Below are 72,089 nucleotides of genomic sequence, written 5' to 3'. Positions count from 1 at the left end.
CTGATAGGGAGCTGTGGATCCATTTCTTCCAAGAGAGCCTGTCTGGCACACAGTTGGAATGGTATTATCAGCTCGAGAGTTCTGACATCCGCACCTGGACTGATTTAGCGACAGCTTTCTATAAACAGTACCAGTATAATTCTGAGCTAGCACCTACTCGGCTACAGCTGCAGAATATGGCTATGGGATCTAAAGAAAGCTTCAAAGAGTATGCTCAGAAATGGAGGGATTTGGCCGGCAGGGTCAAACCCCCTATGACTGACCGAGAATTAGTAGACCTGTTCATGGGTACCCTGACTGGCCCATTCTACAGCCACCTACTGGGGAGTTCTTCATCAGGTTTCACTGAACTTATACTGACAGGTGAACGGGTGGAGAGCGGCATTCGAAGTGGAAAGTTACAGGCAGCTACGTCTACAAGCAGTAAAAAGTCCTACCATGGGAAGAATGAATCGAATGATGTGTATGGTCAAAAGAATCATAATAAGAAAAATGGTGACCACGCCGTTGGAGCAGTGACGATCGCAGCCCCGCCAGCTCAAAACTTCCAGCAAAGACCAGACAGACCAAGAAGGCAGTTTACCAGGCTCAATATGACTTTAGCACAAGCACTGCAAAGTATGCTAAAGGTAAACTTAATCACTCTCAGAGGTCCTCCTGCAAATGTCAACACTGCTTCGCCTCGCTATAATCCCAATGCCAGGTGTGCATATCACTCCGATAGCCCCGGGCATGATACAAATGATTGTTGGCTGTTAAAGAATAAAATTCAGGACATGATCGACGCTGGGGAAATTGAATTCGAGCCTCCGGAGACTCCCAATGTCATCACTGCTCCTATGCCTAACCATGACAAGACTGTTAATGCTATGGATGACGATTCTCTCATCACTGCTGTAGCGGACTTAACATCTCCTCTCCCGATCATAAAGAGAAATTTATTGCAAGCTGGTTTATTTCCAGGTTGTACTGAAGATTGCAATCTCTGCATACTCCGGCCCGAGGATTGTTTGAAATTGAAGAATGGTATTCAACGGCTGATGGACGATCGCACAATTCTCTTTGAAAGGGTTTCTAAGGCAGAAAACCCTATTGAAGAGGTATCTGGGATTGCAAGGTCCAAAGTTCCAATGAAGATTACTTCTACCAGGGCACCTGTGAAGATTACTGCTGAGCCCAGGGTTGCTCCCCTAATCATTACTGCACCTGGCCCGATCCCGTATTCTTCAAGCAAAGCCATTCCGTGGAACTATGGAGGCGATGTCTACATCCATGGCGTAAAGCAAGTTGGCGATTCTGCTAATCCTGATGACATTGTTGGGACTAGTAAAGTTACTCGAAGCGGAAGGATCTTCTCTCCAGAGATCTCACCTCCCGTTCCCGAGAACCGAGGAAAGGAACCAGTCAACCCTTCCCAGTCAGAGACACCGATCGAAGCTACTACTGAAGACGTTGCCAAACGAGAAATGGAAGAAGTGCTGAAAATCATCCGCAAGAGTGATTTTGATGTGGTAGAACAGTTGGGGCATACCCCGTCTAAGATCTCGATGTTGTCCTTGTTGTTATCTTCTGAATCTCACGCCAATGCCTTGATAAAATTCCTGAAGACTGCCCATATACCTCAGGAGACATCCGTCGATCAATTCGAAAACTATGTTGCTAACCTGACTGTTGACGATGGCTTGGGTTTTTCCAATGCTGACCTGACACCAGCAGGGAAGAATCACAATAAAGCCCTGCATATTTCTATTGAGTGTAAGGGGATCACCCTGTCTCACGTGTTGATCGATAATGGCTCTTCTTTGAATGTGCTACCGAAAGCCGTGATCGATAAACTTGACTGTAAAGGCATTGAATTGAAGCCTAGTGACATTGTGGTGCGTGCTTACGATGGTGCAAAGAGTGTTGTCCATGGTGAAGTGGTTCTCCCTATCAAGATAGGACCTCAAGTCTTCAACACTACCTTTCATGTAATGAACATTCGCCCCGCCTATTCCTGCTTGTTGGGACGCCCTTGGATTCATGGGGCCGGTGTTGTAGCTTCGTCTCTCCATCAAAAGCTGAGATATCCAATAGAGGGTAAGATTGTCACTGTGTGTGGGGAAGAGGAGTATATCGTCAGTAGTGTGCATACCTTCAGATACATCGAGATGGATGGTGAATTCTTCGAGACTCCGTCTCAGTCATTTGAAGTGGTTCCTCCGCCCCGTCCTGTCCTTAAGCCAACTCCCCTTCTGCCCGAGGTTATTCGAGCTCCTCCTGCCATGGTGTCCCTGAAGGACGCTCAAGCTATGGTTGAAGATGGTGGCTGTACTGGCTGGGGTCAACTAATCAACATACCCTACAAGTCTGATAAATCTGGTCTGGGATTTAGCTCTGAAAAGATGGTCAAAGATCAAATCAATGCTGTAGAAGAGGCTGACAATGATTGCGACCTGGATAGCTGGATTTTCCCAACAATTGGTGACGGACTCAATAATTGGAAGGCTGAAGACACTATCCCGATCTCCTTTAGTCAGGAGTAATTGTTATTGTCCATTTAGTATTGCAAATTTTTAATTTTACAATTGAACTTCTCCAAGCGTTGTGTCTATGCCCGAGGCACAATAGCTAATTTGTTAAGGGTTTTGTCATTTCATAAGCATATTCATATTCAATAAATCAATGGACTTTGTTGCATTCAAATATTGCGCTCTTTATATTTCCTGTCGTCTTTCAAACAAGCTATGCTTTCTTACACACACTCACGTCACAAATTGCAGATCCGCACCCACTCTGGATCCTATGGATAATAATTCCGCTACTGTTCATTATGACTTTGAAAATCCGATCTACCAAGCCGAAGATGGAAGTGAGGAAGATTGTGAAGTACCTGGAGAGCTTGCCAGACTGTTACTGCAAGAGGAAAGGACTATACAGCCGCATGAAGAGTCACTCGAAATCGTAAATCTAGGTACTGAAGTGAACAGAAAAGAAGTCAAAATAGGAGCAGGTTTGGAAAACAGTGTCAAAGAAAGATTGATTCAGATGTTACATGATTACGTAGAGGTTTTCGCTTGGTCTTATGAAGACATGCCCGGATTGGATACTGGTATAGTGGTGCATCGACTGCCAACGAGGGAAGAATGTCGTCCTGTTAAGCAAAAGGTTCGTCGCATGCATCCTGAAATGTCTGAGAAAATCAAAGCCGAGGTGATGAAACAATTTGATGCAGGTTTTCTGGCTGTTACCTCGTATCCTCAATGGGTTGCTAATGTGGTACCAGTGCCGAAGAAAGATGGTAAGGTGCGAATGTGCGTAGATTACCGAGACCTGAATAAAGCAAGTCCCAAAGACGACTTTCCACTACCGCACATCGATGTTCTGGTAGATAACACCGCTCAACATAAGGTGTTCTCATTCATGGATGGATTCTCAGGTTACAACCAGATTAAGATGGCGCCTGAGGACATGGAGAAAACTACGTTTGTGACGCAATGGGGCACGTTCTGTTATAAAGTAATGCCATTCGGTTTAAAGAACGTCGGGGCAACGTACCAGCGTGCTATGGTAGTTTTGTTCCATGATATGATTCATCATGAAATAGAAGTATACGTGGATGACATGATAGCCAGATCTCATACTGAAGAAGAACATCTCGATCATTTATACAAACTGTTTGAGAGGTTGAAGAAGTACAAGTTGAGATTGAACCCGAACAAATGCACCTTTGGAGTAAGATCCGGTAAACTCCTGGGCTTTATTGTCAGTGGTAAAGGAATTGAGGTTGACCCGGCTAAAGTGAGAGCTATTCAAGGAATGCCAGTTCCCCGTACGGAGAAAGAAGTCAGAGGTTTCTTGGGACGCTTGAACTACATTGCCCGATTTATCTCCCATTTGACCGCTACCTGCAAACCCATCTTCAAATTACTGAGGAAGAACCAAGAGATGATATGGAATGACGAATGCCAAGAAGCTTTTGACAAAATCAAGAAATATCTCCAGGAACCTCCAATTCTGATACCACCAGTTGAAGGAAGACCTCTAATCATGTATTTGACCGTGTTAGAAAGTTCAATGGGGTGCGTGTTGGGGCAACATGACGAGTCTGGTCGAAAAGAGCATGCCATATACTACCTGAGCAAAAAGTTTACCGACTGTGAAACAAGATACTCACTGCTCGAGAGAACTTGTTGTGCTTTGGCCTGGGCTGCTCGCCGACTAAGACAGTATATGTTGAATCATACCACTTTGTTGATTTCTAGGATGGATCCCATCAAATACATGTTCGAGAAGCCTGCCCTCTCCGGAAGAATAACGAGATGGCAGATGATCTTAACAGAGTACGATATCCAGTACACTACCCAGAAAGCAATCAAAGGAAGCGTGCTAGCCGATCATTTGGCTCATCAAGCGGTGGACGATTACCAATCTATGAATTTTGAGTTTCCAGATGAGGATGTCATGCTTGTTGCCGATTACGAAAAACCTAGACCGGATGAAGGACCCGAACTGGGATCCCGATGGACTATGGTCTTTGATGGATCTTCTAATGCATTGGGCCATGGTGTTGGGGTTGTAATTATTTCTCCCGGAGGCTACTATACACCTTTCACTGCTAGGTTGTGCTTTCATTGCACCAATAATATGGCTGAGTATGAAGCATGTATTTTGGGACTCAAGGCTGCCATAGACCGGCGAATCAAGTTTTTGAGTGTGTACGGAGATTCAGCCTTGGTAATTAGTCAGATCAAAGGAGAATGGGACACTAAACATCCGAATCTCATCCCTTATCGAGAGCGGGTGATGACATTAATCCCATACTTTGAAGAGATTACATTTGAACATATTCCACGAGAGGAGAATCAGTTGGCAGACGCGTTGGCTACCATGTCATCTATGTTCAGAGTCAGATGGGACGGTGAAGCTCCCAGGATCACTATTGAATGATTAGATGAACCAGCACACTGTTATGAACTTCACACTGAAAGGGTACAGGGGAAACCTTGGTTCCACGACGTAAAAATATATTTAGAAGCTCAGGAATACCCTGAGGGGGCATCCATCAATGACAGAAAATTCTTGAGGAAGTTCTCCGCTAAATTCTTTTTGAGTAATGGAATATTATACAAGCGTAATCATGATTCGACTCTGCTTCGCTGTGTGGATAGAAGGGAAGCAGAAAGGATTATGGAAGACATGCATAACGGTATTTTTGGGACTCATTCTAATGGACATACAATGGCCAAGAAGATTCTGAGATCAGGGTATTATTGGTCTACCATGGAAGCTGATTGCCACCATCACTCCAGAACCTGCCACAAGTGTCAGATCTATGCGGACAAAGTGCATCTGCCTCCTGCTCCATTGAACGTGTTGACAGCTCCTTGGCCCTTTGCAATGTGGGGCATCGATATGATTGGAGAGATTAAACCCACGGCTTCTAATGGACATCGCTTCATTCTCGTCGCTATTGATTACTTTACGAAGTGGGTAGAAGCCGCCTCGTTTGCTTCTGTCACCAAGAATGTGGTGGCACGATTCATCAGGAATAATCTCATTTGTCGGTATGGCATCCCTGAAAGAATTATCACTGACAATGGTACTAATTTGAACAACAAGATGATTACTGAACTCTGCACGCAGTTCAAAATTAAACACCATAACTCTTCCCCGTACCGGCCAAAGATGAATGGCGCCGTAGAGGCTGCTAATAAGAACATCAAGAAGATCATACAAAAGATGACAGTAACGTGCAAAGACTGGCATGAGATGTTACCGTTTGCTCTCCATGGTTATCGCACTTCAGTACGCACTTCGACAGGGGCAACTCCTTTCTCTTTAGTCTACGGAATGGAAGCCGTCTTACCAGTGGAAGTTCAGATTCCCTCTCTAAGGATCATGAAGGAGGCGGGTTTGGGCGAGGATGAATGGATTCAAACTCGGCTCGATCAGATAAATTTGATTGATGAGAAGAGACTTGCGGCTGTTTGTCACGGGCAGATATATCAGAAGCGTATAACCCAAGCATTTAACAAAAGAGTCAAGAGACAGGTGTATCAAATTGGCGACTTGGTGATCAAGCGTATCATTCTACCACAAGGGGATCCCAGAGGCAAGTGGACTCCCACATACGAAGGGCCATTTGTGGTTAAGAAGGTATTCTCCGGTGGAGCCATGATACTTGCTACAATGGATGGCGAAGACTTCCCGCATCCTGTGAACGCGGACATAGTTAAAAAATACTACGCATGAAAGAGACCCGCTAGGTCGACGTACCTAGGCAAAAATTAGGGATAAACATAAAAAAAAATGTACACCCGGCAAGTCGAAAACCTGAAAAGGCGGCTTGGGCAAAAAAGGGTATCCCGGTGGACTAAAAACCTGAAAAGGCGGTCCAGGCAAAAGTTAGGGATTAAAGCATATGACTACATCCCGTTCGCTGTCAGCGTCAACCAAGTTCAAGGGACTAAACAAGCCAATCACCTCTATCCGACAGCAGGAGATGAGATGCTTGAAGACATGATGACAGTAGTGGAATTAAAATCAATAGGACTTTTTCTGCATAGATTTCTCTTTGTTTTCTTGACAATTTCCTATTACTAGGATTTCTGTCTCCTTGTACACAAATTGCCTGTTTATAGGCCCTCTTTCAAAATCAATCCCATTTTTATTTCCAAAAAGATGCTTTTGTTTTACTTCCTCTGTTTTGTTTGCGTAAACGTCCATTGATTTAATTTGAATTGATTTATGCATTTGAATGTGATCAATGTTTACAAAGATGCATGCTTAAAATAGAAATAGCGATTACTGCCAGACTTCGGGACCAAGGAGAAGGTCTAACCATGCTTTCCAATGAATCTGTTGCTAATTCGATTCCCCGGCAACGCCAATTATTCCCCAGAAGAGGTCGGCACCACCATACCGACAGGTCATCTCTTCCATCCCCATCCAGGCTCTGTTGAGTGTTTTCATCGTCAGACAGAAATCAAGTATCCCCCAGCCGAGACAGGGTCATCAATACCAATGTCTCCGACCAGCAGACTGAGGTTTATCTCCCCAGTAGAGTTCCCTGGAGGAACATTTCAGACGCATAGTGCATTCATTACATCATTTCACATCACATACCGCATCATATACATTACATCATTTCGTAACATATACATGCATACAATGCTCGCATTTATTCCAGACGCCTAATTCACTCATCACATCATTTCACAGCATACGCATGCATACATCGTTCGCAGTTATTTTCAAAAGCATAAAACATCTCATGCATCATGACATTGCATGAAACTAACTTTATTTTTCAGGCTAATTATCCTCCTGATCACATTCAAGATTCGAATACAGCTCTCAGATATAATCCATCTGACGAACGCTCTGACATCCTCCCAATGGTGGCATCTCTAAGCCCACCCCAGATATTCACTGCAAATACAACAAATATTATCAGATACAGCCTAACGTACGGTTCATTCTGATTCAGCCCAACATATGACTTTTTCAGCTCAGATACGGTCTAATGTATGATCCATTCTGACTTTCACCAACTCCAATACGGTCTAACGTACGACCCATTTGGATACTCAAATCCTCAGATGCTGCCTAGCGTACGGTACATTCCGGGGTGTAGTCTAGCGTACGACTACTTTCTTTTTCAGATACAACCTAACGTACGGTTCATTCTGCAACTCCAATACGGTCTAACGTACGACCCATTTGGATCTTCAGCTCAGATACGATCTAATGTACGATCCATTCTGATCTTCAACAACTCAAGTATGGTTTAATGTACGACCAAGTTAGACCTTCATCTCCTCAGATGCTACCTTAGGACAGGTACATTTCTGAATGGTAGTCTAGTATACGACTACTCCCTTTTCAGCAGATTCAGCCTAACGGACGGCTCATTCTGCTCAGATATGGTTTAATGTACGACCAAGTTAGACCTTCATCTCCTCAGATGCTACCTTAGGACAGGTACATTTCTGAATGGTAGTCTAGTATACGACTACTCCCTTTTAAGCAGATTCAGCCTAACGGACGGCTCATTCTGTTACTCAGATGCTACCTTAGGACAGGTACATTTCTGAATGGTAGTCTAGTATACGACTACTCCCTTTTAAGCAGATTCAGCCTGACGGACGGCTCATTCTGTTACTCAGATGCTACCTTAGGACAGGTACATTTCTGAATGGTAGTCTAGTATACGACTACTCCCTTTTAAGCAGATTCAGCCTAACGGACGGCTCATTCTGTTACTCAGATGCTACCTTAGGACAGGTACATTTCTGAATGGTAGTCTAGTATACGACTACTCCCTTTTAAGCAGATTCAGCCTAACGGACGGCTCATTCTGTTACTCAGATGCTACCTTAGGACAGGTACATTTCTGAATGGTAGTCTAGTATACGACTACTCCCTTTTAAGCAGATTCAGCCTAACGGACGGCTCATTCTGTTACTCAGATGCTACCTTAGGACAGGTACATTTCTGAATGGTAGTCTAGTATACGACTACTCCCTTTTCAGCAGATTCAGCCTAACGGACGGCTCATTCTGTTACTCAGATGCTACCTTAGGACAGGTACATTTCTGAATCGTAGTCTAGCGTACGACTACTTCCCTTGCATCTTCAGATTCAGCCTAATGGACAACTCATTCTGCTCAGATACGGTTTAATGTACGACCAAGTTAGACCTTCATCTCCTCAGATGCTACCTAGTGACAGGTACATTTCTGAATTGTAGTCTAGCGTACGACTACCCCCTTTCATCATCAGACACAGCCTAACGAACGGCTCATCCTGCAACTCCAATACAGTCTATCATAAGACCCATTTGGATCTTCAACTCAGAGACGATCTAGCGTACGATCCGTTCTGATTTTTCATCCTCGGCAAAGTCATCCGCCTAACGAACAGCTCACTCTGGTATTCAGATACGGTCCAGTGTATGATCCATTCTGATCCCTTATCCCCAGCAGTATATAGCATACTCTGACTCCCCAGCGAAGTCAACAGCATGATGGATGATTCACTATACGGTCTAGCGTATGACCCGGTATGACATCCATGTCTTCAGACATCGCCTAACGTACAGCACAATCGGAAGCTCGTCATCAAACTTCCTGGATGGCATCTCTAAGCCCATCTCCATCAAGACTAGCTCCTGATTGACAAGCGCAAATTTTTGGGGCATTCTGATGTTCAATAATCTTTCACCTCCAGACCACGAATGGCACATACCATTCTACTCTCTCGGTTCAAGAATATTGAACAGGGGCAGCTGTCATACCCCAAAATTTGCCCGTTGATATTATAAGGCATCTTTCAAAGCATCCCTCAAGACCCTCCGACTTGCTCTGCAAGGCACTGATATCAAATGAACAAAAGCCCAGCTCACAACAGGCCCAATCCCGAAGTGACCCAAACTAGCTTGCTCGCTAGGCGAGCAATTCCTTCGCCTAGCGAACACTTCATCATGACACTCGCCCAGCGAAGCATCAGATCCAGAAAAAAGCCCAGAATAGCTTGCTCGCTAGGCGAGCAATTCCTTCGCCTAGCGAAGCTTGCGAAAATCTGAAGTTTTGGACCTCATTTTAAGCCCATTAGGTCACTACCACTACTACTATAAATACCAGCTCCTCAGCCCCGAAAATAACACACAGACCCAAAGGGAGAAACATAGAAACACGCATAGACGGACGGATACCGAGACAGAGAGACCAAGACGAAGGACGGAAACCCTGGTGCAAAAACCCTGCTAACCTGAAGGCAGCCCCTCCGCGCCGAAACTACCGCTGCCTCCAAGCAATCAGTCCCTTTCAATATCGCAATTGCACACAGGTTTGCGTATCATCGCTGTTTTACGTTTCCAATTGATATTCTTTACACACATGATGCCTTTCGATTAAAGTTTTGATATGTGATTTGATTTCGTATGTGAATCTAAGTATGAACATCCTGTATATTTGTCTATGCTATGCCTGTGATCAAATGCCATAAGAGTGCAGGTTTTCGGAAGTCGTGCTGCTGCCAAACTCCAAACTCGTGGCCGCTCGCTAGCACGTCACTAAGCGAGCCTGCAGCGAGCCTTCGCCGAGCCTTCGCTAGGCGAAGCAGAGGCGAGCGGGACAGGGGCTGCTTTGTCTCTTTGCTGTTCTATCTTATGCTTATCTAATTGCGATTTTTGCATCACCTGGCCTGAGCTCATAACTGTTATGTCTATTTTATGGTGCAATTGTCAAATCACATTTTATCTCAATGCTCTAACCCGTGTGTTGAATGGTGTAAAGGCTTCCATATCCTCAATGAAGTGGCCGGCTAGGTACTCCACTTTACATGTGGGAGACCTTAGTGGAGATGGATTCTAAATTACTTCACTTTAATGTGAAGATTCATATTGATTGCCTAATTAATCTTAATGTATTAATTTTTAATGTATTGATTTTAATGTGTTGATTTTAATGTAGAGATTCATCATAATTACCTAATGAACTTAAAATATGGACTTTAAATAAATGATATCGGACCGCTCTTCGTTACCCCACGATTACGTAATACGGTCATGACCCGCGAATATGGGGGTACCCTTAGCCAAGACCCTTCGGTTAAATCATCATAAAATAAATCATGGTCCCTCGGATGTTGCCTTCGAAAATACGATTTTGTCCCTCGATGACCCTTCGGTGTAGCCTATGGCTAAATGATGATAGTCCCTTCGAATGCTAAGGTATCCTCACTACTGTTACCTTCAATGACCTATCGATGACCCTACGATGACCCTTCTACATCCCAAGGATAAAGCTACTTACTTCTCAATAGTAAGGATAGTTTTACCCTCACAAGGATAGGAAATACAGTAAAGACCTCGGACAGGTATAACCCTTAATTGCTCATTCATAACCTAAAATACTTTTCACACCTCACACATTTCAAAACACCCTGTTAGAAAATCACCACTTGGCATACATCCGTACTAAGATCATTGCCGAGTTATATTTTTCTAAACTATTTTCAAAACTAAACGAGATAACCACTTTGTATACATTCATACAAGAATCATTACAAAGTTAAATTCTCCTTTTCAAAACACCTCCTACACATTTCTCAAACACTTTTTTCAAACAAGGAAAACATAAATGATTGAGCAATTAAGAGCCCATGGATAACCATGGATACAAAGGGTGCTAACACCTTCCCTTTGTATAACGTACCTCCCGAACCTAAGAATCTAAATTAAGGTCTTTCCTGTTCTTTTCCACCTTTCCTTATGGGATAAAAGAAAAGTCGGTGGCGACTCTTGCTAACCGCGACATTGCGATTAAAAACACAAAAAGTCAGTTCACCGTATGACAACAACCAATCTGATAGTCTTCAATCTTGCGACATGTGGATATACTTCAGAGTAGTCGAGTCCTGATATCTGAAAAAATCCTCGAGCTACTAGTCTCACTTTATTTCTTGTTATCGATCCATCAACATTGTGCTTCAGCTTGAACACCCACTTCACTTCAGTAGCTTTTGTATGTGCTGGAAATTCGACTAACTCCCATGTGTTATTTCTTTCAATTGCTTGTAACTCTTCCACCATACCATACTTTCACTTCATATTCTTTAAAGTTTCACTATAGTTGATTAGTTCAACACTTGTAAGTAAAGCAAAATGAACTAGTTCTCCATCTGGTGTGACTTCATCATCACCAGTCACTTCATAGTCTTTGTCTTGCTGGATGAACTCTAGTTCTTTAAGGTCTCTAGTTGTTCTAGCCATACCCTCTACGACTTCGACTATTTCGGAAATGTCAACAACTGCTTCAACTAGAATATTGATAATATCTTCGACTTCGACATCATTACTTGCTTTATCGAAATCATAGCTCATCAATGGCTTGTAAATTGCATCACTAGAATTCTAATCCCAGGAAGAATTCTCATCAATCACAATATCTCGACTCATCATGATCTTCTGATTAATTGGATTAAATAACCTGTATGCACCAGTTTTATGATATCTTACCAGAATCATAGGTTCACTCTTATCGTGAAGCTTTCTTCTTCTAGCATTAGGAACATGCTTGTAACAAATAGATCCAAACACCTTCATATGACTCACTGATGGTCGTTTTCCACTCTAAAGATATTTAGGAACCTTATTCTTCAGCTTCTTGGTAAGGCACATATTCATAATATAGACAATAGTGGTGACTGCTTCACCCCATAAGAATTTTGGCAAATTCTTCTGCTTCAGCATGCATCTCGCCATATCCAATATGGTCATGTTTCTTCTTTATGCAATTCCATTATGTCAAGGCATGTAAGGAGCAATCACCTCGTGATCAATACCTTTCTCTGTATAGAATTATTCAAACATATTTGATGTATATTTTCCACCTTCATCTAGTCGCAGAACCATGATCTTCTTTTCACTCTAGTTTTCGACAAACAGTTTGAACCTCTTAAATATTGCAAATACTTCGTCCTTTTGCTTTATCACATAGATCCAAATCTTTCGACTATACTCATCGACAAATGATACAAATTACATGTTTCCACCAATGGTATAATCCTCGAACAGGCCACATACATTTGAATGTATTACTTCTAGTATGCAAGAGGGCCTCATTGGCATAGTCGAAACAAAAGACTATCTAGATTGCTTTCCTACTAAGAAAACATCACATAGTTTGTCGGGCATCTCGAGACTTGGTATACTAGTTACCATATCTGGAGTAATCCGTTGATTGAGTGACCTAAAATTCATATGGTCAAATCTTAAATGCCACAACCAACTGTTCTTGTGGTTGATAAATGTTTTTAGGCAATGTACCTCAGTCAAATTGATCATGGTCTTAAATATCCTATTCTTCGACAGAGGAGATTTTAAGACCAGATTATTCTGAGTGTCGAATAGTTCCAAGGTTCCATCGTTCATAACCTCTGAGAAACCTTTTTTGATCAGTTGTCTAACACTTATGATATTACACTTCATTCCAAGTACATATAGTACATTTTGACCTTGGTTTTCCTCCATTTCTCATTTGAATAACTATGTCACCAGTGCCTTTTGCTTACAACGAGCTATTATCAGCAAGTTAGACCTTGCTCTTCTTTGACTTGTCGAAATCTGCTAACCATACTTTCTAACCAGTCATGTGATTCGAGTAACCCGAGTCGAGGAACCAGATCTTGGAGTCGACATGGTCATCTGCAACTACAACCATAATCATCGTATCTTCAGAATCATCTGAATCTTCGCGTGCAAGGTTTGCTCCTTCCTCATTGCCTTTTGTCGCTCCCTTGTCTTTATTGTGCCAACAATTCTTGGCCAAGTGACCCCACTTTTCCCAGTTATAGCACTGCACACCTTTTATTTCTTTGTTTTTCTAATAGGAGTTTCCTTCTCCGCCTTTCGAGGATTCAGAAGTCCTATCATCAACCTTATGCTTTTGCGGGTTCGACCAAGACTTCTTTCTCTGAGTCTTCTCTCATTTGCATTTGAACTTGTCGAAACCACCATGCTTCTTCCAAGCCTGATCATGCAGTGCTTGTATCGAATCTTGAACCCATTTCCTTTCGACAAAATAAAATCTCATGCGCCTCCAACGAACCAACCAAATCTTTCAGTTTTTAGGGTTTTGAGATTATTGGATTCTTAAATAGTTATCAAAGTGAGAGGTCAATGTACGCGTTACATTCTCAACTATCATCTTATCATTTAGGATTTTACCATAACCCTTCATGAGATGGACAAGATTATGCACCTTTGACACATAGCATGCAATCTTTTCATCTTCTCCCATCTGCATTAATTCATACTGCCATTGCAAAGTCTGCAATTTGAAGACTTTGAATTTCTCACCTCCTTCATAATACTTGACAATAATATCCCATGCCCCCTTCGTCGATTCTGCATGAGAGATCTTGTCAAAATTTGTTGAATATACCATCGATTGAATGCAATAGTTGGCCTTGCAGACTTTCTTCTTTGCCTCCTTATTCGTGACTCTCTGAGCATCGATTTCATTCTCAACAAGCTCAGGGATGTCATTAGTAACCACTTCTAGGATTTCATGAAAACCGAACAAGGACTTGATCTGCTTGCTCCATCGGTTCCAATTTTTGCCTTCAAGAATTGGAAGAGATCGGAATGCCATTAGTACCATTCATCTTTGCAACAATTAATTAACAACCCACGATCTTGAAAATACGATCACTGACGTGTGATTCTTGAAAACACGATCAAGAATCTAAACAGAGCTCTAGATACCAATTTTCTAGTGCCTGAGGCACTTTTAGTAAGGAGAGGAAGATGGAGAATAAGGAAATAAGGATTATATATTGAATAGGGATGTACATGGGTTGGGTCAACCCATAAAATCTTATCAAACTCACCCAGAAAAATTCAAAAAAGTGGGTTGGGTTGGGCAATTGGGTGGATATGGATTTAAAAACTAAAACACCTATTAAAATAACTGGGTTTCGGGTAAAACCGAACTTAAACCCAAAAAACTCACTAACCCACTGATCAAACATTTATTATTCGAATTTTAATAAGTTTTATGAATATTAACTTAATTGTTGCAATTTTAGTCCCTTAACATTTACTATTTTAGTGAACCATGACTTTTAACTAATTTTGAATGTTTCACTTTTTAGTTATTTTGATGTTTATACAATTTTATGTCATGCAACTTTAGTTTGTTGCTAGTATTTTAAGATAATTTTTAAAAGTTTATGATATCATTTATTATTTTCCGATGTTAAAAGATAGTAAAAATATGTTATCTAGTTTTTTTTTAAAAGATAAAAATGTTGAGTAATATTTATGAAAAAAATATAATGACTCGTCATTTAGTCATTTAATATTAATAAAATATAGAAATTATTTGGGCAACTCATTACGCAATCCAACTCAACCCGAGAATTAGTGGGTTTGCCCAAACCGGCTCATTGGTGTAACAGGTGGTTATTTTACCTCACCCAAACTGGATCACGTACACCCCTATTATTGAATATGATTATGTTACAAAACTGAATTACAGAGTATCAATTTATATACAACTAAGTGACTTGACTACTAAGTAACAAATATAACAAACCCTAAATCCTAATTAACTTTGGCCTTTGACCACACACAACTTGGATTATATTACATATATTTCAACACAGAGGAAGCAAACCAAACCAATTTTTCATCGTTGACAGTTCATAAAATGGTGGTCATCAGTTTCCTCCTCAACGTGGCATACATGGCATCAAGTATCAATAGACACATCTTTCTTCCTCGTATTGATTCTAGTTCAGAGAAAGGACTTGGTTAGTCTCAATAGAAAATTCCTAATTGAGTTAGGAAGATCAACCTTCCAAATATCTTTCCAACATTTATACTTGGTTGTAGATGTCACTACTTTCTCTCATTTCTTATTAATGCCAATAAAATGAGAGATTGATTTCACTATGTATTTCCAAGTATTCTCTTCAAGCCAAACAAGTTTGTCAACCAGGTTTCTAAGGGGTGGAGGGATGCTCATAATTAGGCGGGCTTCAAATGGTTTGAACTTAGCATAAATGGTATCTCTCTTCCATTGATTAAGGTAAGGATCAATTAGCTCTGCCACCACATCAGGGCCATCAGGGGATGGGATCATTATTTTGACCAATATGACCAACTTAAGCACTTGGTCATCATTATTTCCAAACCCTCGCACTTTTTCCATTTCTTATTCTCCATATACACCCTTTTGATATGACCTACCTAGAACTGTGCATACTCTTCCAAGCATAACTAGGAGAGAAACCTTCTTTTTCATTTAGGAATTCCTCTTTAGGATAATATCTAGCCTTAAATATTCTTCCCATAAATGTGTGCTTTCATCTCACTAACCTCAGTCATGTTTCTTAAAAATATCTCTAATAAAGTCACTTATTGTTGGAATATTAATATTTGTTTTGAATTAGTATTTGATTTTTAGTCGATTAATAAAACTCCTAGTCAAAAGGAGTATCTAGGTTAAGACCTATTCTTTAGCATAGTATGCTAAAAAATAGCAATTTCAGTTTATCTAAGGCTTTTATACAACCTCAGTCTTCTGTTTTAAATATCAAGCAAAGTTTGCAATATCAATAAATTTTGAGTTTATTATATTCTTACCTTGTTCAACATTTGGTATCATAGCCTTGTCAAAGAGGCTTGATAAGAGAAAGAGAGAGAAATTAAGGAAAGTAGACACGAGAGGGAAAATCGTGATAATGATAGAAAGCAACGATAGCAGTAGATTTGTGCAACCAGCAATTCCCAAATTTCCTGGCTCTTATGAGCATTGGGAAAAGCTGGTAGAGATCTTCCTCCAATCTAAAGAAATGTGGAACTTGGTCGAGGATGTAGCGGGTATTGGTCCATAAAACTGAGATCCAACTTATAAGGAGGAAAAAATAATTCCAAAGCATCATCTGAAGGAGAAAAAGGTGAAGAATTATCTCTATCAAGCCATTGATAGAGAAATCATGGAGACAATACTAAATGATGGCATCTCCAAACAGATATGGGACTCAATGAAGCAAAAGTTTAAAGGTTCAACTAAAGTGAAGAAAGCTCAACTTCAAAATTTGAAGAATGAGTTCAAGATATTGAAGATGAAAGAGGGAGAATTTGTCAATGCATACTCTAACAGTTGATGAACTCCAAATCAATCTTCTTATCCATGAGCAAAGAATGAAGGGTTCAAATGAGGACGAGAAGGCACTGAAGGTGACATATTAGGAGCATAATGAAAGAGACATGGGCATAATGAGAGGTAGGGGAAGAGGTAGAGGTAGGCAATTTATAAGTAGGGTTATCGTGGATTGCTATATGTGTCATAATCTGGGACACTATCACTATGAGTGTCCAACCTAGGAGAAAAGAGCGAATTATGTCGATTTTAACAAAGAGGGAGAGATGTTGTTAACGACACAAGTAGATTCTAATCAAAACAAGAAATAAAGAGTGTGGTTTATTTATTCTGAATGCTAAAAAATCATATGTCTGAAAACAAGGAATGGTTCATGCAGCTGGATGAAAGCTTCAGGAACTCAGTCAAGATTGGAAATAACTCAAAGCTAGAAGTAATAGGAAAGGGAAACATCAGATTGGAGTTCGGAGGAAGAACTCAAATTGTAAGTGACATGTTTTTTATTCCTACAATAACTTACTGAGTATCGGGGCATCACAATTGTAATTAAGCATAGATTTTGCAAGCTATATCATCCGAGCAGAGGTTGCATAATGGAAAGCTTGATGACCACCAATAAAATGTTATGTGTGATAGCAAACATTCTTATATCAATGCTTACATGCTTTGATGCAAACGTTGATGAGCTTCATGAAATATAGCATAAAAGGTTTGGTCACTTGAGCAATAAGAATTTGGTGTTGCTGCATAACAATAATTTGGTTCGAGGGATTCCAAAATTGAATGTTTCATCAAAACTTTGTACAAGTTGCATGGTGGGAAAACAACATCGAGAATCTAGCCCTAAGAAAAGCATTTGGAGATCCAAACAACAACTGCACCTTATTCACTCGGATATATGTTGTCCAATCTCTCCTGAATCTCATGGAAACAAAAGGTACATACTGACACTCATTGATGATTTCAGTCGAAAACTTTGGGTTTACATTTTAAATGAGAAAAGTGAAGCTTTTACTACTTTCAAAGAATTTAAAACTATGACAGATAAGGAGAATAGTTTGACATTATGTTGTTTAAGAAAAGATAGAGTAGGAAATTTAAACCTAAATGCACTTTCAAACTTCTGCAAAGCTCAAGGAATCAAGCGAAAATCGACAACAGCTTATACACCGCAAAAAAATGATGTCGCGGAGCGCAAGAATCGCACAATTATGAATACGGTACGCTGCATATTGGAAGAGAAGAAACCTCCTAAAACGTTTTGTTTAGAAGCCGAAAAATGGGTTTGTCATGTGCTCAACAAAAGTTTCACATCTGCTATAAAAGACAAGATGCCAGAAAAGTGTTAGAGTGGTTTCAAGCCCAGTGTCAGACACTTTAAAGTGTTCAGATATGTGGGGAATGTTCATGTATTGGATGTTATAAGACTAAATCTTGATGATAGAAGCCAGGAGAAGGTTTTAATTGGATATAGCGAGAAGTAAAAAGGGTATAAAATGATAAACCCTTTAATAATGAAGGTAAAAATTAGTCGAGATGTAATCTTTGAAGAAGATGGTTGTTAGAATTGGGTGAGGGATAGTGCCCAATCAAAAAGTGATGTACTTGGTTGGGGTGAAGCTTATAAAGAAGCACTTGAGGAATTAGATGGGCATGAAGATGAAAATACCACGAGTGAAGTAGAAGAAGAAAACTTTGAAGTTGTTGATTCTTCTTCAAATGAAGTGGTATATCCACCAACTTTAGAGAGGAGAGGAAGAAGAATTCCAACCTACCTTCAGGACTATACAGGTGGAGGAGAATTATCAGAAGATGAGGTACAAAATTTTCTTATGTTTATGTCTACTGATGATCCAATTTATTATGAAGAAACAATGAAGACAAAAAATTGGAGAGATGTCATGAACATGGAAATAACAGCAATAATAAAGAACCAAACCTAGGAGTTAGTTCAAGCTCATTCAAAAGAAAAAATAATATATGTAAAGTGGGTCTACGAAACAAAGCTGAATGAAAAATGGTGAAGTTAGAAAGTGCAAAGCTCGCATGGTGGCGAAGGGTTATGCACAGGATAAAGGTGTAGACTACGATGAGGTTTTAATACCAGTTGCAATATGGGATACCATCTGAATGGTGATAGCTCTATCAGTAATAAATGGCTGAAAACTCTATCAACTGGATGTCAAACATGCATTTTTGTATAGAGAGCTACATGAGAATGGATATGTATCACAACTACAAGGATATGAAGTAAAAGGGGAGGAGAGTAAATTTTACAAGTTGAAAAGGGCCTTTTATGGGTTGGAGCAAGCTCCCGGAGCATGGTTCAGCAAAACCGAAATCTACTTTGTCAATGAAGGTTTCGAAAAGAGCTGCTATGAACACACTATGTTCATAAAAAAGGAGGAAGAGAAAATATTGATTATAATTCTTTATGTTTATGATCTTATTTTTACTAGTAATGATCTGGTCATGATGCAAGGTTTCAAAAATTCTATGAAAATAGAATTTGATATGATTGATCTTGGCAAAATGAAGTACTTTTTGGGAGTTGAAGTGTGTAAAAATGCGAGAGGAATACACATAATCCAGAAGAAGTATGAAGGAGAAGTTCTCGAGAGATTCGGCACGGGAAACTATAATGGAGTAAAAAATCTTGTAGTTCATGGAAGTATTAAGTTGTCAAAAAAGAGGAAGCAAAGCAAGTTAATGGAACTCTTTTCAAGCAGATGATGGGGAGTTTGATGTATATGACAACAACCAGGTATGGACTAATATATTATATGTGTATTATTAGTCGGATCATGGTCAATCCAAAGGAAGTGCACATGCTTACAACCAAAATAATCTTAAGGTGCATTAAGTCAACAATTGATCTCAACATCTTCTACGGGAAAGATGCAAGGACGAGTTAGTAGCTTACATGGACTACGATTATACCATTGATATAGATGTCTAGAAGAATACCTTAGGCTATGTATTCATATTAAATGGTGGAGTTGTTGCATGTGCATCTAAGAAGCATCACTTTTTCTACAATGGAGGTTGAGTACGTAGTTGTTGCATCTTATGCTTGCCAATGTATTTGGATGTATGACGTCCTAAAACAAGTTAAAAGTGTTCAATCAGACTGTGTTACAATATTTTGTGATAATTCTTCTACCATTAATATTTCCAAGAATCTCATTTTTCATGGAAGAAGTAAACACATTGATGTGAGGTTTCATTTTCTAAGAAATCTAACTAAGGATGGAGTTGTTGATATGAAGTTCTATGAAACTAATGATCAACTTGCAGATGTCATGACCAAGTCATTAAATTTGGATCATTTTCAGAAATTTCAGAAGCAATTGAGAGTACAAGCAGCATAAGGTTAAACTAAAAAGCAGTATGCATGTTTAAGTTTTTGGGAGGAATTTTTGAAATATTAATATTTTTTTGAATTAGCATTTGTTTTTTAGTCTGTTAATAAAACTCGTCAAAAGTATTATCTAGGTTAAGATCTATTCTTTAGCATAGTATGTAGAAAAATACCAAATTCAGTTTATATAAGGCTATTTATACGGCTTCAGTATTATGTTTTAAATATAAGCAAACTTTTTAATATCAATAAATTTTGTGTTCATTGTATTCTTTCCTTGTTCAATTCTTATTCTTATGAACCTCATGCCACCTCTAGATTTGGCTTTAGTTAACCTCTCATATCTCATCCAGTGGATTTTATAATCTTCCTCAGTGGCTCTCCGCCAGAGTTTTGCTAGTAAGATTTCTAGGTGACTACAACATCCCTCTAGTAAATTGTAGCAACTCATGATGTGCTTTTAATTTCCTACAATATCGCTTTGATGAGGGTCACCTTCTCTGCTTGAGACAAAAAACCTCTTCTTTCCTCTAGAGGACACCATTTTTATCCTTCATCTTTGTGATGCTTCTTGATCGAGAATATGCTACTTTATCTTTTTGTTGTTATTAGCATCATTATTAGCATTGTTGATTATAACAATTGGTTCAACCTTGTCATCAATTTTAAAGCAAATTGAAAAATTATTATTAAAGTTGTCATTATTTTCTGATATATAAACTTTCATATAATTCATCTTCACTTTTCTATTTTTTTGCATAAAAAGGAAAGAAAAAATAAAGAAATTGAAAACATCAATTAATGATAAAGGAAGAAAATAAAATAAGAAAATACTACTCATGTTTTTAAAAGAGAAAGTATAACCAAATGACATGATAAGTAGTAAACAGTGGTGGTGTCACGTTCCTAAAAAAGTATTATTTTTTCAAAAAATAGATATTTATATATAGTCTTAAATAATAAATTAATTTTTATATAATATTTGCTCAGCTCAATGTAAGACTAATAAAGAAAGTTGGTCAAGTCGTCAAAGTTGTTTTTTTAAACCTTATTGTCAAGACCATTTTATTTTTTGGCTAAAATCTAAATGGTTGATCCTAAATGTAGGGTTTAAATTCAAAAAATATACCACAAAAAAAAAATTATATATGTAGTGGCCCATCAAAATATTAGACCTAGTTTTGCCATTGATAGTAACACAACAAAGCAACAGGATGTGATATTTTATCCTCTTTTTTTTTTTTTGGGATTAACATTGTTGACCATAATATCAATTGATATTTTGTTATATAGATTTGGGTCAATCTCGTCATTCATTTTAAAGAAAACTTGAATGTCATTATTTTTAGTGTTTTCTATAATAAAGCCATCATCTTTGCTATACAAGGCATTGGTTTTCTCTTAAATAAAGACCTTTGGTGGTGGCGACGAGGATTTGTTTTTTCATCTAATTTGTGATAGTCGGGTTCCCTCTAAAGTGGAGATCTTGTCTTGACAACTTCTCCAAAATAGGATCTTTGCGAGATAGAGTCTTCTTAAGAGTCGTGTTTTAGTTAGTGATGATTCTTGTGTTTTGTGTGGTGGTCCTTTGGAGTCACATTCTCACCTTTTATGGTTTGTGGAGTTGTAGTTAGTATGTGGTATAGCATTTTTAGGTGGCTTAAGTGGTATTTTATTCTTTCTATTGGGCATAAATATGGGCGATCCCTAACAAAGTGTGTCAAATAAGACATTGGAAAAAAGGGAGGCAGACATAAAATCACTCCATTGGGCTTAAGTATCCTTCTCGTAGCACCTAGTGGGCTAGCTCGCCTGATTCTATATAGAATCCAACTCAAGTGTTTACAATACGCAGGATGTAACACCCCAGAAATTTAATCAGAATAGATTTTTGGTGTGCTTTGTGATTTATTATGTGTTATTATTTATAGTAATAATAAGATAAATTAAAATTTTATTAATATAAAATATCAAAATAATAGGAAATTGAAGGGTTGTGATTACTTAGAAGTTATGGGATAATAAAGTGAATTAATAAAATAAAGGAATTAGAATGTTTATATGTGTTACTTTGAAGTTACCCCATTTCTTTTATGATTTGTTACTTTGAATCATGTGAGGTTTGTTCAAACCTTCTATGATTATAATGTTTATATGTGTTAAACTATTGTATAATTATATGTAGAAAATTTGGCATAATTATGTGTTGAATCAGAAGGGTTGGTGTTATCTTGATGTTCATATGTGTATGTGATTAATTGTGAATGATTATGTATAATTGGCGATATATGTGTTGAAACTTAGTGTGGTGTTGAAAAGATAAGTGTTGCATCTGTAATGCATTTTATGAGTGTGTGTGTGTGTGTGTCAGATATCCATATTTCTTTAAATACATTGAGAGTACTATTTGGAGCAAGTGAAGGAGAAGATTGCTTGTGCTTGGATCGATCATGTTAGACACATCGACAATACAACAACTAACAGAGTCGAATATGCATATTCAGTACTGAAGAAATGGTTGGGTGATAGGAAGGGTGATTTCTGTAGAGAGTGGGATGTCGTGAACTAAATGATCTAAAACCAACATAATGAAATACAAACATTTTTTGGTCGGAGAATTACCATATTATAACACATATTCAAAGACAACAATCTTTATTCAAAGTTGGTTGGCAACATATCTCAGGCGGGATTGAATTTCACTTTTCATGAAGCGAGCAGAGCAATCAGGTTCGGATAGTACGATGTGTGGATGCACGCGTAGGAATATTTACGGTGTTTCATGTGCTTGTCTCATTTCAAAAAAGATGAAGCTTGATGCCCCGATACGTAGGAATGAAGTGTACAGTCACTAAAAAAGGCTTCAGTTTGATGAAGATAGTGTGATGAAGGATGGTAAAGCATGTATAACTATCATGACCGAGTGGAAAATAATTCAAGCTAGTTTTTCTAAAGTTGATGACACTATGAAATTACATATCAAAGAGCAGTTGAGGAAGATTGTCTATCTAAAACCCACATATTTGAAACTTCCTTACGAACCAATTAAAACAAAGGGTGCCCCTTAAAAGATTAACGACATAAGATGAAAATAGAATGAAGCGGTCCCATTCATACTTCGAACAAGTTGACTCACATTTCTCGGATTCTCCAACTCTGAAATCTCAAAAAAGTGTGTACGATGGTGCTCGCATTAGCAAACCACCTCCTTCGCTGCCGAAATTGAAAACCATCTTCATCAAAGAAATGATGCTTTTTATGCATAAACACATTGAGGGGATTGCAAATGTTAAGGATGATGATAATTGCAATTATCAGACCGTAACTGACTTGCTCGGTAGAGGAGAGTAGAATCATTTTTTGTCTGCCAACAACTTCTGAAAGAGTTGAGAATGCATAGGGAATTCTACACATCGCTATACGGTAAAAAAGAACATTTTGGTGCAATTCACGATGCTCTTACTCCTTGTGTTAGCGGTCTCGCACCGTTTTCAAAATGGATATGCTTCCCTGAAATGGGTCTTCTTATAGCAAGTGCGTATAACAGGGCGTGTATCGATCTAACAAGATATGATTTTTCGGAGACATTTTTCCACTTCGGAGTGGCCCACCTAAAGATCCTTCCGGACATATCATGTGCATTGGATGGTTTTTAAAATTACTGTATTTTGTTGAGGTTTATTTGAAATCAGGATGTCTTATACCAAGCACATCATTGGAGTGAACGACACATTCTACTAAAGAGGCGGAAACTTGGATGAATCACTTTCTAGATAGGATGAAAGAGTTCACCAAATTAAGCGAGCTTGAAATAGAATCAAATAAGGAAAAGTTGAAGGAGGAATCGATAGTTGATTTATGTGGTGATACATCTTTTGAGACATCTTAGATTGTAATTGATACAATTTTTTTGAATGTACAGATGCATATTTGTAATCTTGATACAATTTAATACATAAGTAATATATATTCAGCAATGACGGTGTTAATGTCGACCATTTTAGTTTATAAATTCTATAGTTTGCATTTTTTTTGTATACACAAGTTCTGGTTTGATTCTGGTTCAAGGTAATTTCAAATATGCATATCTGAATAAATCTCATACTTATTAAAAAAAACATCACAGAACTTTTCGGGTATGCATATTTCGTAAACACCATTTTTCATTAAAAAAAATAGGATTTAACCGGAGATGCATCTCCGAAAAGTGACTTGATGACATGATAAGGTTTTTAAGGTAAAAAATGACTCAATACTTGTATAAATAATTCATATTTTCTACATAACACACAACAATCAGAGAATGAATGCATATCCTCACCTTGCATTTGTGATTTCAATGACAGAAAGTCGTTATTTCAATTTAGGGTCACCGATGATACACGTCTCGCCGATCTGATATCCAAATTGAATATTCTTTTGTGATATCCACAAAATCGAAGAATTGTCAACCTCGAGTATCATTCACCATCGCTTGACAGTGAAAAAAAGATACAGTTCACCAACTTTAAACTGAAGACAAATGAAGATTAAGAGGTCATGTGGAATATATTTGACCATTACACATCAAAGGATCCGATTGAAATCGATGCAAAAATTTAAAAAATTCGTCGACGATATTATAAATATGTTGCAACATCCCAAACTACTTATCTATAATGATAGTAATATTAAATTTATGATAACAACTATCTATGTAATAGAGTATTTTAATTTAATATCAAATTAATTTTGTTTCTAGATTTTACTGATAGTGTCTCTTTTCTAATTTGAAATATCTAAACTACTTTCAGATATGTGTCTCCAAAATATATCAAAAAACTATTGAAGATACAACTCCAAACAAAAAATGATGTATAATTGAAATATCTCACTCATTGACATGCAATTTTATGAAAAATAAGTGCATACAAAAATGCATTTCTAAAAATAAGAGGCATTTTTTAATTTTTCACATACGGATGGAAAAATAAATTGCCATAATTAAAAGCAGAAAGCAAAGTTGAACTTAATTAGAAAGGGGTATGTACATGTAAAAAAATTTGAATGTGTCAAATGCAATATACAGATAAAGTTAATGTACACTTTCCCATCACTTCCTCCAAAATATTTGTTTTAGAATTTATTAAAATGATACCAAAAAAACTAATAAAATCTATGATAAAAAGTTGGATGAATAATAAAGTGACATATTCTTTCACAACTGACATTTCTTTATATTTTTTACAATTTCAGTTGTATTTTAACTCTAAAATTGGACAGAATCAAAATAATTCAAATAAAAAGAAAAAAGCAAACCAAATCCAACAGAACCTGGTAAAAGAAATTTTAAATTATCATCTCAATTTCTATTTTTGAAACAAACTCTTTGGTTACCGATACAACAAATTGACTTATGGACACCCCTGGAAAAAATATCACATTGGGTAATTCCTATCCTCTAGCAGCAACTCACCCCAAACCAGAATTGAGGATTCTTTCAGAAACTTAATTGCATTTTAACATCATCATCAAGATTATATCACACCCTTTGGAGAATGATGACCATGGAATCACACATATATATGAAGACAGTTACATTTCATGACCAGAAAAGGCAACAAAAAAGAACATCAAAATTGAATGAATAATAATGTTACAACGGAAAACCCGCAAAAAAAACTATTATACATTCAACGCAAAAGAGTAGGTGGGATTTCCTGGAGCCCTGGAATGAAGTTCCAATCATGGAAAGGAAACTTGTTGATATAATTATGAATGTGCACGCCATTGATTCGACTGGGTTATATAAACACTCAATAAGCTGCATTCTGGTTGGTTCAAACAATCTGTTGAGGCCCACACTATATGAAGTATTTATTTGTGATTTTTCTCTTTGGTTGCCTGTAAACCCCGGAAATTGGCCGATATCATCGATCATATTTTCATTGTATCATGCCATGGACTAAGTTTCTGTCCGTCACTCGATTATGTCAGAGTTGCCCCACTAACTGAAGCACCCTTCTCAGAATGGTGCAATGATGCTGATAAATGTTGCTGCACATGTGTTTCATTTGCAAGACCAAGAACAACTAAAGTTGATCTGCACATTAATATTGCAGTTTTAGTTATTGACGAAATTCAGAAAATAACCATTTCTAGAGATGCTTACCTACTAATTGAAGATTTTACGGATGATTGGTTGGCATAAGAAGCAAGGGGCCCTCTGAGATTAGCATGTCTGTTGAGTGCACTTTCCAGTTGTTGAGGTGGCAACTACAAGGAGTACCAAAAAGGTTACAATTCAACCCAACGTAACCAACTTGAAAGATAAGGGATGCAGATGCATGCCACATATAGTCACTATTCAGGTCATATAACAAAAATAAACAAAATGCTGTGTAAAATTGAGAATGCAGTACCTGCAACAATACATGAAAAGAACGCGGCTGCGTCTGATATACACATTTTAAGAAACCAACCCAAAGTTTTGGCATACGCCACACCTGCACTCAGTATAATGTAAAACATCAGCTGCTGAAAGTCCTAATCGGAATGACCTGAATTCAAGATTAAGTAAGCATACCTGTTTGGTCACAAGCTTTGAGAGTATCTCCATAACAAAATCAACCTAAACAGAACATTAAAATTAGAAGTATAAGTTGATATTTTCTCCATACGGCCCTGATGTGATGATACAAGACTCCCAAACACTACAAAAACAACAATGGGACATTTCCCAGTATTGTACTAAGGGAGTGTTTGGGTAGGCAAAAAATGAAGGACTCAAAAAAACATCTTGGTTGAATCAATTTTAAATAAAGTTTTATCAGCCAAAATCTCATAAACTACTAAGCTAATGTATTCACAATTCATTTTCATTAATGTCAGTATGCCAATTATCATCTAAAAAGAAGTCAACTTCAATACAGTATACTTTAATACTCAAGAAATGTATTGATAAAAACAGCAGTACATGTATCCCAAAAATTGAAAAACAAATTTACCAAAGCAGGGAAAGCATCAACGGCTTGAATAACTGTTCTCATAAAAAGCAGGGGCAACGGTGTTTGATCAACCTGAAATTTTCCAACAATTAAGCAAAAAAGAATTCCGGTACATACATCCAGTATTATAGGCCGAACATGAAAATACTGAATCTACTAACCATCTGATTCAATGCCTTGGCCAGAACCTGCTGAGTGAACACTGTCCGTTGTTCAAAACAAGCCGAGCAAGCATCTGTTATCTGATAGGGCAAAACAATAATTTAGAAGTCACAACATAATTTTTTAATGTTTTCTATGCAACTAAGAATAATGAATAAGATGGTACAGCTAATCCAATTTTGACAAGGCAAATGGTAATGGCCATATGGAAAAATACTAGTATTAATTTGTTACTGCAAAATTTGATTAAACCACAGTTGCATTTTAGATGGTAGACCATGGTGCAGAAAATCATCATCAGGTACAATACAAGAGCAGTGGTTGCATTATGTCTATACAGTGCTATGATAGAGCTTTCACGCATGAGTAGAAGGCCACCAAAAAGTGTAAAAAAGGCGTTAAAAATTTCTCAGGGAAATAATGCATTTCACAAAACTCATAATTGTGTGAAACCAGCAAAAGCACTTGATACATCATATTTTTAATTTTTATATCGATAATCAGTTGTCGAGAATTATGGAAAAAACTGAATTCTTTCTTAAAAAAATAACTTATTTACTTTAACCCCCAGATGCACAGGAAAGGAGGGAATCACAGGACTTGATAAACATAAGTACATAAAATGATAGAAGACATGCCTTTTTAAGTGCAAGACCATCTTTCTCAGGAACAATTCCATGGATTGCAACCAACACTTCTACAGGTGTTAAAGCTGGGCCTGTATGAGCTGAACCCTGCCATAAATAGCTTCTATCTTAAATATAGGCCGCATTGATTGTACCCCAAAAGGAAACTGATTTATAGAAGTGGAGTGTGAACTAAGAGTGCTAATGCCCCCACATTATAAGTACTCCGAAATAATGAATAATAGACAAAATATGAAACTCAGCTTGAGAATTCACATATACCTGTAGTATGTGAGCAAGTGCCCTTTGAAACTTTTCCAATGGAAGGTCAACAAGCTGTGGGAAAATTGGTAAAACCTGCAACCATAAAACAATTGAAGCTGAAACCTAACAATATCCATCATTCTTACAACAAGAACATCCCAATCAACACCTATCATTCATTCCTAATCACATACTGTAAGGAAAAAACATTGAACCAGATGAAAATGACAACATCTAAATGGTGAGAGATGATTGAATGCATGTATAAAAATGTTCTATACTCACGGTGTATATAAATTAAATCTAAATGCTTTAAATGCCAAAATAAGATGCAAACATACGATTACATCAATTTTAGTTTTATTTTAATAATAATGTGTATAGAAAATAAAAAATGAAAGAAAGCTATCAATATAACCTCTGTTTTGGTGAGCGATGACAATAGCGGAACAAGAATTGTGACATCCTGCAATGGAGAACCAGACTTAATAGAGAACAGACAAAATCAAAGCATTGGCATTAAGATTGCTTTTAGCTGTTACACTTACTCTAAGTTTTGTTTGATATAAATGTTTAACTGTAGATATCAAATCAGAAGATGGTGTTGTGTCTTGAGTCAATATTTGCAGCACCTTTAAGCAAACAACATCAACATTAAAGTCAGCATTCATATGCTAGCAATATAACTTCAGTGACAGAATAAATAGAGCTGTTTTTAGCAACAAGAACATAAAAACTACCAGTGTCAGAAGATTTTCACTTCCTTTTGGTGGATCAGATATGATATGGAGCAATTCAGAATAAGATTGCCCGAGGGCTCTCACAAGATTAGGAATGTGGCGATGAAAAGCCTGCAAAAGCATTAGAACAAAAAGTCGAAAGCGTTAAACAAAGAACCGCCATAGCTTTGCTGAAAAGCAAAATCACAAAGCAAAAGGTAAAGGGAAAATTTCTTTGCAGCACAAGGTCATGATTGTAATGATAAACATAGATGAAAAAAGTTCATGTTTTCACAGCAAAGTAGATGTAATCGGATACTATCCCACACGTGAGCAAACATAAAACCAAGGATTGAATATGCAGACAAATGAATGAAACGGAAAATGGACAGTTCTGGCACATACTCAATCTTGGTAAAAACTAAAGAGACTCTCTGAACATTTTATACAGCCTGAAGAAAGAGATAAGTTAATCTAACTTTCTGCATCCTACAACAATAATATTAGTAAACTAACATTGTAGCCAAATTAAAATCTGTTCTACACTTCTCACTCAGACCTTGGCCATGGGCGTTGACATTGTTAAGAATGTGCGATTGAGCCTAACTCAACCCTACAAAACCGGTTGGTAGAGTGAGGATTGTCCCCACTTATAAACACATGTTTAGGCCATATATTGTCCGATTTGGGACTCTTAACACACCCCCTCACGCCCAGGACTGGACATCTGGAGCGTGGAAATAAATGGTGGGTGACCCGATAACTGAAACCATAGTAGATGGCCCATCAGATCTGAGGCTCTGATACCATGTTAAGAATGTGTGATTAAGCCTAACTCAACCCTATAAAACCGGTTGGTAGAGTGAGTACTGTCCCCACTTATAAACACATATTCAGGCCATATATTGTCCGATTTAGAACTCTTAACAGACATTAAATAGTATAACTGTACTCCGAAGACCAGGGCAAACTTCATAACTCTATTTAGCATTTAGACATTAAGGTTGAAAAAGACTCTTAACTCATCAATGGAATATTATACAAAACAGACCTGCTTTACAATTCTTGAGGCTTGCCCATAATTATCAAATACAATCTGTAGAAGACTGGGTTTCTGCGAGGATAAGAAAACTGTGTCAGCGTCCAAAGAGATGAAAAGTAATCATCAGTGTAGTCATTGTCAAAAGAAATGTTTTGCATTATACATAAATCTAACCTTTGTACATAGAGCAAAAAATAAAGAAATCAGGCGTTGTGCTTCAGAAAATGATATAGATGAAACACTTTGAATAGTTGGTTTAGCAACTCTAGTGGGGTCATTTTCAGGCTCCGAAACCTGGGAAGTACTACTTATTTCAAGATTTTCGACCTGAAAGATTTAATAAGCCACTATCGATGATCAGTTTATCAAACAAGGCAATGATCAAAGCATATCTCTTTAAGTTCGACAGTTTTTTGAGCAAAATAAACATACAAAAAAGAACTTTCTCCATCCCAAAATAAGTGATACATTTGAGTATTTCACACAGATTAAAAAAGCATGATAAATGAAAGAGAAAGAATAGCAACTTTACCACATTATCCTTGTTAACTATTAGTGTATTCTAATTATCATAAATGCAAAGTGAGAGAATAGTAAATCGAGAGTGATGGAGGTAGTATTTATTATAAACTTGGAAGAAAAAAATGAAAATTGGATTGGAATCTAAATGCGACACTTATTTTGAGACAATTTGAGACAAATAATTTGTTAAAATGTGACTTATTTTGGGACGGGGGATAAATAATCAGACAAAACACAATCTGTCTAATCTTCAGAGCACAATGCAAGCAGTCTGATTTGGCACAAATACAAACTTCCCTATATAAGGCTTGGCAAAAATATACATAGTAAAAAGAACGGAATTACATTTCTTGGTATTCTGTCAATAGTAACAAATTCCATAATAATTCAATCAAATTTATGAGAAACAAATGCTTTAAAACAGGGTAGCTAGCTGCTTGATCCAAATCAAATATATAATGGAATTTCTTAAATTTTGGTTTGAGCCTAACTCAACCATACAAAACCGGCACGTAAGGCAAGAGATGTCTCTCACTTAAAACATACTTTTAAACTGTACCTCATCCAATGCAGGACTCTCAACACAACTCTTTCAGGCCCAGGACTGGACATTGGAGTGTGGCCCGATAGCAGTGACCCAAAATATTTTGAACCATCAGAGGTTTTTATTGGGTTTAACTTATTCTTACATAAGGGCATGTAAGATGAGGAATGCTTCCCATTTATAAATATATTTTCAAACTGTATCTCATTCAATGTAGGACTCTCAAGCCACGGAATTTTCCACAGCAAAAATTATGAGAAATAGAACTTAGAGGAAAGACAACAAAGATGTGAAGACAGAAAAATAGTACAAGTTTAACACCTATACCTCCGTTCTTTGTTCGGTAGGTCCAGATTGTACTCCAATTGAAACTTCATGATCTACAGCAGAGAGAAGCATTTTTGTTGCAAATTTCACAACATCTTCTGCTATGTAACTAAGCTGAAAGAGCTTGTTTGTCACCTGTCAAACACAAGAAAAAGCATTTCATGAAGTTATCAATAAACAGTTCATTTGATTTTGTATAACAAGAGTTTTCCATAGCTTTTACCAGCCGAATAGCTTTAGCTCGAATCTCGTCCTGTGGGTGAACAGCACACTGCCATAGTAAATTTGCAGATTAAAAATTAGCAAGACAACACAACAAACAGTTCCAACAACAGGAAAAGGAAAGCCACTGCAAAGGAAACAGCACAATTCACTCACCTTCCTATTTATACTACTAAGGCAGCATAACAAACTAATTAAACACCTACTCTACTGTTTATTACACATTCATTATTACACAATTCCTCTTTTTCCTTATGACCTCTACACGAGTCTCTATCAGGCTTTAACTTTAATCTGTGGAACTTGGTTTTTCCAATAAAATGAGGAATAATATGCTACTTGAGACTAGCGAGTGACAGCTTACCTTCAACGCTATTGCTAAGCAGCTTTGACGGTTTTGTGGACGGCCCAAAATTAAACTCCAGATAGCACCAAGGCCTTGAGTTACACGCTCAATATCACGGATAATTTTTCCATCATGATCAATAACATCAGAATAGCATAGATCCTCCAAAATCTTCAAAGCAGATTCAGGCAGAAATGGAACTTCACCAAGAAGTCTGCTAAAAGACTTATCTGAAGCTGGAAAAGAGTCCAACAGAGTTTGGGCCTACATAGAAGTAATAAATATGAGTGTTGTAAAAATGAAATTAATACTAAAGACAGAAAAACATCATTAAAAATACAAAATAGTCATTTATGAGCATACCACTCCTAAGAGAAAGTTATCATATAAAACAGCAAAAGATGAAGAGTTTCCAGCTGAATCCAATATCATCGAGGAGTGAAGATGATACAAAACATGCAGAACAAGCTCATTCCCCTGAAAATTCATTAGAAGTAATATTATAGAATCATGTAAAAGAATTTAATGAACAAAAAGAGGGTAATAATGTTAGAATTATTTTACCAACATGAAACTAATTTGTTAGAATTATTTTACCCACATGAAACTAATATGTTAGAATTATGCAAGATTGGAACAACCTGTCAATCATACCATCAACAATTGACTCCAGAATCCAGACATTCCAGCATTATTTTTTATAAAAATTGACAGGGTTAATCCCTATACTTTTGTTTTTAAAATAATAAATCAATGTCCAATAAAAGGGGCCCATTTTTGGATCCGTAATGCTAAATTATGCAATTTTGTTTGGCTTTGATGCATGAATAGCAACTGCCAGAGTACCCCTTTTCAAGAGAGTGAAATCTATAATGACAATCATACAAATGGGGCCAACAACTGCACCGGAAAAATATGAAGCAAATTTCTGTAACTTCATTAATAAATATATAAATAAATAAATATAAAAATTAGAACAGATTCTAAAATGAAGGAAAGAGGCACCTTTCGCCAGTGGTCTTCCAGAATGTGTTTTTGCAGCATCACAGTGATCACACTATCGTTATCAATCTGCCAGAGTGCCAAAATAAATGTTAATGCTGCTCAGAACTTGTGAGACGAGAAATGATTAAAGCAATTTTCTTGTGAAGCACAAAAATTGTTCAGAGCTTGCATTACAACTACTCTTTTAAGTCATGTGAATTGCTGCAGTTAGTGTTTCAGTTTAGTAAAATATGTTTTCCCCAACAGAGTTGAACCCTACACGAACATGGGTTCAACTCCCGTCATCGGCATGAAGTACCTTCTCCATAGATCCTAATCACCTAAACTTTTCCTATTTTTCGTCCTTTACAACAACAACCACCAAGTATCATCTCACTATGTAGGGTCGGCTACAAGGATCAAAATGTGTCATCATGTTCTTAATTCAGGATTGAGTCTATGTATCCCTATAAATAGGGATTAGTATAGAGTCTTTTGTATCAAGTCGATGGTCATTATCAAAAATATTTTTTCTCATCTTTTACATATAATCACAAATTCAATAGTTTCCAAACACTTTTTAAGGAACACAAACACTTTTGTTTAAAAGAGTAAACTATTACACTATTACCTTAAAAGACACCTAATCACACTACCATCCCCTCCAATTTTGAAAATTACACTTCCTTTGCATAAGATACATGCATGTTAAGTGTTACATTTTTGTCAATTTCAATGTAAACAAGCTTCTTATGGCATTTTTATCTAAATGACTGTCAGCATCATCGTCAGCTAATTTTATGCAAACTAGATTTGGTACTTTAGAAGATGAAATTAAAAATTGGGTGAAATTTCAAAGCCGTGTAAAGAAATTTAAAACTCCATTTCATCTTTAAGTCCTAAAATTACTAGTAAGGTTAAGGTATTCCAATTGGTTGTCATTGACATTAAAAGTTATAGAGAAAGGAAACAGAGCACCGGGAGGCTCGTTAACACTTGTTCACGACCACTAAGGATTGTCTATATTAAAGTCATGTGAAGTATATTCAATTCAAGATCGATCATCGACTCTAATTTACCCTAACACTTGGCAAGAGATCAACCAGTTTAAACCACAGCCAAAACTTACGGTCTGAATTATTTCAGTTGTACCTTTTGATTTCTTATGGTTAACAAAATTGACTTTTACGGTAGCATTTCAATGCAAAATAACTAAACATTAGGAGACGGAACAATTTGAACACCAATGTTAAACCACATATGTAAAAGATATAAAATAAAAACTATCTTCAAATATAATTAAAGTCCTGGAACAATAAAAAGACAGCATTTTCTTTACCTGAGCTACAAGTCTAGCAAGTAGTGGCATGCAAAATTGCTGACTATCTTCCCCGTGCAAATGTTTGTATGACTCAATTATATGGCTAATGGCCATGTGTTTCACCTTACTTTCCTGTTCTTGGGATAGTTGAATGTAAGGTGGAAGCTGTGGCAACTCCAGACATGTATCTTCCGATTTGGGTGACACTTGAACATCAAGAGAAAACTGATCAAGCTCTAAAATAGATGATGAATCTGTCCCATTTGTTTCAGTATCATCCAAAAGATTTACTGCACTCAGAGCTTCGTCTCTTGAATCAGTGGAAGAGACTCCGGGATTCAAAGAAGCATTTGCTTCCATAATCTGGTGTTCTCCAGGCCCTTCAAGAGCCTCTGTTTTGGGACTAACCCGATCAGATCCTAGAACTGGAGGGCTTTCGGAGTTCCTATCTTCAATTTTTACTTTAATTGTTAAATTTGATTGGGTATCGTCATCAGTACTTGAAACATGATGTGAAGCATGTTTAATAATAGATACAGGATCCTCAGATTCCAATTCTGTGGCCCTGGTATCATCTGTAACTGAGATAGCTGCTCCTCCAGGAGTTATTGCTCCACGCCGCGGATCCAAACGACGGGGATCCTGAAAATTTGTAGTTTAATGAAACTCAATTTGTGTTTTAAAAAATTATATATACAAATAATAAATGGAAGATACCAGTTATATAAATATCAACTGGAAGATGCCAATTCTTGCAAAGATCGAGCGGATTTTACCCGGCGTGGATCACGTTTAGAATCGGCAGGAAGGTTGCTAAAATTAGATGTCTCGGATGGTGATGAGGTAGTGGCAGAAGAAATGGCAGTAGTTGAAGGGAATTGTGCTTCGGCAGAAACAGCCAAGGATTGGACAGAACTTGTTGAAGCAGATGCTATTATAACCTGCGATTGACTGACTTGGGAACCTACTGGTCGAGTTACTGATGGGTTCTCAAACCTTGCTAGTGTTGGTGGTGTCTTAGGCAAGTGCTTCATATTAGCTATGACAATATCAGCCAACAGATCAGGATGAATCTGTGAAATAAGTATTTCAAGAGATTTGGCGCCTCTTTCTCCTTCAGCAATCAAAGCACCAATAACGGCAATCATTTGTTCCACGGCAGTTAGTTCGTTTTCTAGAACAGGGACATTAGGTGACACTCCATTAATGGAGCTAAGATCTCGCCCAGAATCATTTATTTGAGCAGGTGAAGTAAAGTCAGAGTCAGGACCAGAACGAATCCGCTTAGCAATGGCCTCGTGACCATTGGCCAATTGTTCATTATCATGAGGAACTGGTCTTTTCCTAGATAATTCCCCAGAAACTGGCAACTGAGTTGATGGTTGGTTATCCTGAAATTTAAAAACCATACTAAATAAATAAATGGGGAAAACTAGTGCTAAGTGTCAGAAACTTACTTAGCAAGAAAAAAACAGTAAATCACTACTTGCCTTGCCAACTCGAGCATCACGGGCAAAGCGATCACCGCTTTTAATCATTTTGTCTACTTGCCGAATCACCTGATCAGCAGCATCCCCTGCACTCATAGCTCGCAGGCTCCTTATCAGTCGTTCTCTTGACTGTAAAACATTGAGAAAATAATTCTTTTAAGATAATGAGTCTAATCATTATTAGCCATGTAAACACTAAACACCAATCCTTATAGTTAGTGAGCAAAAGATCCTCTTAGAAACAATTTTCATAGTATTTTTCTCTTCCAGCCCATGCTTGTGATCATTCACTTTGTTATTCGTTACAAAATGCAAATTATGTGCAAAACAATGAAGAAAAAGATATAGAGGTTTTTGTATGATACTACAATAACAACGGTTTCATGCGGTCAACTTTTCACAGATGCAAAGTAAATATCTAAGCCATTTCATTGCCATACGATTTTGAGAGAGATGTATCACAGTTTAAGTCTGAGGTTCCAATTTAGAATAAAAACACATTTACCTCTATTATTGGAGAATAAGTGCATCTTAGAAAACCCAAAAAAGCTGTTCTTAAAGAGTACTGAATACTGACAAGATGACATCCTTTTACTGTTTGAACATTTGGATCAAAATCAAGCAGAGCTGAGAGGATAGTACCATAGTGTTGTGGTCTTTTCCTTGCAATGGCTGCTAAACTGTCAAAACAAATACTTTACATGGTTAGACTTGAAATGACATTTTTAATGCTACAAAGCAACATATCATAATGCATAAAACACATGAAAATTTTAAATCTAAACATTTGAATAAAAAACCATATGCATATCTTTCACTAGCAACACTTCAGCTCATCCATATAACATTTTAGTAGCAGACAATCTAAATGAAAACCACTAATGATGTTCGTTTTAGCATCAATAACATACATCACTATATGCACAGTTGTCAAAGTATCTGCATCTCATATGCAAACCTGACTAGTATTTTATTTAAAATTCATATTATAATATCCTATGCAGATGGGGGATTATCTATCAGAGCATGGGGCAAAATTTTTAAACTAGGTCAAAAACAAACAGGAAAATAATATACTCAGGATCTAGCTAAAATTTTGGCCATCATCTTGATTCTTGAGATGAATCAAGGGATTTGGGTCCCTTACACTTGATTCTTGAGATGAATCAAGGAATTTAGGTCTCTTACACTAGCTGGAAAAGTAAAGGGTGAGAATCAGACTGGAACACTAAATAAATGCACTTAGGATCATATGGAAGGTGGTAAAATAGTTAAATATAGGCAGAGACTATGAAAATCTAGGGTTCAATCCAAAAAGAAAAGGATTTAGATTTTAATGCTTTGTCAATTGACATGATTTTAGGCCACCTGTACAACTGACCCTACTCTGGGGAAAAAAGTATTATTGTTCCAAAATTGCCATAGCACTTAACAAGATTTTTTAAGAAAACAAGGATTATTTGGTTAGAGAAGACATTATCTGTTTTCATTTCTTACTTTATCTTTTAATCACAAAAAATGCTAAATTGTTTTCACTTTGTTTCTGGTTTCAAAAGTGTTGTCTAGGAAACAATAAAATACTGTTTTCATTGTTTCATATTTAAAACTTTGAAATCAGGAAACAGAGTAAAATACTGTGCCATTTTTTATAATTAAAAGGGAAATAAATAAAAAATAAAAATAAATAATATTTTTGCAAACCAAAAGAGCTTTTAGTCTCAAGGCTGGATTATCTTCTTATCCATAAATTCCTTTTTAACTTTAAACAGATCTTAGTAAAAAATTTCAAAGACAGACAATGCTGTCTTCTATGCTGTCACTTCATAATCTAACTATCTTAGTCTCTAGTCTTTGCCCACATATCCATCCATTCATAACCAAGCTAAACAGAGAGGCTACTATCCATGTACTACACTAAAACTGAAACACAATATGAGAAACAACATAATGCTACACAGAGAAAAGTATGCTGCAATGCTAAACTGAACCAACACTAACTGAAAACATTTAAAGCCAGACTCACAGCCGCTTAATTTTATCAAAGAGCAGTATGGAATACCCAACTTCTCTCCATGACTAAATAATATGAATAAGTAGGCATAAATTCTAGAGGGGGAAGAAGACATAAACTATCAAATCAAACATGTCTTGGCAAGTAGGCAAAAGAATTGTCCATGCAAAAAAAAAATGCAATAGAATATATAATAGTATAATTGCATACCAGGAAGCACACAAATTTATAAACAGTTATCACATTCATTTTAGGGAATTTTATGTAGAATCCAGCATGATTTTCTATAATCTGAATTTGAAAAAACAGCTGAAAATTTTCATTTTGACCTATATTAACCATTCACTGTTATGTAAATTGAAATATGTTACAATGCAACAAAGTACCACAATATTCTACTGATAGAAAACTTACAATGATGAAGCCACAATTTTTCACATAAAATATTGCATAAAAATATTCCCCACTCATCAACAAGTCAAAGAAAAAGCAATCAGAAATCAAACATATGCTCCAGCTCTGGAGCATGCACACATATGACATGCTTGTTACTGGTATAAACTGAAAAGGGCAGCTGCTGGACAATATCAAAGAAATAACCCTAATCTTGTCTTGTTGAAATGACAAAATGGTGCTTCCAAACTTCAGAAGCAAAGTCTTATGAATCACAATTGACTTCCTTACATAGTCTTACAGTTTTTGTATATAAATATCTATGCAGCCATTTGAATATGCCCCTCTTATCTATTGTTACTACTCTCATCTCTTTTTCCAAGCCAAATCTAAGTAACTGACGAGAACTGTGCTGTCATCTGGAGGATAACATACAGACTGGTTAGGCTCAATTAATACAACTGTTTTCTTTATTACTAATTACTTATTATGGAGTTGCGTAACACTTCAATTTCTCAAAAAAAAAAATTCCAATAATGCAAATTTAGCATGAGACCGTGACAAAAAGTTGATATTAAACCCATCATTTATCATATTCCTTGATTGCTGATACTTTTGAAGGATATAAGAATAGTTAGATAGATTGGGTGAAGCCTTAAATTGAGCATCCATGTCACGGGATTAATTTCAAATGCAGGTTAAGAATGCATGTCAGTTGCAGAAATGAAACAGGATAAACAAAAAAAGTTATAATTTTGAAACTGGTTGCAAGAACAGTCAAAAGATCCACATAATTAATGAGCAATAAATGGAATGAAAAACTGAGAAAAAGGAGACAACAAATGTGTAACATAAGCCCACCAAAATAAATTTGAATCATTGAGGTATTAATTGTGTATTGTGCATTAGCTGTTATAATATACATTAACTGTGCATTCGCTTACAGCACAAAATTTTAAACAGTAAATGGTCTCCTCTTGACAGTTTACAATAATAAACTGCATCACTTGACGACCATGTTTCCTCAGTTCACGAAATGATCATTTTAATGCCTCACTTTTGATTTCTATCACCTGGCCAACTGGTACTCCATGGCATAAATAATGAACCATCTTACATATTCTTATAACAGTAACTTCCGTTATATCACCAATGCAGAAGCATCCAAGTCCATTAACTCCTCATAAAGAACTGGTCGCATGCTGCAATGTTATAAAGAAAGCAGTTGAACTTGTTCTATCCATGAGTCCCTGCTTCAATAATCACTCCATAGTTTTGAACATAGTAAACCACAGTCAAAATGCAGTTATATGCTAAACTTTTAAAGCCTTACATTTATCTTAAGGCATATAACGGCGAAAGTAGTGATTAAGGCAGAAGCAGTACACAATATTTTAAATTTTTAAAATAGCAAGTATTATATTATATATAGTATTATATATAGAATACATTGCAGCTGCAACAAAGGTTTTCAAGTAAATACGTATGCAATTTTAATCTATTGAACTAAAGAATCACTTAACGTTTGGAAACAATGGATCTTTACTACTAATTTGAAGAAAGGCTAAACAAATAAGCAGTGATTCACTCACATGCAGTGTAAATACACACAACTAGACATCCTAAAAGAAAGACTTGAGAGAAAAATGCTGACCAGAAAGGCATAGACTTGGGCATGTCTGTCTTTTGTGGCAATATTTGAGCTGCCATATTTTCTATTTTTCTCTTAAACCTCTGTACAGATGTACGATTTTTACTTCCAACTTTTGCATACATGTCATTTATTTTTAAACCATTATAAGGGTAGAGAAACCTTGAAGGTTCATTATCAGACATCAAAATTCAGTACAATGACATGGCCCTAAAAAGGCAAAACCAAAAACAAGATCGGATACCAAAAGCCCTATTCCACTCAAGTTCCAGAGTACACATACTCGACTAAACAATGGCATATAACTATTTAAAACATGGTATATGCTTATGTTAGAATGTTACCTTACTGAGACTAAAAACAGCAATCAAGTTCCAGAACACACGTATGCAACTAAACATATTTTTAACACATCTATGAAAGGTATCGGGAAAATTATTAATACTAGTTGTGAGAAGGAAAAAGTATGCCTAGATATATAAAATAAAGACTGCTTATCTGCCGGCTGCTATCTAAAAATTAGTTAGCAAACATAAGTTACCATGCAATACTGAGAAGGAAAAAAAAAACTCCATATGCAACCACAGTTTTAAGAGTGGCCTACTGGACAACTTGGACATACCATGATACCACCATCAGAGAATGAAATAGAGAACAATAATATGCATACAAAGATCAATGACAGCTACCACAATTAAACTCACCAATTCACGACAGTAATTGTCAAGCAACCAGGGAGATTGCCAGCACACTGCAACAATTTAAATAAAATGCCAAGTGTCCTATTTGCCTCTGTCATAAGCACCGTTGGATCGAGAACAGGGTGAGAATCCACCAACCATGAGATATTAACAGCTTGGCTTACTCCTGCATTTAGATCAATGTGAACATATGAATGAGCATGTGACAATTATCCAAACAAATCACCTATCCTAGATTGGAGCATGAGGAAAAAAAACTGCAACTTAAAAAAGCAGTGCCCTCTATGTCCAAAATCCAATTAAATTTGTGAGAATAAATGAAAAATATCAAATAATACTTGGGCTGTATCTTGGAGTAATTTAAAATAAAATAGATTAAATATTAAGATTACTTTCTGCATATCTCTTTATATTTCATTATTTGTTTCTTAAGTTATAATTAGGAGTGTATTATTAGTATAAATAAGGGTTAGCATAAGTCCTTGGTGTCAACAATCAAACAATAATCACAACTCAAAAAGTCTTTATTTACTCTCTCTTCCCTTGATTGTATAAAACCCTATAACTTTCACATAGTATTAGAGAGCTATCCTCTATGACCAGTCTTGTCACTATTCTACTTTTTGAAAGTATGGAACACAATTATGATGATGAAATTATATCCATAATTCTATTTTTCTTATCAGTCATGCACAAATTCTGACCACCCTTTCTCTATTAAGAAACTACTTTGTTTGAGGATTTTACCATCTGTTGCTTTTACAACCTTTCTCGGAACTGTTTTGTTCTACAATGATAAAAATTGGTTTTTGATTAAAAGTGAGATGAATTTATGTTTAGATACAATCACATAAATATGTGAATTGAACAATAAGTTTATGACTAAAAATTAAGTCTTAATGCACAAGCTCCAAATGCCAACTTCAATATAGAATCAATTCTGGAGGCAAATGCAATTCTACCCAAAAGCACCCAATTTTTAAAACATGTCAAAATCAAATTTAGATTCAAGAATCACTTTTGTCTCTCTCAAAATTGAATTCAAGCATCCACTTGGATTAATTTGTCACTCTGTCACGTTCTCCATACAGCACTAGCTATCCCAAATGCACTTTGGCTTCAACTATACTAGATTCCATCTCTGTTGTTAAACTCGGATAACGGCGCGACGCGGCCATCCAAAAAATTGGAACGGAACGGGCGTTATATCAGTGACGCGGACGCTAATATTTTAATACTAATAAACACATTATAGATAAAACCAAAATAAATTACTCAAAATTTATAAAGCATTCATAATTAAAAATAAAAACCATAAATCCTAAACAAAACATACTTTCAAATGTCAATAAAATTATAAAAAATAATACACACTGAACTAAAGTAATTAAGGCACAGATGTTATTATTTTACTTACTATTTAATTTATATGTTTGTTACTATGTGCTTAAGTAGTTTATTAAGGCACATATGTTATTATTTTAATTTATTACTATTAAAAATAATCATTAGTCACAAATATTGTAAATCGTTACCAATAATCACAAATAGCCACCAATTAGTGTTTTACAACTGTTGGGTTTGGTGAGGGACTTAGTGTACTTTTCTGAACACAAATAAACTTTTTGACTTTTCAACTTTTTTTTAATAATAAATCGTTCACTTTTCCCTTAATGTCCCGTCTTCTTTCTTTTCTCTTTCACCATTGTTACTGCTACTTCTCTTTCTCCATTGTTACAAGTCTCCACCATATTTCTCCGTTTTAAAAACGGGATAATGAAAAAATGGGCATTCCAACCCGGTCTGCCGCCGTTCTGTGTCGTTTTCGATCACGTTTTCTCGGCCGCGCCACCACATCAGCCGCTTGCGCCATTCCGGCACGGCCTGACACGGTTTTGCTGGCTGCGCCATTCCGCGCCGATATCTCGGCCGTTCCAGCCGAGTTTGACAACAGACGATTCCATTCCCTTGATTGTCCTGAATGCAGTCTAGCTCTAGCTATGTCTCAAATCAATAGGTTACTAACAACACATTCCCTTCAGCACACTCTTTCAGTCATCAAAATCATTTAGCTAACTGATACCATGATAGAAATATAACAGTAGTTTCCATATTTGATGTAACTGAATTTTGATTTATGAAAAGTTAGTTACAATCCCGCAATAGTTTGCATTTTTAGTTGCAAACTGTTGACCTGCTATAGCAGGTTAGGTACAACCAAGCTGACACCTGTCAGTCTTGATAAGTCTAGGAACACCAAATATAACTAATCCTAGCTTAACTCTAATAGGGTCCCATTAAATTTAGGAAGAACCGACATGATCGAAACTTATTTTCAAATTGGTCTGCCTAATTTATAATTCAATAAATCGGAGTCTATGATAAGAAAATCCTAGCAACTAATTAAACGGCGATGGTAGGAATAGTGATAAAATTGCAAAGGGAAGGAAAATGCAAACTTCAGGTTTTCAAAAGGGCATAGAAAGTGAATAAAGCAAACCCTTAAAGCAGATACTACTTTAGCTTGGAAAATGAAGAGGTGTCTTGTATTTATCACAAAATGAAATAGTCATGTCTCCTAGAGTTTGAGTTCCATGCATATTTTCACTTTTTTATAGATCACAATTACTGCACTTGATATTTTCAATAAATTTATAATGTTGCACAGAAAAATATTAACATTACATCAATTTAGGCGGGAAAGTGATTACTACACACCACCTTACTTTGAAATATATTAAGATTAAGATTTATATCCTCAAACCATCCTTGTGTACTCATTCTTTTCACTAACGATCTTTGAAATCTTTTTGCAAATGAATCATATAATGATGTATAAGAGATACATTAGCTATAATTTGTATTAGATACTCACTGTAAGTCCTATAAACGGTGATTTCTGCCGTCTCAATAATGAGTCACGTCGGGATGAATTACTAGTGATTTGCACACCAAACACATTTTGAATTATCCTTTAAGTATCTTAAATCATCTTTTTGTATTTAACAAAAATCACATATCAAAGAATTTTTCTTTCTCTTCCGTCCCTCCTTATGAGTCACATCGGGATGAATTACTAGTGATTTGCACACCAAACACATTTTGAATTATCCTTTAAGTATCTTAAATCATCTTTTTGTATTTAACAAAAATCACATATCAAAGAATTCTTCTTTCTCTTCCGTCCCTCCTTATATAAAACCCTATCACTTAAAAAAAATTGCACTCATCAAAACTTGAGAAGCAATACCTTGAGTGGCTGATTTTTCAGGATAACTGATGTCAGATGTAAAAAGTAATACAAAAATCTCCAAGAATTTCAGTGCCAACAACTTTATTCCAATAGACCCACCCTACAAAATCAAGGGAATTAACTTTCAATTCTCAAATCATAATAAAATATAAAAAACACACTGTCTGCCACCACCACAAGTTCAAGTTGAAAAGAATGACATTCACATTCCAAACAACGAATAAAATGCAAAAAAAATAATAACCAATGACTGACAGATGCTTAAAACTTGATTTGTTAATTAAAAATATAAATATTATGTAATCTAAATGTTAAGAGTCCCACATCGAACAATATATAACTTGAACATGTGCTGATAAGTGAGAACAATTTTCACCCTACAAGTCGGTTTTGTAGGGTTGAGTTTGGCCCAACCACATTTCTTAACATGATATTAGAACCTGATTTAAGATCCGATGGATCACCTGCTATGGTTTTCCCTATCGGGTCACCCGATATTTATTTTCACGCTCCAGTTGTCCAGTCCTGAGCATGAGGGGGTATGTTACGAGTCTCACATCTGACAATATATGACTTGAACATGTGCTTATAAGTGGGGGCAATCCTCACTACAAGTCGGTTTTAGGGTTGAGTTAGGCCCAACCATATTTCTTAACACTAAAAATATCGGAAGACAACTTTTGGAAACATTTAAACATATTTAAAATTAACAAAATGGTAATCAGAAGAAAAAAAAATCCAGACAAAAAGCCGCAAGTGTTAAAAACTATCAACAAAGATATGTAAAATTCAAATATTAGTAACACGTAAACATGCACAAAGGCAACTTTTCTTAGCCAATTTGCATGACATTATTAGCCTATTTCCTACATTGGCATGTGACTCATAAGGTAGACATCATCACCCATATTGTCCTTACGCATCTAAGGTAAAGCAGAGTAAATATTCACTATCATAAACTACATAGACCTGATAACCACATATACAGCAACCTTATACCGAGTAAAGGAACCTCTAAGAAAGTTATATCTTTCAATGGTTGTCAAAAGATCATATACAAAAATAAAACTGGCAAGTGATTTAAACAGCAGGTTCATTTGATTAAACTTGGATTGAATATCAAATATTATAAAACTGCCTGGTTCAACCAGCTGAACAAGAATAATTATTTGTTTCCCCAAACGAAACAATTTCTAAAGAATGAATACAGTTAAATTACTTAAATACAAGGAGACAACACATCTCTGTGCATAGGTCCCCAAGAATTAAAAGCAAAAGCTAGTTACCTCCAAAGCAATCTCAAAAACAGCCTCCTTGAACTTAAGCATCCACATCCAAATCTCTTCTAACCACCTCTCAACTTTACCACGTTGCTGAAACTGTTCATTTTTCCAAAATACAGCCATTTGTCAGTACCACACTACAAACCAAAATCATAAAAAATAGAGGAAGTGACATGGGCACAAGCTCTTCGTCCCAATGAAATCCTTCTTTAATTAAACACAACAAGAACAGGTGAAAACCCCATCAAAAAACCTATAAAAATTATACATAATTCACCCAATAATTAGCAGTGACTAGTGGAATAATTTGGATTTATCAAATGTTGTCACAATTCAACACAGCAAAACCTAACTCACTTCAAAAAACAATACCATAGAACCCACATAAATTACATCTAAACCACACCAGATCCATCACTGTAATCCACCCAATAAACACTAGTTTAACACACACACACAAACATTTAGAAAGAAAAAAGAACATGTGTATACCTGCAAAATCATCTCCTCAAAACAACTACAGAATAAATTGATGCCACTAATAATAGACTGCTTCACAACAGTTACATCGCTATCTCGTAGAAGTGTTAACAGTGAAGATATCAGCGTAGGAGAATGTTCAGCTGCTCTAAAACCAATCTCCTCAATTATCCTAAAATCCAAAAAAAAAAATGGTCATATTTTTCATATAATGTAAATTAAACGAACACATTATGAGAATTGAAAAGAAGAAAAGTAAAAAGTAGAAATTTGAAGTTACTGTATGAGCAATTTGCGGACGAGGCTTTCGTGAGAAGACTGAAGGTCGAGGAGATAAGGAAAAAGGTCAGCGGCGAGAGAGGGGTCGATGGAAAGAAGAAGGTCTTTGGCTTGTTTTAGGGAAGTGGTTTTGACGGAGACGTCGCCGTGGTTATTAGCAGCGGCGAGGAGAGAGAGGACTTGGTCCTTGGTGGGAGGTGCGGCCATGAGAGTTAGGGTTTTGAAGAAGCGAGTGAAAGAAGAATAAGAATAAGATGAAGGTTTTGTTGTTGTAAATTGAAATGTTACGAGAATGAAGATGAAGAAGAAGATGGAGGGTAAAATTGGAAATAGAATTGAAAGTACGAATCGGCGGGGTGTTCTTGTTAATCGCAACAAACGAGAGAAGTCCCGCCTGGGCTTAGAGTTTGGGACGATGCGGGATTCAACATTTAGATTGCGAGTGGGAAATTTATCCTTATTTTGTGAAATAATTTGTTATTTATTTCCTCGAATAAAACATTTTTTATTGGAAAAATGTTACTATTTTTTTTTTAACAATAGACATGAATTTCGTGAAATGTACACACTTATTTTTTATTTGTCGAGTTTTATGAAGACAAATATTTTTTTCCATCGCACTTTGATCCTCGGGGGAAAGGGGGCTAGTAATCCAGAATTTATGTTGAGAAGTCATGACACTGGTTAAGCATTGTTCCTATTAGAAATCGAACTCGATATTTCTCAAATATTTGTTTCTTAGCAGGAGTTCGTTTACCACTCGAGCCCAAGTGTTTGATTAATAATGAAGACAAATATCATTTGTTGTTAAATACTATTGAGTACCAGTAAGTGCTTTTAATCTTAGTTACTATTTGGTCATCATTTCGGGTTTTAATATGGAGAGCATTTTTATTCTTGCAATTTTTTCTTTTTGAACAACATAGATTGTGAGAGATACATCACATACTCATATAAAATCTTAAGGTGATAGGTGTGTGGGTTCTCTCACTTATAAATGCTTAAGTGTCAACTTTTCTAATTAACTTAGGACTTCCACACATTTTGTTTCTCAAAGTTCTTAACTCACACTTGTTATTCTCAACACTCCCCCTAAAATGTGATTATATCAACAATGTTTCATCTCAAGTGGGACCTCTTTCATCCACGCACACTTGTACGTTGACAATCTTCAACGAGACACATCTTATCCATCACTTGTGGGGTGTACTTTCGATACAAGGAAGTCGGTCACTAACTCGAACCAAAGGCTTCTGATACCACGGTTAGGGTTTCAATTTGGGGGATTCACATGAGGGAGCATTACATTCATTATGGATTTCTTTATGAGCAACACACGTTGTGAGAGACAAGCATACTCATCCAAAACCTAAAGGTGAAAGGTACGTGTGTTTTCTCACTTATAAATACTCAAGTTTCCACTTTTCTAACCAATGTGGGACTTTCCCACACTTTATTTCCAACTCACATTTGTTATTCTCAACACCCCCCTCGAGTGTGAGTTTATTCACAATGCTTTCCCTTTATAGCATAAATTCATTTTGGACCACTCAAAAACTCCTTTATTTTAACGGGTTCGAATACGGCCATAAGTGTGAAATGGACAAAATCACCATCGACATTGACTTTGTTATCTCATAACAGCTCACAATCTTGGAGTCTTTGAGGCAAACAGTTTTACCTTGTTTATTTTCTCACATTTTCTTCAATTCAGACACTTGGTATTCACTTTTACAATACCCCAATCTCAATCTTCTTTCGCTAACAAGTTCTCTCAAGTAGTGAAATATCATCTCAATATGATTGCTTATCTCATATGCAATTGGTTTCTTAACAAGATTTATAGCATAAACGTTATCAACCATGAGCGTTACAGTGTCACCCTTTTTGTTTCCTAACTTCTTCAATAGATTCATTAACCACAAAGCTTGACACGCACATAACGAAGCAACAATGTATGTTGCCTTACAAAAAGAGAGTGATACTACTTATTCCTTCTCCGAACACCATGAGATTGGTGTTTCGTCGAACATAAATATGTATCCAATTGTAGGAGTTCGATCTTTTTTATCTTCGCACCAATTGGAATCGGTAAAATCGAGTGATTAGTGTATTTTAATATACCATCTTTTACTTTGTGCTAAGAATATTCTATGACTTCTCACATAATTTTCATTACTTTTAATATATTTTTGAAGTTAAGTTTAAATTTGTTTTTATATTATTTTTGTTGTTTGTTTTTTGAATAAGTTGTATTTTGACACCTTCTCACTGTTTAGATCATAACTTGAGCTAAGAGATGTCGTTTGACACGTTCTAATATATGTTAGAAAGTTAATAGGAAGAGCTACAAGTTTCATGTTGAGCTCAGAAGCCAATTCACAATGCAAAAGAGTCAATTTATTGAATTTCATTTCAGACTTAAGAAAATAAGTAGTTTGTTGGGCCGAATGTATGTTTTTCGTGTCGGGAATTCTTAGAGCCCGATTTCTCATACTATTTAAATTAAAATATAGTGCTACTGCTAGGTATTTAGTTTTCACATAAATTAAAATAGACAGCTGCTAAGAATTCCACGGTGTCGTGATACGCCACAAATGCATGGAAAAAGTTATCGAACCACTCAAACCAATGGTTTAAGTACCAAATTTTGTTCTATCTAGAGGAATCAATAATATAAGTTTTGGTGAAAATAACTTAAATGAAAAAGCACTTAAATGAAAACAATTTATTTGCAAAATCACTTAAATTTGAATTGAGGCAAACAGGACATAGGGTTATGGTTTTCACTCTAACACATTCGCATAATACAAGTCACTTCTATTACGAGAGTTCGACATAATTCATAGAAAATAGATAAATATGGGTAATACCTACTTTCACCAGCATATTACCCTTATCGATGACGAATAATTTGTCTACGTTCGCACAGCCAGATTATCCGTCAATGATTTGTTACTTTTGCTTAGTTATAAAATTTTCTCAAATTCGTCCAAGCGTTTTTGTTGTATTGAACTTGTCTGTTTAAAAACATGTGTCTGGTATCGACACATGTCCTTTCAGACTACACTCGATATCTAAGAATAATTTACTTTCGTAGGAGTGTTGGAATGCATGAACTCACGCAATAAAAGAAATTTAGGCAAATATTCTCGTAATCGATATGTAACTGTAAGACCCCAATTTTGACCCTAAGATCCCTCATGCAATTTCCTCATATGCATTAGCATTGAGATCACACCTTGGCAATCTCCTTACCCCTATTTCATTGGGTTTGCTTTGGAAGAGATCACCAAGCACTATGTAATTGTATCATACTTGTATATTATCATTTTACTAACCAAAATACCAAAAATGTGTCTTTGCATTTGCCTAACTCTTTTGTAGGTAGGTGTAAGACCCCAATTTTGACCCTAAGATCCCTCATGTAATTCCATCATAAGCATTAGCATTGGGATCATACCTTGGCATCCTCCTTAAACCTCTTTCATTGGGTTTGTTTTGGGAGAGATCACCAAGCACTTTGTGATTATATTATGCTTGTATATCATCATTTTACTAACCAAAATACCAAAAATATGTCTTTGCATTTGCCTAACTCTTTTGTAGGAAGGGCATGATCTCATTAATTCATCATGATCACATCTAGGGTTTGAGACCCTCATGAACAAAGAGTACAACGAATAATTGATTCAAGAATGGTTATGAGCATCATATATGAGTCCCAATGTTCTCTACATGCTATATTGATCAAGTTTTCTTCAAGAGTTTGAGGGTGATTTACCTTGGAAACCCTAGTTTGACTAGGTATCTTGAGTAACTTCTCCAACAAGCTATCTCACCAATTGATAAAATTTCTCAAGGGACACTTAAAAATTCATCATCTTATGCATATATGATCTACCATGAGCCAAGAAAGTCAATAGGATTGGAAATTAGCAAGTTGGTTGATGATGGTTGGCCAGATGAATTCATCTGATCAAAACTGGGTCTCCCTAGACCTTATCTCCTACAATTTTCACCATATGAAAATGATGCTAAGATAAAACATATTCTAAGTGACATTCCAAACAACTTTCATGTTGATACCTAGAGCTAGTTTTGCTTGTAAAATCATTTTCTATGTTGAAACATTATAGGTCATTTTGTCTAAACCCTAATTTGAAAGACAACTTCCCAAGGCCATAACTTGCTCAATTTTTATGATATGTAAGATTTACGAGTTTCACAATCAAATTCAATGTGCCTAATTCAACTTTGATGTCTGGAGTGGGAGCTAATTCAACTTTTTTGAGCATGTGATATGAGGTTACATTATAGGTCACTTTTGACCTATACCATTGATCAAGTGATTTTTCCAAACTTCAAAAATGCATAGCTCTATCATTTCAAATCCAAATGACATGAAATTGGTGAACATTTTTAAGGTCTTTGAGAGAGCTACAACTTTGATGAAAACACGTTTCTCATTTGAAGCTCATGGAAAAAGTTAAACAAGTTGGAATATTGAGACATATGGCTTGACACTTAGAAAAAATTTGATATGTCAAAAATTTTCAAACTTCCACCTCAAATTTCTCCAAGTTCCAAGCTCCAAATGAAAAAGTGTTAAACATTAAAGTTGTTCCTATTGATTTGAACTTTCCAAAAATCTCAAATTCATTCAATTTGGACATGAAATGCATAGGTTGCGCATGGCTTAAATAGGGTGATATCACTTGGCAAGGATCAAGCTTCAAACATCAATGTACATTTGCCTTGCAATCCAAGCTTACTTCAGAGCATCTGATATTCAATTATGGACCTCAAGCAATCATTTCATAGGCCTATGCACTCCCATGCATCATTGCATCACCATTGGTCAAATTTGGAAAGTGAAAGTGAGTGTGCAATTATCAACCATTTCAGCTATAAATAGAGCTTCAATTGCTCAGAATTGTAGAGACATTAGCGCCAGCTTTGATCCCCCATTGAAACCCTCACTTCTCAAAGGATAAGCCTGAAAAATTCTTTTGAATTTGAGCTTGAATCTCCACTGTTTTGGAATTCAATTCTCCAGGAATCCATTGCTTTTTAACCATTCGATCCTTCTCCTGCAAGAAAGTGGAGTGAGTCCAAGCACAAGCAAGATCAAGATCCATTGAATCCAGACCTACATTGAAGGTATTTTCCAGAAATTTTGAACTCTTCGATTCTCTCAAATTCTTGCTCAATTCTATTAATTCTTTGGTTATCTGAAGTCCTACCAATGTAGGCAAGAAGATTGAGTTGCTTTGAGGCCAAATCGAAGAAACTCAGTTCGTGTACCTCAAATTTCAATTCCACATATCTCTCAATATATTTGGAATTGGAGTGAATGGAGGTCAGATTCGAGCTCAATGTCATTTTTTCTTTAAGATCATGTCCTTGTTTTTCGTTATGGTGATGGTTCATGGTGGACCACTCCGGTGAGGTCCACCGGAGAAGATGACCGGAGCTCTGGCTCCGGCGATGAGTTGGCTAGCATCTGAACCACAGGATCCATGTGTTTTGTTCTAATCCTGAGTGTTGGTTTTGAATACCATATTTGCCACGCGCTGACTAAGGTCCAGGGTGGATAACGCGCTTTGGACCATCTGATCTGCCACCTCAATTAATGAGGGAGATCGAATGGTTTCCGTAATTTAGATTTTCTAAATTTTTAGTTTAATTGCATTCTTTTTAATAATTCATATTAAATCCAATATTGATCCAAAAATATGGGACTTTCACCAAAAAAAATCAAATATTTTTCTCTTTCATATTCTGAATTAAAATGATTTTTTGGATCATTATTAATATTTTTGATGAACTAATTGATTTTGCATTTGTTTTTAATTATTTAAAAATATTTTTAAATATCCAAAAATTATGAAATTTTTTCTCCAAAGTTCTTTGACCTTGTTTGACGTATGATAAACCTCATGGTCATTTCTTTGGTGTTTTGATGAGATTTTAGGAATTGGACAAAACATATTTGATTTAAATGCACTATTTTATTATTTTTAATTGAATAAATGTCAATTTATTTTTGTTGACCACTTGTATTGACTTGTTTGAGTTTGCTTGTTTGTTGTTGGGCCTTAGTCAAGAAACTACGATTAATTAACATGGTCATTGTGTAACTATTATTTTGAACACGTGACTTGTGGAATTCATCTGTTGCATGGGATATTTTGAAGAAGATCATGAAGTGGATAAGCTTGGATGAGGCCATCTTTATTTGATGTCTTGCTCTTCAAGATGATATAATTGTGCATTTGTGTGTTGTTTGATTCTAAAAGTCCAAGGGAATTATGGGTTTCTATTGACATACTTGTCTATTGGATTGTTACATGTCGCGTCTCGAAAAAAATGCGATCCCTCGCGATCGACGCGGAAAAATGTTAGTTCGAACATAGTCGCCACCAAACTTTATTCATTCCAATGGAGAAATAGGAAAATATCGAGAAAACCTTTGGAAAGTAGAATAATGATCGTCACAACCATATTCGGGTTCGGGAGTGGATTACGCAAGGGGAAGGTATTAGCACCCCTCACGTTCGTTGTACTCAACGGGAACCTTTTAGTTCAATTTTGTGATTTGAGTGTTAATTTATGTTGTTTGTTTTCTTCGAGTGAATAAAGGATAAATAGAGATGGATGGAAACCTCAAAAAGGGGGAAGAGGGACGTTTTTTATTAGTGTGCTCGCGAAGATACATCAATCTCCTGCCTACGTATCCTTATGGTGCAATAAGGAAATCAAAGCATTCGTAGTTCGGGCAACTACGATTAATTGGTGTATTTTGTTTGATGAACAACTGTGTAGGTTAAAGGTTAAACGTTGGCTTGTCTACTCTCGGTGGAGGCTCTAGCACTAGTTTGTTGTGCGCATTAGAAAGGATTAACAATGTTCTTTTTTAAAAGAAGGGTTTTAGTCACACGGGGGGTGACAAGTTGAGTTAATATGTTTGATGTTTTGTTGGATTGGTTTCGATCGCACGAGGACGAGATAGAGATATGTTTGATGTGTTGAGATATTTTGTTGGATGACGATTACTCGGATAGTCGAGTAAAATAACTCGTATCCTAATAATCGAGAAAGGGAATATAAGACTCTAGACCGCTTTCTCTTTCATCCTTAATTGTAAAAGGATTTTAATGATGATTAAGGTGTTTTTGAATGGATGACAAATACTCGGATAGTCGAGTAAGACAACTCGTATCCTAATAGTCGGGAAAGGGAATAGAAGACTCTAGACCACTTTCTTTTTTCATCTGAGTGATTATGAAAGTAGGTTCGTGTATGGTTGATGTTTTTAGAATAAACGACAAGTACTCGAATGGTTGAGTAAGACAACTCGTATCTAAGCATTTGAGGAGAGGAATCGAATACTCAAGACCATCTCCCTTTTCGTATAACTTATTATGAAAATGATTCGATTAATTTATTAATTTGCGGGAAAATAACAATTATTCGACTGACCGGGTAAGAGAACTCGTATTCAAACAATTGAGGAGAGAAGTTGAAATCTCAAAGTTATCTCGCTTTTCAAAAAATGATTCGATTTGATTGTGCTTAGATGGATAGAAGTGACAACTATTTGACTAACCGAGTAAGAGAACTCGTATTCAAATATTCGAGGAGAGGAGTTGAAAACTCAAAACCATTCCCCTTTTCATCTCCCAAATGAAATGGTATTTGATTGTGATTGGGTATTTTAATTTAATTTAAATGAAAATACTCGACATTGGATTGAGGTTTTAAATTTGTGTTTTGTGAATAGATTGGATTTTATTTTAGTGAATCGTTCATCTACTCGATTAATTAATAATTGAATATGTCTCATTGTAAGAAAGCCCAAGAGTAAGCTATGTGAGGTTGATGGCGATGCTAAAAAGCGATCGACTTACAAAGGTGTTTGAAAATGGGCTCGACTTTAAGTTGAGGGGTTTATGGTTTATCCTTGAAATTAAGTGGAATGTTTTTAAATCGGTGAAATTGAAATAACTTGTCACGATTGTAGCACGCCATACATATGTACTCAAGAATTTGTACAAATAAAAAGGTAAACACAAGATAATAGTGTACACAAACTTCACACAATGAGTAATTACCTAAATTATATCCAAATAATAAATGATGGTAAAAATAATAAAATTAATTAATTAAATAATGGTAAATTATATAATTAACTTAGAAATTAATGATAATAGGAATTTAATTAGTGGATAAGAATTTTATTTAAATTAAGTAAATCACCAAACATGGGCTAAAAAGAGGATAAAGAAATAAAAAATAAAACAGTTGGGCCATGGGTAAAGACTAAGCCCAAGTGGGCTAAAAAAGATAAAGAAATAATAAAATAAAAAAATAGTTGGGCCCCGGGAAAAGACTAAGCCCAAGTGGGCATTGCCATACTCAGGACAAGGGGAGTGCGAAAAGCCAAAGGAGTTTAGGCCCAAAACGGAGGCCCAAAACGGAAAGGGGAGCCTGGTGAGCTCGGTCAACCTTGTTGACCCCATGTGTCACCATCGTCCGTCAGATCCGTGGATCTGACCTGGTCAAACAAAACAACAAACGGATGATGAGTGCCCATGGTAATGGATGATGGTACAACTGTATAGGAACATATGGTTGACCGTTGGTCAACGCCGATGAGGCTCACCACCGGAGTGACACTTGTCACTCATGCATCGATCCAAACGGGGGCATTTAACCTGAACACCTAAGAAAATGAGTTCATTTGATGAACTCTTTTCTCTTTCCTCATCTCAAAACTTCAAACGCTCTGCAAGCGAGCCCACCCTCCTCCGATTAACCTGCTGGAGAAGACGGTGGTTGTCGGTCAATGGCGGCGACGCCACCTTCTTCTCCTGCGAGCCCACTACACAAAAATCAAAACGCCCAACATTAACCCTACCTTATTTGGGCCGGAGAAATCGAATCCGGCCTTATCTCTTCCTAAATCTTCCTCAAACGGCCAGATCGGCCCTCCCAACAAGACGAAAGTTCAAATATCTGATAAAACAAACTTTCCACGCAACCAATGAACTCTAAACTCCTTCTAACCAAACAGATCAAAATAAATCATCATCAAGAAATAGTTCAAACAAAAAAACCCTAATTTCGAAGTTAAAGCCTCTATAGTTGTGATTTACAAAAATTATTAGGGGGTTTTTACTCAATTCAGAATGGCGAATAACTTCTTAAAGGTATTAAGTAAAAGAAGGAGAAAAAGGCTACTTGGTCGGAGCGGATCCGACGGCGAGACCTCCTTCGACGCAGTTCAGATAACTGCTTCTTCTATCTTTTTCCTCTTCTTTATTTTTTTATCCCTCGTTGTCGCTGCGTTGCTTAGGTTCCTTTTTTATTCGGCTCAATTATCTCAGTATCGTTCATAAAAATGACTTTGAGTAATCTTAAGGTTTTTAGTTTTGAGCGAGGTTGTTGAATTCAACTTTTGCAGTGTGACCGCATTCCTCCTCCCTTTATTTCTGGTATCACGTTCTTATTTATAGGGCAAGGCTGAGGAATCAGTCCGTTTTGTAATCCTTGGAAAGAATATGAGTTGTTTGTGAAATCCATCTGTTAGGACGAAAATCCCTGATTTCATGGGGATTCAGAGTGAGTGGTGAGCGAGAAAATCCACGAGGCTATGTGTGGGATTCTCTTGTTAGCCTTATCCCATGTATTTCTTTCTTGGTTTACCTTCTTTTACTGCTACGGTAACTTTCATTGTAACTATGTATTTTCTACTGATGTATGTGGTATATGGATGCTTATTGCGTATGGTAATATCTTTGACAAGTTGGCTCACACATTTTGTTGTTTGGATGTAGGTTTAATTAATGGTTGTTTAGATTGATTCAATGGTGATTTTTTGACAGTTTGATGTTGCTCTCGTCTGCAGGAGTGCTGAGCTTGGTGGTGATTAATGGAGAAATTCATGAAGAAAAGATAGGGTAGAATCCTCCAGGGAAGGAGAGCGTACCAAGAGGGATCCTGACTTGTGACATTTTCTTTCATCATTATTGTTATTATTATTATGTAACAGTAACCAAAAGTTGTATGGGATAAAAACTGTTTTATTTGGTGTCCATTATTTGAATGGAAATCTCCTTTTGGTTTTGCTTATATTTTGACAAAGTCTAATGTAATTCAATATTGATTCAAAAAATATGGGACTTTCAACAAAAAGCTTCAAATATTTTTCTCTTTCATGTTTTGAATTAAAATTATTTTTTGGATCTTTATTAATATTTTTCATGAATTAATTGATTTTGCATTTGTTTTTAATTGTTTAAAAATATTTTTAAATTTTCAAAAATTATGAAATTTTTTCTCCAAGGTCCTTTGACCTTGTTTGACCTATGATAAATCTCATGGCCATTTATTTGGTGTTTTGATGAGATTTTAAGAATTGAATAAAACATATTTGATTTAAATGCACTATTTTATTATTTTTAATAGAATAAATGCCAATTTATTCTTGTTGACCACTTGTATTGACTTGTTTGAGTTTGCTTGTATGTTCTTGGGTCTTGGTCAAGGTTGATTTGACTTTGTCAAATTAATATCATTGGATTTAGGGGATCGATGAAATGTACATTCCATCTCCCAAAATGAATGAATGATATTAATTTAATAAAAGTCCTCCTTTGACCAATTTGTGATTTCATTCATCCCCTTCCCACTTCATCTCATTCCTCTTCTTCATTCATTCATTTTCATTTAGCCTATGACATCTCAAAATCCTAATGCTAGTTGATTGAAAAATTAACATGAATATGGATGCGATTAGACCATACCTTTTGTATATTTTGTGTGTGGTATGTTTCATGAGTGTCATACCCCAAAATTCGCCCATTAATATTTCAAGACATTTTTCCAGGGCACTCCGACTCATTTTTATGGCACTGATCTCAAAGGAACGAAGGCCCAACTCACGAATGGCCCAATCCAGAAAATGGCCCAAACTGGCCTGTTCGCTACACGCTCGCCTAGCGAACGTTCGCTAAAAGTTCGCTACACGCTCGCCTAGCGAACGTTCGCTACACGTTCGCTACACGCTCGCCTAGCGAAGCTGACAGACAACAGAAAATTTCGGGCTTCATTCTGAGCCCATTAGGTCATCAAAGGAGTATTATAAATACCCCAACTCCAGAACGAAAAGAGGACGAAAACAGAAGAAGACGGACGGAAACCCTGGCATAGCAACCCCGGAGAGTAGCCCAGAGAAGTCGGAGTGAAGAAACTCTGACGGCCGCTCATCCGCACCGAAGTTACCGCCGCCCAACTCAACCCGATACCAAAAGTGACTTGCCAATTCAGCATTACCACTCCATTGCAAACAGGTTTGTGTATCATTATTGTTTTATGCTTCCAATTTGTAAATCTCTAAATACATAATGCATCATGATTGAATTTTTGGATATGTAATTAGACTTTGCATGTGAATTCCAGTACGCCTGGATATCCTAAGTGTTTGACCATATTATTTATGTAATTGAATGCAATAAGGCATGCAGCATGCTGAGATCATACTTTTCTGAAATTCAAAACCCGCAGCCGCTCGCTAGCACATCGCTAAGCGAGCATGTAGCGAGCATTCGCTAGGCCCTCGCTAGGCGAGGCAGAGGCGAACGGGACAACCGTTGATATTTGTTATGTCCTATACGTAACCTGATCTATTCTATGTTAATTATGCATTGTTTTGCCTGACATTCATGCTGCTGTGTTTTCTTTTGCGGTGTAATCCTCGATTGCACCCTGATTGGTATTCTAACCCGTTTGCTGAATTTTGTAAAGGTTCACATATCCCAGGAAAAGAGTGTTGTTTAGGCCTTCCACTTTATTTGTGGGATACCCTTATGAAGATCCACCCTAAATTGCTTAATTAATGTTAATGTATTAATTTTAATGTATTGATTTTAATGTGGAGATTCATCCTAATCACCTAATTGACTTTAAAATATGACCTTTAAACATGTGATTTTGGACCTCTCTTTGCTGCCCTACGGTATTACGGTATAACGGTCATGTCCCGCGAATGTGGGGATACACTTAGCAATGGCCCTTCGATTTAATCATCATAAAATAAATCATAGTCCCTCGGATGTTGCCTTCGAAAATACGATTTTGTCCCTCGGTGACCCTTCGGTGTAGCCTACGGTTAAATGATGATCGTCCCTTCGAATGCTAAGGTATCCTTACAACTGTTGCCTTCAATGACCTATCGATGACCCTACGATGACCCTTTGACATCCAAAGGATAAAACTGCTTACTTCTCAATAGTAAGGACAGTTTTACCCTCATAAGGATAGGAAATGCCCGGAAAGACCTCGGATAGGTATAACTCTCAATTGCTTATTCATAATTTAAAACTACTTTTCACACCTTACACCTTTCAAAACCTCCATTAGAAAATCACCACTTGGCATACATTCGCACTAGAATCATTGTCGAGTTATATTTTTCTAAACTATCTTCAAAACTAAACGAGATAACCACTTTGTATACATTCATACGAGAATCATTACAAAGTTAAATTCTCCTCTTCAAAACATTTCCTACACATTTCTCAACCACTGTTTCAAACTAGAAAAACATAAATGATTGAGCAATTAAGAGCCCATGGATAACCATGGATACAAAGGGTGCTAACACCTTCCCTTTGTATAATGTACCTCCCGAACCTAAGAATCTAAATTAAGGTCTTTCCTGTCCTTTTCCACCTTTCCTTATTGGATAAAAGAAAAGTCGGTGGCGACTCTTGCTAACCGCGACATTACGATTAAAAAACACATTAAAGTCAGTTCACCGTATGACAGAACTGGCGACTCTGTTGAGGACTTACAAAGAGAGGTCACCTTAAAAATCATTTATGTTTTTAACTGTTCCTTCTTTTGAGGGTATTTTATGCTTGAGTGAAAGATCCTACACCCGGATCTAGTGTACCTTAGGTAAGTAGCAATAGATCATCGCGACTATCCGGCGTATACTGGAATGGTTAAAATGATGGCTACGGTTAATGTGACACTTTGGATGTCCTGATGTTCCTCATGTTTACTTGAGGAAAAATTTGGCATTCGCGTGGTGTCATCAAAGCATTAACCAGACCTTTAGAACCCTAATTGACTCATCCTAGCCATTAGAAAGTAGTGAGATAACTGACTTCGGTTCCGACTGGGGTTGGTTGAGACTCGATACTACACTCTTTGAGATTGGACTTTAGGGAATCTTTGGTCAACCACTTGGCGTTGCACTGAAGTGGACTTAAAGAAAGGTCGATGATCTGAGATCCTTCTAGAACCCGGTTACTATTCTAGGACAGGTTGAACCAACCAAACTTCAGTGGGGAGGGTACTTACCTATGGAACTCATGCAAGCCTTAAAACTTAGGAATGATGGTTGTGTGACTTGCTTGTGCTTGTTGTTTACTTAACATCATAACATCATAACATCATCATAACATCATGGCATTGAACTAACCATTTCGAGGACTTAGGGATTTAACTTTGCTCTATTTTGTAAAGTTTCCTTTTTTTGGTAGTTTATGCAAAGTTAAATTCCAAAAGTCCTTGAAAACATTTCATACATTGCATAGCATAACATTGCATAACAGGTGTTCTAAAGGGATCAATGTTCTCACGGTTTTCATGCAAGCAGAAAAATGGACCTCGAACAAACTGTCAAAGATCTCCATGCTCAGAATGCTCAACTCCAGGAGATGATCTTGAACTTATCCAAGGGGCAGGAAGAACTGAAGGCTCTCTTGCTCGAGAAGAAAAAAGACAAGAAATCTGTGAGGCACATTAACCCGGGAAGAAGGCAGTTTACGAAGATCAATATGACTTTAGCACAAGCACTGCAGGGTATGCTAAAAGCAAATTTAATTACCCTCAGAGATCCTCCTGCAAAACCCAACAATATTTCTCCTAGTTATAATCCCGACGCCAGGTGTGCGTATCACTCCGATAGCCCCGGGCATAATACAAACGATTGTTGGTCGTTGAAGAATAAAATTCAGGATATGATCGACGCCGGAGAATTTGAATTGGATCCGCCTGAGACTCCTAAGGTCATCACTGCTCCTCTGCCTAATCATGACAAAACTCTTAATGCTATAGAGGATGCTGACAGCGATTGCGACCTGGATAGCTGGGTCTACCCAACAATTGGTGACGGACTCAATAATTGGAAGGCTGAAGACACTATCCCGATTTCCTTTAGTCGGGAGTAATTGTTATTGCTATTTTAGTATTTCAAAAGCATTGTGTCTATACCCGGGGCATAATATCTAATTTTAAGGGTTTGTCATTTTCATAAGCATATTCATATTCAATAAATCAATGGACTTTTTGCATTCAAATATTGTGCTCTTTATCTTTCCTGTCATTTTTCAAACAAGCTATGTTTCTTGCACACACTCACGTAACAATTTGCCGATCCATATCCACTATGGATCCTGTTGGTAATGACTCTGCTACTGTTCATTATGACTTTGAAAATCCGAGCTACCAAGCCGAGAATGGAAGTGAGGAAGATTGTGAAGTCCCTGGAGAACTTGCCCGACTACTGCAAGAAGAAAAGACTATACAGCCGCATGAGGAATCAATTGAAATTGTAAATCTGGGTACTGAAATAAACAAGAAAGAAGTCAGAGGTTTCTTGGGGCACTCGAATTACATTGCCCGATTCACTCCACACTTGACTGCTACCTGCAAACCCATCTTCAAATTACTGAGAAAAAATCAAGAGATGATATGGAATGATGAATGCCAAGAAGCTTTTGACAAAATCAAGAAGTATCTCCGAGAACCTCCAATTCTGATGCTACCAGTTGAAGGAAGACCTCTAATCATGTATTTGACCGTGTTAGAAAATTTAATGAGGTGTGTGTTAGGGCAACATGACGAGTCTGGTCGAAAAGAGCATGCCATATACTGCCTTAGCAAAAGGTACCGACTGTGAAACAAGATACTCACAGCTCGAGAAAGCTTGCTGTGCTTTGGCTTGGGCTGCTCGCCGACTAAGACAGTATCTGTTGAATCATACCACTTTATTGACTTCTAAGATGGATTCTATCAAATATCTATTTGGGAAACCTGCTGTCTCCTGAAAGAGTTATCACTGACAATGGTACTAATTTGAACAACAAGATGATTACCGAACTCTGCACACAGTTCAAAATAAAACACCATAACTCTTCTCCGTACCGGCCAAAGATGAACGGCGCCGTGGAGGCTGCTAACAATGTTCAGAAGCTCATACAAAAGATAGCAGTAACATACAAGGACTGGTATGAGATGTTACCCTTTGCTCTCCATGGTTATCGCACTTCAGTGCGCACCTCGACAGGGGCAACTCCCTTCTCTTTAGTCTATGGAACGGAAGCCGTTTTACCAGTGGAAATTCAGATTCCCTCTCTAAGAATCATGAAAGAGGCGGGCTTAGATGAAGATGAACGGATTCAGACTCGACTCGATCAGATAAATTTGATTGAAGAGACTCGCGGCTGTTTGTCATAGGCAGATATACCAGAAGCGCATGATCCAGGCATTTAACAAAAAGGTCAAGAGACAGGTATATCAAATTGGCGACTTGGTGATCAAGCGTATCATTCTACCGCAAGGTGATCCCAGAGGTAAATGGGTTCCCACATACGAAGGGCCATTTGTAGTTAAGAAGGTATTCTCTGGTGGAGCCATGATACTTGCTACAATGGACGGCGAAGATTTCCCGCATCCCGTGAACGCAGACATAGTCAAAAAAATACTACGCATAAAAGAGACCCGCTAGGTCGACGTATCTAGGCAAAAGTAAGGGCATCCCGGCGAACCAAAAAGGTTCGGGCAAAAATTAGGGATAAACATATAAAAACGTACACCCGGCAAGTCGAAAACCTGAAAAGACGACTTGGGCAAAAAAGGGTATCCTGATGGACTGAAAACCTGAAAAGGCGGTCCAGGCAAAAATTAGGGATTAAAGCGTAAGACTATGTCCTGTTCTCAGTCAGCTTCAACCAGGTTCAAGGGACTGAACAAGCCAATCACGTCTATCCGACAACAGGAGATGAGACGCTTGAAGACATAACGACAGTAGTGGAATTAAAATCAATAGGACCTTTTCTGCATAGCTTTCTCTTTGTTTTCTTGACGATTTCCTCTTACTAGGATTTCTGTCTCCTTGTACTCAAATTGCCTGTTTACAGGCCCTCTTTCAAAATCAATACAATTTCATTTCCAAAAAGATGCTTTTGTTTTACCTTTTCTGTTTTGGTTGCGTAAACGTCCATTGATTTACTTTGAATTGATTTATGCATTTGAATATGATCAATGTTTACCAAAAATGCATGCCTAGAATAGTAATAGCAATTACTACACGACTTCAGGATCGAGGAGAAGGTCTAATCACGCTTCCCAATGAATCCGTTGCTAATTCGATTCCCCGGCAACGCCAGTTATTCCCCAGAAGAAATTGGCATCACTAGACTGGTCATCTCTTCTACCCCCAGCCAGGCTCTGTTGAATATCTCTGCCATCAGATAAAAGTCAAATACCCCTAGCTAAGGAAGGATCATCAATACAAATATCTCCGACCAGAAGACTGAGATTTATTTCTCCAGTAGAGTCCCCTGGAAGAACGTTTCAGACACATAGTGCATTCATTACATCATTTCACATCACATACCTACATACAATTTTCATTCCGCATCATATACATTACATCATTTCATAACATATACATGTATACAATGCTCTCATTTATTCCAGACACATAATTCACTCATTACATCATTTCACAGCACACGCATGCATACAACATTTGCATCTCATGCATCATGACATGGCATGAAGCTAACTTTATTTTTCAGGTCAATTATCCTCCTGACACAGTCAAAACAAAGGTCCATTCAGACGGGCATCTTTATCTATTACATTCAAGATTTAACTATATCCCTCAGATACTGCCTAGCGTACGGTATATTCCGAGGTGCAGTCTAGCGTACGACTACTTTCTTCTTCAGATACATCTTTCAGATATACTCCGTGTCAACATTCATTCTGACATCTTCCTAACGATGGCATCTATAAGTACATCCCAGACATTCATTGCAAATACAACATATACAAATACTAGCAGATATAGCCTAGCGTACGGTTCATTCTGATTCAGCTCAACATATGACTCCTTCAACTCAGATACGATCCATTCTGACCTTCAACAACTCAGATACGATCTAGCGTACGATCCATTCTGACCTTCAACAACTCAGATACGATCTAGCGTACGATCCATTCTGACCTTCAACCACTCAAATACAGTCTAATGTACGACCAAGTTAGACCTTCAAGTCCTCAGATGCCACTTAAATACAGTCTAATGTACGACCAAGTTAGACCTTTAAGTCCTCAGATGCCACTCAGATACAGTCTAATGTACGACCAAGTTAGACCTTCATCTGCTCAGATGCTACCTAGTGACAGGTACATTTCTGAATTGTAGTCTAGTGTACGACTACCCCCTTTTATAAGCAGATTCAGCCTAATGGACGGCTCATTCTGCTTAGATACGGTTTAATGTACGACCCAGTTAGACCTTCGTCTGCTCAGATGCTACCTAGTGTACAGTATATTTCTGAATTGTAGTCTAGCATATGACTACCCCCTTTTATAATCAGATTCAGCCTAATGAACGACTCATTCTGCTCAGATACGGTTTAATGTACGACCCAGTTAGACCTTCATCTGCTCAAATGCTACCTAGTGTACGGTACGTTTCTGAAGTGTAGTCTGGCGTACGACTACCCTCTTTCATCATCAGACACAACCTAACGGACGACTCATCCTGCAACTCCAATACGGTCTAGCATAAGACCCATTTGGATCTTCAACTCCAATACGGTCTAGCATAAGACCCATTTGGATCTTCAACTCAAATACGATCTAGCATACGATCCGGGCTGATCTTCTATCCCCAGTGAAATCACCTGCTTAATGGAGGTCTCATTTTGCAACTCAGAGACAATCAAGCATACGATCCATTTTGATTTTTCATCCTCAGCGAAGTCATCCGCCCAATGAACAACTCACTCTGGTATTCAGATGCGGTCTAGCGTATGATCCATTCTAATCCCTTATCCCCAGCAGCGTATAACACACTCTGACTCCCCAACGAAGTCGACAACATAATGGATAACTCACTATACGGGCTAGCGTATGACCCGGTACGACATCCATGTCTTCAGATATCGTCTAATGTACGACGCACTCTGAAATTCTCATCATCAAATTCCCTAGATGGCATCTTTAAGCCCATCTCCATCAAGACTAGCTCCTGGTTGACAAACGCAAATTTTTGGGGCATTTTAGTGTTCAATAATCTTCCACCTCCAGACCACGAATGGTGCACATACCATTCTACTCTCTCGGTTCAAGAATATTGAACAGGGGCAGCTGTCATACCCCAAAATTCGCCCATTAATATTTCAAGACATTTTTCCAGGGCACTCCGACTCATTTTTATGGCACTGATCTCAAAGGAACGAAGGCCCAGCTCACGAATGGCCCAATCCAGAAAATGGCCCAAACTGGCCTGTTCGTTACACGCTCGCCTAGCGAATGTTCGCTACAAGTTCGCTATACGCTCGCCTAGCGAACGTTCGCTACACGTTCGCTACACGCTCGCCTAGCGAAGCTGACAGACAACAGAAAATTTCGGGCTTCATTCTGAGCCCATTAGGTCATCAAAGGAGTATTATAAATACCCCAACTCCAGAATGAAAAGAGGACGAAAACAGAAGAAGACGGACGGAAACCCTGGCATAGCAACCCCGGAGAGTAGCCTAGAGAAGTCGGAGTGAAGAAACTCTGACGGCCGCTCATCCGCACCGAAGTTACCGCCGCCCAACTCAACCCGATACCAAAAGTGACTTGCCAATTCAGCATTACCACTCCATTGCAAACAGGTTTGTGTATCATTATTGTTTTATGCTTCCAATTTGTAAATCTCTAAATACATAATGCATCATGATTGAATTTTTGGATATGTAATTAGACTTTGCATGTGAATTCCAGTACGCCTGGATATCCTAAGTGTTTGACCATATTATTTCTGTAATTGAATGCAATAAGGCATGCAGCATGCTGAAATCATACTGTTCTGAAATTCAAAACCCGCAACCGCTCGCTAGCACATCGCTAAGCGAGTATGTAACGAGCATTCGCTAGGCCCTCGCTAGGCGAGGCAGAGGCGAACGGGACAGCCGTTGATATTTGTTATGTCCTATGCGTAACCTGATCTATTCTATGTTAATTATGCACTGTTTTGCCTGACATTCATGCTGCTGTGTTTTCTTTTGCGGTGTAATCCTCGATTGCACCCTGATTGGTATTCTAACCCGTTTGCTGAATTTTGTAAAGGTTCACATATCCCAGGAAAAGAGTGTTGTTTAGGCCTTCCACTTTATTTGTGGGATACCCTTATGAAGATCCACCCTAAATTGCTTAATTAATGTTAATGTATTAATTTTAATGTATTGATTTTAATGTGGAGATTCATCCTAATCACCTAATTGACTTTAAAATATGACCTTTAAACATGTGATTTTGGACCTCTCTTTGCTGCCCTACGGTATTACGGTATAACGGTCATGTCCCGCGAATGTGGGGATACACTTAGCAATGGCCCTTCGATTTAATCATCATAAAATAAATCATAGTCCCTCGGATGTTGCCTTCGAAAATACGATTTTGTCCCTCGGTGACCCTTCGGTGTAGCCTACGGTTAAATGATGATCGTCCCTTCGAATGCTAAGGTATCCTTACAACTGTTGCCTTCAATGACCTATCGATGACCCTACGATGACCCTTTGACATCCAAAGGATAAAACTGCTTACTTCTCAATAGTAAGGACAGTTTTACCCTCATAAGGATAGGAAATGCCCGGAGAGACCTCGGATAGGTATAACTCTCAATTGCTTATTCATAATTTAAAACTACTTTTCACACCTTACACCTTTCAAAACCTCCATTAGAAAATCACCACTTGGCATACATTCGCACTAGAATCATTGTCGAGTTATATTTTTCTAAACTATCTTCAAAACTAAACGAGATAACCACTTTGTATACATTCATACGAGAATCATTACAAAGTTAAATTCTCCTCTTCAAAACATTTCCTACACATTTCTCAACCACTGTTTCAAACTAGAAAAACATAAATGATTGAGCAATTAAGAGCCCATGGATAACCATGGATACAAAGGGTGCTAACACCTTCCCTTTGTATAATGTACCTCCCGAACCTAAGAATCTAAATTAAGGTCTTTCCTGTCCTTTTCCACCTTTCCTTATTGGATAAAAGAAAAGTCGGTGGCGACTCTTGCTAACCGCGACATTGCGATTAAAAAACACATTAAAGTCAGTTCACCGTATGACAATGAGCATAGTTCATTATACTATGTCTCCAACATAAATTCTTACGATAAGAAAGAAGCCCTATCGAATTTTAAATGTAACCTTAAAAAAAACATATCATACTTGAAACGTTAAACTGGTTCGATTGTGAAACTACTACGGAGAGTGTAGACAAGGGATGCAACATAACTAAACGCGTGCGTTGAAAGCGAAAAGTAATGCACTTGAACAAAATATGCAAAAAGTGTGGCCTAATCTCATCCATACTCATGTCAATTTTTATATCAACTAGCATTAGGACTTTGAGATATCATAGGCCAAATGAAATGAATGAAGAAGAGGAATAAGATGAAGTGGGAGGGGAATGGATCAAAACACAAATTGGTCAAAGGATGAACTTTTACCAAATTAATATCATCCATTCATTTTGGGGGATGGAATGTACATTCCATCAATCCCCTAAATCCAATATTAATTTGACAAAGTCAAATCAACCTTGACCAAGGCCCAACAACAAGAGTCAAACATAAACAAGTCATCACAATTGGTCAACAAAATTTATTTGGCATTTATTCAAATTAAAATACTAAAATAACGCATTTAAATTAAATATGGTTTGTCCAATTCCTAAAATCTCATCAAAACACCAAAGAAATGGCCATGAGATTTATCATAAGTCAAACAAGGTCAAAGGACCTTGGAGAAATTTTTTCATAATTTTTGGATATTTAAAAATATTTTTAAACAATTAAAAACAAATGCAAAATCAATTAATTCATGAAAAATATTAATAATGATTCAAAAAATAATTTTAATTCAGAATATGAAAGAGAAAAATATTTGAATTTTTTTGGTGAAAGTCTCATATTTTTTTGGATCAATTAATATGAATTATTGAAAATAATACAATTAAAATGAAAATGAAAAAACAAAAAAAAAACGTGGACCACTTGATCTCCCTCATTAACTGAGGTGGCAGATCAAGTGGCCAGAAACGCGCTATCCACGATGGAAATTAGTCAGCGCGCTACGCAGTTGGTAATCATAATGGACGCGTGAGATTAAAACAAAATAATAAGATCATGGGGCTGTGAGACATGCCAGCGCATGGCCGAAGCTGTAGCTCCGGTCTTCTTCTCCGGTGGACCTCGCCGGACTGGTCCACCATCAACCATCACCAAAATTAAAAACAAGGACATGATTTCAAAGTAAAAATGGCATTGAGCTCGAATCCGGCCTCAATTCACTCTAACTCCAAGTATATTGAGAGATACATGGAGTTGAAATTTGAGGTACATGAACTGAGTTGCTTCGATTTGGCCTCAAAGCAACTCAATCTTCTTGCCTACATTGGTATGACTTCAGACAACCAAAGAATCAATAGAATTTAGCAAGAATTTGAGAGAATCGAAGAGATCAAAATTTCTGGAAAATACCTTCAATGGAGGTCTGGATTCAACTGATCTTGATCTTGCTTGTGCTTGATCTCACTCCACTTGCTTGCAGAAGAAGGATTGGATGCTTACAAGGCTGTGGATTCCTGAAGATTTGAATTTCAAAACAGAGGAAATTCAACCTCAAATTCAAAAGAATTTCTCAGGTTTATCCTTTGCAAAATGAGGGTTTCAGATGGGGGATCAAAGCTGGCGCGAATGTCTATTGATTGCTGAGCATATGAGGCTTTATTTATAGCTGAATCCATTGCTTTTTGCACACTTGAAATCACTTTCCAAATTTGGTCATTGATGATGCATGGGTGCATGGGCGCGCATAGGCCCATAAAATCATTGCCATAAGTCCACAAAGGAATGATAGATAGTCTGAATTGAGCTTGGATTGCAAGGCAAGTGTGCATTTGGATTTGAAGTTTGATCCTTGCCAAGTGATGTCACCATGTTCATGCCATGCGCAGCCTATGCATTCCTTGTCCAAAATGAATGAATTTGAGCTCTTTGGAAAGGTGAGATCAAGAGGAACAACTTTTATGTTCAACACTTTTTCATTTGGAGCTTGTAACTTGGAGAAATTTGAGGTGGAAGTTTGGAAATTTTTGTCATATCAAAAATTTTCTAAGTGTCAAGCCATATGTCTTAATATTCCACCTTGCTTAACTTTTTATATGAGCTTTAAATGAGAAACGTGCCTTCATCAAAGTTGTAGTTATTTAAAATTTTTTAAAATGGTCACCAATTTCATTTAATTTGGATTTAAAATGATAGAGTTATGCATTTTTGAAGTTTGGAAAAATCACTTGGTCAATGGTATAGGTCAAAAGTGACCTATAATGTAACCTCATATCACATGCTCAAAAAAGTTGAATTAGCTCCCACTCCAAACATCAAAGTTGAAGTAGACACGTTTAATTTGATTGTGAAACTTGGAAATCTTTCATCTCATAAAAATTGATCAAGTTATGGCCTTGGGAAGTTGACTTTCAAATTAGGGTTTAGACAAAATGACCTATAATGTTTCAACATAGAAAATGATTTTCCAAGCAAAACTAGCTCTAGGTCTCAACATGAAAGTTGTTTATAATGTCATCTAGAGTAAATTTTCTCTTGGCATCATTTTCATATGGTGAAAATTGTATGAGATAGGGTCTAGGGAGACCCAGTTTTGATGAGATGAATTCATTTGGCCAACCACCATTAACCAACTTGCTAATTTCCAATCCTCTTGACTTTATTGGCTCATGGTAGATCATATATGCATAAGATGATGAATTTTTAAGTGTCCCTTAAGAAATTTGATCAATTGGTGAGATAGCTTATTGGAGAAGTTACTCAAGATACCCAATCAAATTAGGGTTTCCAAGGCAAATCACCCTCAAACTCTTGAAGAAAACTTGACCAATATAACATGTAGAGAACATTGAGACTCATATATGATGCTTATAACCATTCTTGAATTAACTATTGGTTATACTCTTTGTTAATGAGGGTCTCAAAATTTAGATGTGATCTTGATGAATCAATGAGATCATGCCCTTCCTACAAAAGAGTTAGGCAAATGCAAAGACATATTTTTGGTATTTTGGTTAGTGAAATGATAAAATAGAAGTATGATATAATCATATAGTTCTTGGTGATTTCTCCCAAAACAAACTCACTGAATGAGGGGTAAGGAGGATGCCAAGGTATGATCCCAATGCTAATGCTTATGATAGAATTACATGAGGGATCTTAGGGTCAAAATTGGGGTCTTACACTAAGTTTCATATCTACATAACATCTACTACCACCATAAATAAGTCCCTGCAACACCACATTTTCTCCTCAAATATTCCTTACATAAACCCACTCATATGAAAATCATGTTACTAACCTTCAACTTGTAATTTTTTCAACAACATATATGTCACACCACTTAAACTACTTCTTCACATTCATAAACAAAAAAACAACAACTATAAACTCTCATAAACACTCACCTTTGTTCTACTGCTACAATCATAAACCTACCATCATTCGACCTCATACTCACACGCTTCCACTATTCATGCTAACATACAATAACAACCAAAATTCATCGCGCATCTCACCACTTTAAAGCCACCGCTTCACGCACAAGCACCACTACCATAGCTCTTACGGACTGTAACAAACTTAGGATAACAACCGCACCGCTCACAACCTATTCGCCGATGACACAGTTTTGAACCACCGAAAACACCACCTTATTGTTAGTCTTTCTTCTTCTTCTAGAAACACTGTTTTCTCCTTTTACTTTGATCCACTATTTGTTTTCATTTACTTTTGTGTTTTGAAAATGAAAGAAGTTTCTTTTTTTTGTGTTGTTATATTTTGCTAAAACAATGAAGGAGAAAGGTTGGTTTTTTGGCTTGCGATTTTGAGAAAAAGTTAGAGAGTAGTAGTAAAACGTGTCTGAGAAAGAAGAAGATGCATTAAGTTTTCATTTTTGTTTATTTTTAATAACCATGTCACATGTCAACAATTGATTAGAGACTTGTAAATTTTGAAAAAAAAAGGACATAATGCTCTCTCTATCTCTTACAACGCCTCCCTCCTTTTTACTTGTCCCATTTTATTTTGTTTTTCCTTATTTTATTATTATTTATTTATTTATTTATTATTGTTATTACTGATAAATTAGGGTTAATATCGATTATTGGATTGGACTTAATTTATTCCTAATGTTTACACCCTCATATTCATGTATGCACCCTTGTTGTTTTTCTTTATTTGTTTTATTTTTTATTTGATTGATTTAAATTATAAGTTAGTTAATTAATTAGTTGATTATAATTTACTTGATTAATTGCTTTTTAATTGTTAAATAGATTATTTGATTAATTGTTGCATCAATTTCATTTATTTGCGTTATGATTTTGTTCTTATTTCAATTCATTTTACGATGATATATTTCGCGTTAGCAATTCATTCGACTCGTGATAAATACGCTCGATCCAATGTCGAGCCTTTTTCTAATCCAAATTGAATGCAACGAGAGTGCTCGATCCAACATCGAGTATCTCTTCCGCTTAATTCAGAGTCTTTCGTAAATCAACTTCAAACACTTGATCTAACGTCAAGTCGTTCATTTTCAAAATTATTTTCATAATAAATTGGAATAAAAAAGAAGTTGACTATGTTTAGACCTCTATCCTTCCCGAATACTCGAATATTATTGTAGAACTAACTATTTGAGTATTTGTCTTCCTAATAAAATATAATAATTGATTTCTTTTCTCTTGCTTAATAAGTAAAAGTTCAAAAACTAACATCACACTAACACTCGATCACAAAACTAACTAAATGAGTTCTGTTGAGTATAATAGATGTGAGAGGCATTAATCTCTTCCCCTTGCATAACCGACTCTTAAATTCGATCTGGTTGCAACAACCATTTCCCTTAGCTTTATCGGGTTTTATTCGTCATTTTCTCGCTCCTTTGGAACAAATAAAGGTCGGTGGCGACTTTGTTGTTATTTCGAGCGTGCGATGCACTTGGGTATTTTTTGCGCCACGACACCCTCCACTTCAATTTAGGGTCTCCGAGGACATACCTCTCGTTGAACTGAAATCCAAACTGAATACTCTCTTATGATATCTAGAAAATCATAGAGTTGTCAAATTAGATATCATTCAACATCGATTGACGATGAATAGAAGATACAATTCACTAAGCTTGAACTAAAGATGAACGGGGATTTAAAGGTTACATGGAGTATATTTTACCGTTAATCAATAAAAGGTCCGATTGAAGTGGACGCGACGATTGCAAGATCGAGCAAAGATATTATAAAGATATTGCAACGTCCTGAAACACCCTTTTGTAATGAAATGTAATGCTAAATTTATGTTAACAATTATCTATTTAATGTTAATTTATGTTGTTTTTTCAACATTCTACAAGTGTTTATGATTTGACCTAATAAAATATAATTCAAAAATGCATTTTTAAATAAATTTTAACAAAATAAAAATGTCTCATAAATTTAGACAAACGAATAACTAACCAGAGTGCATTCGAAAAATCATTTTGAAACATGAGAGACACTTATAAATTCTTACGATAAGAAAGAAGCCCTATCGAATTTAAAGTGTAACCTTAAAATAAATAAATATATATCATAGTTGAAACGTTAAACCGGTTCGATTGTGAAACCACTAGGGAGAGTGTAGACAAGGGATGCAGCATAACTAAGCGCGTGCGTTGAAAGCGAAAAGAAGAGAATAGAAAACAGAGAGAGCGATGGAAGGTTGGGACCCGAATACGAAGTCGACGCTAACACAGATCCCACTGTTAACAACAAAGGCCGGTCCTCGAGACGGAGCGGCATGGACGACGAGGCTGAAGGAAGAGTACAAATCTCTCATCGCATACACTCAGATGAACAAATCCAACGACAACGATTGGTTTCGGATCTCCTCTTCCAATCCCGAAGGTACTCGCTGGACCGGTAAATGTTGGTATGTTTATAATCTTCTCAAGTATGAATTTGATCTTCAGTTCGATATTCCGGTTACTTACCCTTCCACCGCGCCGGAGCTTGAACTCCCTCAATTGGATGGA

General features: G+C 36.8%; 2 protein-coding genes across 6 annotated transcripts in view; one reads left to right on the top strand and one right to left on the bottom strand.

The window, feature by feature from the left end:
* Positions 1 to 25,328: 25,328 nt before the first annotated feature.
* On the bottom strand, positions 25,329 to 46,082 carry LOC127083456 (uncharacterized). Of its 5 annotated transcripts, XM_051023770.1 has the most exons (27): positions 45,627 to 46,082; positions 45,359 to 45,518; positions 44,870 to 44,962; positions 43,581 to 43,683; positions 40,334 to 40,496; positions 36,080 to 36,254; positions 35,575 to 35,703; positions 34,861 to 35,475; positions 34,103 to 34,726; positions 32,785 to 32,850; positions 32,143 to 32,256; positions 31,798 to 32,043; positions 31,435 to 31,482; positions 31,212 to 31,346; positions 29,993 to 30,145; positions 29,828 to 29,890; positions 28,798 to 28,908; positions 28,606 to 28,689; positions 28,476 to 28,523; positions 28,076 to 28,150; positions 27,806 to 27,901; positions 27,167 to 27,247; positions 27,006 to 27,077; positions 26,585 to 26,629; positions 26,421 to 26,504; positions 26,171 to 26,274; positions 25,329 to 26,101 (listed from the first exon to the last, which is right to left on the bottom strand). In XM_051023770.1, exons 1-27 carry the CDS (start codon positions 45,830 to 45,832, stop codon positions 25,987 to 25,989), a joined length of 4,008 nt encoding a protein of 1,335 aa, XP_050879727.1. In that variant the 5' UTR covers positions 45,833 to 46,082; the 3' UTR covers positions 25,329 to 25,986. The 5 variants fall into 5 exon arrangements, with proteins under 5 accessions (XP_050879727.1, XP_050879728.1, XP_050879729.1 ...); XM_051023771.1 differs by lacking the exons at positions 25,329 to 26,101; positions 26,171 to 26,274; positions 26,421 to 26,504; ... (13 more) ...; positions 32,143 to 32,256; positions 32,785 to 32,850 and having other exon boundaries at positions 34,602 to 34,726; positions 34,802 to 35,475; positions 45,627 to 46,081; XM_051023772.1 differs by lacking the exons at positions 25,329 to 26,101; positions 26,171 to 26,274; positions 26,421 to 26,504; ... (17 more) ...; positions 35,575 to 35,703; positions 36,080 to 36,254 and adding an exon at positions 38,824 to 39,231 and having other exon boundaries at positions 45,627 to 46,078.
* A 25,461-nt stretch (positions 46,083 to 71,543) lies between these two features.
* The window catches only part of LOC127083441 (ubiquitin-fold modifier-conjugating enzyme 1), a 1,645-nt gene continuing 1,099 nt past the window's right edge, over positions 71,544 to 72,089 (top strand). The window contains exon 1 of the mRNA XM_051023755.1: positions 71,544 to 72,089. This exon is cut by the window's right edge and continues 12 nt beyond it. Coding sequence (XP_050879712.1) covers positions 71,769 to 72,089 — 321 coding nt within the window. The 5' untranslated portion in view covers positions 71,544 to 71,768.

This window comes from Lathyrus oleraceus, chromosome 5 (assembly GCF_024323335.1).
Source record: "Lathyrus oleraceus cultivar Zhongwan6 chromosome 5, CAAS_Psat_ZW6_1.0, whole genome shotgun sequence".
Classification (NCBI taxonomy): domain Eukaryota; kingdom Viridiplantae; phylum Streptophyta; class Magnoliopsida; order Fabales; family Fabaceae; genus Lathyrus; species Lathyrus oleraceus.
Note: the sequence above shows the minus strand (reverse complement) of the source record. Positions and strands in the feature narration are given on the sequence as shown.

Excerpts from the sequence above, each read along its gene's own strand:
- LOC127083456 (XM_051023770.1), bottom strand. The coding sequence starts at position 45,832 with ATGGCCGCACCTCCCACCAAGGACCAAGTCCTCTCTCTCCTCGCCGCT. Across the intron at positions 45,519-45,626 it reads GTCCGCAAATTGCTCATACA|GATAATTGAGGAGATTGGTT; the intron begins GTAACTTCAAAT and ends TTTGGATTTTAG. Across the intron at positions 28,524-28,605 it reads TATATCAAACAAAACTTAGA|GATGTCACAATTCTTGTTCC; the intron begins GTAAGTGTAACA and ends TCTCCATTGCAG.